This window comes from Vipera berus, assembly GCF_964194415.1.
Source record: "Vipera berus genome assembly, chromosome: 1".
In the NCBI taxonomy this organism is placed as follows: Eukaryota; Metazoa; Chordata; class Lepidosauria; order Squamata; family Viperidae; genus Vipera; species Vipera berus.
The window spans coordinates 83,534,041-83,606,129 of record NC_138202.1 but is presented as its reverse complement, the minus strand read 5'-3'; positions in this window follow the sequence as shown (position 1 = coordinate 83,606,129).

Genomic DNA, 72,089 nt, shown 5'->3' with positions numbered 1-72,089 from the left:
CCCATTAAATGGATGGTATGAGTGTGTGTTGTCACTGGGTTGGGGGTTATTATTTTATTTCTTTTATGTTGTGCTTTTATTTCTTGCAAGCTGCCTTGTCTCGCCATGAGTTAGTAGGTGGTAATATAAAATTCCCAAACAAACAAACAAAATATTTCCATTGTAATGATCTCTTTGAAGCTCTGGTTTCTCTTTTCCTGTATGGTAATGGGATGACCTGGAAACTTTAATCTAGGCATATCATAAACGCCACAACTAATCTGAAACATTTTCCTCAGTAGCCTATTGTGTGCCAGCCAACCTGAGGGACCCATTATCTAGACTGGATCCAAAACTGTTTCAGGTCAGGAAAAATGAAAAATTAATGAGGGGGGGGGAGAAGAAGAAACTGGTATTTCCCTTGCATTAAACATATTGGAGGCTAATAGCCAGCCATCAACACCCCATTGTCCTCCGGGTAAGATTCAAGGTGCTGGTTACGACCTATAAAGCCCTAAATGGCATGGGTCCGGGTTACTTACGGGAGCACCTGCGGCCGGCATCAACTTCCCTTCGTCCAGTGCGCTCCCACAGAGAGGGCCTCTTTAGGATGCCGTAGGTCAAAGAGTGTCGACTGGCGGCCCCCAGGGGGAGGGTGTTCTCTGTGGGTGCGCCAGACCTTTGGAACCGTTTACCGGTGGAGCTCCGGATGGCTCCCGACCTTTGCTCCTTCCGACGTGATCTAAAAACATATTTATTTGAACAAGCCAGCCTGGTCTGATGGGTTTAGGGGTATTTTAATGTTATTGTATTAGCGTATTGAATTGGGCTGTAATATTTAATATTTTTTTAACTTTTATATGTTATATTTTATTGTATTGCCCTGTACACCGCCCTGAGTCCTTCAGGAGAAGGGCGGTATAGAAATTAAATTATTATTATTATTATTATTATTATTATTATTATTATTATTATTATTATTATTATTATTATTATTATTATTATTATTATTATTATTATTATTATTATTATTATCAACATCTAAAAAACCCACTCACAACAGGCACCATATAAATACTACACACAGAATAGCCCAAGGCACACACTCTGCTAGAGGGAAGTTCCCTGAGGATGGGTTCCAGCACAAGTCTGAAATCTTGGAAGATTTAACCTCTGGTCCCAGTGACCAACCCAGATTGGATCCTGCAACATTATCCTGGGACACGTATATTCGCCTTTATTCACATTGGAAGTTACTTAGATCTAGCTTTTGGCTGATACTGAATTGATATTTATAGGATGATTAAAATTTGATTGTGGGATACTGTAATTTGTCTCTTCCTTCTCTGCTGCTGTTTTTTATATATTTTTCTTCTGATTTATTTCCCTTCTTTTGATAGAACTGAGCCACTTTAAAGCTCTTTCAACTGGTAGCTTCAGTTTTTGTCTCTATCTAATTCCCTTAAGTCAGCACAATTTCAGCTGGGATTACACCAAATATCCCATTGAAAATAAAAGACTTACTTCTGTATAAATATGCACAGGATTACAGGCTAGTCAATAAATTTAAAATACGTTTTAAATCAAGTTGTGGTTTACCTTGGCCAAAACTATCTCTGAGACTCATATAAATGTATACAAAACAATTCAAAGGATTTCTTATTCTCCCAGACAGTAGCATTAGTTGAAAGTCAATTTCTTTAGTAATTCAGACATACCTTTTCTAAACTTATCCTTGAAGCTCTTTTCATTGGTTCTTATTATACTCTTAATCTTAGTTTCAATGAAATCTGATTCATGAAATTTGTAGTTTTTCCAGTTTATAAAAATTGAAACAACAACAGTACTTCCTGAGTGGTGCTGGTCAGCCTTTTAAAAAGTGTGAAAGACATCTGTCTGCTGTGTACAATATTTGTGTACACTGATACATTTTTTCCAAAGGAAAATTATTTATTTAAGAGAGATGAATGGCACCCTTGGAATCATAAATAATACTCAAGGCAGCTTATAGCAAAAAGATTATTAAAAAAAGACATAAAAATGAAGACGAACAGATAATCTTATACATTGTATGCATTAATGGCATTTTTTTTAATATTTTGCTTTTCATGATAACAATCCACCAAAAGTAGTTTTCAAGCCATATGTCAAAATCAAGCAAATATCAAACTAATATACAGCAATTCTTACTTAACAATAAAAGAACAACAATCCTATAAGCTAGTTGAAGATAATGTCTCTGTCAGGACCCACCCCAAACCACGTCTTAGGAAGACAAAAACTCTTGGAGTCAAGTTTTTAGTCCAAAAGAAATCTTTACTATGACATGCTCGGTTGTAGGAAATGAGACAGGGCTTAATGGTTCCACGATGTAAATCCTTATAAAGAGTTCCCGGTTTAACCCCCCTTAATCCCCATTTGGTCAGTCCCCCCCATCCTTCCTCTCGTATCATCCATCTCGTGGGAAAGAGGAAGTTAGGACCCTTTTGTTTATTGCTGTCTTCCATGACAAAAGCCAGATGCTAGCCCCCCCTTTTGTTTCCCCAGTTCAAAAGGCTTCTCCTTTCCTTTGAAATGCCTATTGCCGGTTCAATACACATCTATCCTCTTCTCTTCGGGAGATGGCAGAATCCATAGGATATGTTTGAAACATTCCATTTATGAATATGATATAAATGGATTCTGACAGTCCGCTCTCCTTAGAAGAAAGATGTGTCCATCTGTAGGGGGAGAAAAGAAAAGAGAAGAAAAAAAACATGTGTAAATGTTAACTCGGTTTGTTTGGATATTCTGTATGAAATCTCTTAAGCAGCTTTGGTGCTTTAACGTGGTGTTTGCTGACCCATTCATTTTCTGAGGAGGGGAGGTGTTTCCAAGCCACTAGATATTGAGTTGTTCCATGATGTCTCCTGGAATCCAGAATTTCCTTCACCTCGAAATGTTGTTCTCCTTCCACCATGATGGGAGGTGGTGGTGGTGGAATTTTTGTTCGTAGGGGAGATTGTTGTTCTCTCTTTATTAGACTGCAGTGAAAGATTGGGTGTATTCGTCTAAGATTTTTAGGTAGTTCTAATTCAACTGTTACTGGGTTTATGATTCTTTTAATTGGAAAAGGTCCAATGTATTTTGGTCCTAGTTTTTTACAGGGTTGGAGAGACTTAAGGTATTTTGTAGACAGATATACCATCTCTCCCACCTTGAACGGTGTGGGATCAGATCTTTTCTTGTCTGCCTGTGTCTTGTGTGCTAATCTAGCCTCTGTTAATGCTTTTCTGACAATAGGCCAGGTGTATTGTAACTGAGCAATCCATTCCTTTAGTTCTGGAATTACCGGTTCTTTTGGAGTTAGATCAGGTATGGGGTTGAAGCTCTGGCCTGTGGCTACTTGAAAAGGAGTGTAACCTGTGCTGGAGTGAATTGCGTTGTTATATGCCACTTCTGCGAAAGGCAGCAGGTCTGTCCAATTGTTCTGCTGAAAATGTACATAACATCTTAAATATTGTTCAAGTACAGAGTTAGCCTTTTCTGCTTGCCCATTACCCTGAGGGTGGTGACTAGATGTCAGTCCTTGGGTGGTTCCTAACAGAGATAAAAATTCCTTCCAGAATGCTGAGGTAAATTGCACCCCCCTGTCAGATATGATGCGTTGTGGTGCCCCATGCAATCTGTAAATATGTTGTACAAAAAGTTTTGCTAATGTTTTTGCAGTAGGAATTTTTGGGCAAGGTATGAAATGGACTTGCTTAGAGAACAGATCAGTAACAGTCCAGATAACGGTGTTTCCGTTGCTTTCTGGTAGTTCCACAATAAAATCCATGGCTATTTCTTTCCATGGGGCTGAGGGATTCGCCACTGGTTGTAACAGTCCTGGCGATTTCCCTTGTAACCTCTTGGCCATTGCACAAATTTGACAGCTACCCACATAGCTTTCTATGTCCTTTTTCATAGATGGCCACCAAAATTGCCTTTTAGTTAAGTGTAAGGTTTTTGCAAAGCCAAAGTGTCCTGCTGATTTTGTATCATGGCACAGTTGCATGAAATTGATTCTCTGTGTGGCCGGTATATATAGCTTCTCCCCCACCCACGGCAGTCCATCTTTAATTGTGCACACATGTTTATTTTTCTGGAACCATTCATCACTTTCCAAAGATTTCCTGAATTCTATTCCAGTTTGGCTATCTACCTTCGGCTTCATTTTTCCTTGTGCCCTGGTGGTGACTGGTGCTGCCAGTTGTTGTTCCGGTACAAGTGGTTTAAAGTCAGTAACTCTTGTGCTGTTATATTGGGGCATGCGGGATAATGCATCTGCCAGGAAGTTCTTTCCCCCCGGTAAGTGTTTGAGAGTGAAATTGAATCGGTGAAAGTGTTGGGACCAGCGGGCTTGCTTAGGAGTGAGCTTCCTGGGCGTTTTTAGTGCTTCTAAATTTTTGTGGTCAGTCCAGACTTGGAAAGGTATTTTATTTCCTTCCAAAAATTGACGCCAAGTTAATAATGACCACCTTAATGAGAATGCTTCCTTCTCCCATATTGGCCATCGTTGTTCAGTTTCTGTAAGTTTCCTGGATGTATATGCGCAAGGTTGCAACGCCCCCTCATCATTTTCTTGTAGTAATACGGCTCCGACTGCTACGTCGCTCGCATCTGCCTGTATTACAAAAGGTTTGTTGGGATCTGGGTGTTTAAGTACAGGTTCCGCAGAAAAGAGTCTCTTTAGCCTCTCAAATGCTGCTTGACATTCCATTGACCATTTCAGAGGCTGGCTGGGTTTCACGGGTGACCCCCCCTTCGTTTTCAACAAATTTGTGAGGGGCATGGCTATTTGGCCAAATGCAGGGATGAATTGGCGGTAGAAATTTGCAAACCCCAGGAAACTTTGCAATTGCTTCCGTGTGCGGGGGGGTGCCCACTCTAGTACTGCCCTGACCTTCTCTGGGTCCATTTCGATGCCCTCTGGGGATATGCGATATCCCAGGTAGTCGATTTTTTCCTGATGAAATTCACACTTCGATAATTTAGCATATAAATGGGCAGCTCGCAATTTCTTCAGGACTGCTCTGACTAGTTTGATATGTTCCTCTTTGGTTTCTGTGAAGATAAGGATGTCATCGAGGTAAACCAGGACCCCCTTATATAGGTGCTCTCTCAGTACGTCATTAATTAATTGCATAAAGACTGCGGGGGCCCCTTGCAGTCCAAATGGCAATACTTTGAATTGATAGCACCCCATTGGGCAGTTGAATGCAGTTTTCCATTCGTCTCCTTCCTTAATCCTAATACGGTAGTATGCTTCCCTCAGGTCTAGTTTGGTAAAAATCTTTCCTTTCGATAGGTGGGATAGCATATCCTTCATTAGGGGAAGGGGGTATAGATTACATTCACTAATTGTATTTAGGTTCCGGTAATCCACAACCAAATGAAAGGAACCATCCTTCTTCTCCCTGAACAGAACCGGGGCGGCTACTTTGGGTTTGGCGGGCTCAATAAATCCTCTTTCTAAGTTTTTCTTTATGAATCTTTCCATTTCTGCCATTTCCCTTGGGCTCATGGCATACATCCTGGGTTTTGGGAGTTTTGCCCCAGGTTTGAATTCTATGGTGCAGTCTGTGGGGCGGTGGGGGGGGAGCTCATCTGCTCTTTCCTCACTGAAAACCTCAGCCAGGTCCCTGTATTCCTCCGGTATCTCTGTTAGCCCCTTCTCTTCCCCCACTGCTGCTTTTTCCTCCCTCTGGGTTGGGGGGGTGTTTGGGGGTTTTACGTTTTCCTGTTCCCCTTTTGGGAAGTTGAGTTCTGCAGTCCTCCAGTTTATCCCGGGGTTCCATTTCTTCAGCCATTCCAGTCCTAAAATCATTGGGCATGCCATGCCTGGGGCCACTATAAATGTTATGTCTTCCTCATGGGACCCCAGGGACATGTGGAGTGGTAGAGTGGCTAGGGTAGCTGGTCCCCCCCCTGCTATAGACCCGTCTAATTGACTGAAGGAGATTGGTTGTTTTAGCCTCCTCACTGGGATGCTCAGTTCCTCCACCAGCGTTGGGCTGATGAGGCAGCGGATGCAGCCAGAGTCTATCAAAGCTTTTATTTCATTGGCTTTTGGTGCAGAGGAAGCTAATATAGTTACTGTCTTAAGTATGGGTGGAAGAGGTCCACTTACCAAAGGTTCTCCCTCTGAGCTGTCTTCCGAGGTGTCCACCGCCCCTGCAGTGTAGGCCGGAGTCCAATCCCAGGTTTTGGCAGAAATTGTGGACTCTACAGCCTCTGTCCCCTTCATGGAAGATTCTTTTGGGTTGCCTTGAGACTTCCCCAGCTTTTTGGAAGATGGTGCCTCTGTTTTGCGTGGAGGGGCTTTCGAACGACATTCTGCAGCACGGTGGCCCTCTCTCCCGCAATTGAAACATCCCTTTGATTTTTTAGCCGTGGCCGGTGGGTTTTCCCCCTCACGTGTTTGCTCGAGTGGCGGGCGGCCCCATGGTTTTCCTCTGCGTTGTCTTTTCAATAGGTCTATTTCCACTTCCTCTGCCAGGACATACCAGTCATCGAGATGGTAGGGGTCTCCCCGAGGCAGGCAAGCGTCATACAGGTCGTAGTTTAGACCGTCTTTGAAATGGCTGAGGAGGATGTCTTCTGGCCAGTTCAGCTTGCTGGCGATGGCTCGGAATTCTTGGGTATATTCGGCCACTGTTCTCCTGCCCTGCCTCACCGTCTTGATTCTCTCCCGGGCCTTACGGTCAGCCAAAGGGTCCTCGAATCGTCGCCTCAAGGATGACATGAATCGGTTGAAGTCGTTGAGTTCTGGGGCGTTGGAGTCATGCAGGTTCACCACCCAGTCTGCGGCCGTCCCGTCCAGGGCAGATTGCACAATTCGGATGCGTGTTTTGTCACTGGGGATGTCCCGTCCGTACTCTTCCATGTAGCTGAGGACTTGGGTTAGGAAAAATCCCAGTCGTGATGGCTTCCCCTTGAATTTTGCTTCCAGGGGTGGGAATCTTTGGCTGGATCGTTGTCTGCGCCGCAGAGTGTATCGCTCCTCATCTCGATCCCCATCTGTGGGTCTGTGGGGGGTGGGTATCGCTGAGTCAGCGGCTCCTGTTCCATTGGACAGCCCTGGGGTTTCAGGTGTTGGATTCCTTCCGTTACCCCTCCAGTTGCGACCCCAGGTGTTGTGGTTTCCAGCTCTCTCCTCCCTTAGTGAGCTCAGGGTTGTTTTCATCAAGTCAATAGCTTTTTCCAGAATCCGCTCTTCCTCACTGGCGTGCAGGGAGTTCTCCATCTCTTGTTTCCATTCCGGTTGGTGGTCGCTCCGTCTCAGGGTCACTTCTCTCAAAGCCTTTTCCCACTCACTTTTCCTTCCATCACCCATCGACCACCGGGGTTTTTGTTCGTGGTGCTCCGCTGTTTCCTCCCAGGAGGAATATGATGCCTCAGCTTCCCAATGTTTCTGGGAGTTCGGCTGGGGGGAAGGCTCCTTCTCCGTGGGGCTTTCTTCCCTTCTTGCTTCATCGTCAGACATCATAATTATTTGCAAAGTCCCCCGGTAAGGTTCTTCTTCCCGGGTTGACTTTCGTTGCAAGCCCTGTCTAATGTCAGGACCCACCCCAAACCACGTCTTAGGAAGACAAAAACTCTTGGAGTCAGGTTTTTAGTCCAAAAGAAATCTTTACTATGACATGCTCGGTTGTAGGAAATGAGACAGGGCTTAATGGTTCAACGATGTAAATCCTTATAAAGAGTTCCCGGTTTAACCCCCCTTAATCCCCATTTGGTCAGTCCCCCCCATCCTTCCTCTCGTATCATCCATCTCGTGGGAAAGAGGAAGTTAGGACCCTTTTGTTTATTGCTGTCTTCCGTGACAAAAGCCAGATGCTAGCCCCCCCTTTTGTTTCCCCAGTTCAAAAGGCTTCTCCTTTCCTTTGAAATGCCTATTGCCGGTTCAATACACATCTATCCTCTTCTCTTCGGGAGATGGCAGAATCCATAGGATATGTTTGAAACATTCCATTTATGAATATGATATAAATGGATTCTGACAGTCTCTGTAAAAGAATGGGAGTGGATAAAAGAAAAGTACATGGAAAACATAAAGAAAAAAAAATCTGCCGATTAAATCACAAAGGAATTCAGTTTAGCCAAATCAGTTAGACAAGGAATGGTTTTTCAGATCTTCTAAAAAATAGTAAGAAGGGCAAGGGTAAAGGAAGATTGACAATTAATGTCGTGATCCAGAAGGCCATGCTCATTTTTGTTGTCCACTTAAGACAGGAAAGTAAGCAATACATAATGGTGAAGTAATAGACAAAGAATTTTTATTTTTATTTTATTTTTATTACATTTATATCCCGCCCTTCTCCGAAGACTCAGGGCAGCTTACAAGCTTAGCAGTAGCCTTCATTCTATGTATATGCCTGCTTATTAGGGCTTTCACACACACACACCCCAAGCGGCATTATTACAAAGTCAGCTTATTGCCCCCAACAATCTGGGTCCTGAATTTACCTACCTCGGAAGGATGGAAGGCTGAGTCAACCTTGAGCCTGGTGGGATGCGAACCTGTACTAATTGCAGGCAGCTGGTGTTACTTAAGGAGGCATCAGCCCACTGCTCCACCAAGGCAATGAATGGGGTTATCATTTTCATTTTCATACAGAAATGGATTGCAGAAAGATTCACCAAATGGAGAAACAGGGCCATTTGGAAAATATGAATCAATAAACAAGCAATCAACTTGGGGGCCGAGGGGATCAAATCATCTTCATTAATTTGAAGCATGTTTATCTATAATTTAGCTTAGAAAAAAGCTGCTAAAGTGGCTTTTAAAAGTTACTAGTATAACAGACCTGGCCATCAAGTTTACCATCTAAAGAAGGGGTTCCGAAAGCAACAGAGATGGGGACAGAGATATTCACAGCCAGTCACAATGGTAACCAAATAACAAAGTAGGTGTCATGACATCAGTATCCAACCTAGGCCCTTTTGTACTTGCAGCATGACATATGCAAGTACAATGGATATGGAGTTTGTGTTACAAGATTGTGATGCACGTTTGGTCACATGCACCACACTAGCCATCCATTCAGCCTGTCTAAGGAGGAAGGGGGAACAAATACTCTCAAAAACAGTTCTTTGATCAGTGTGGATGGAAATATTTCAAAATGGTTGCTGTTGGGGGACAGTTATAGGAGAAGACTGATTCATATTGCTTGCTTGCTCAAAGTATAGAAGGGCCACAGGCCATTTCTAGAGGGCAAAATGCACAACATGGTCATCTACCTTTATCCAATCCATCCAAAAGGCAAATCTATGTTTCTGCTACATGCAAAAAGCAGTATTTTTGACATGGTTCACCTTATCAGCTTCATTTCATTCTATGCAAATAACACCACTCCAATTGGTTGCTGTGTACAGTGACAGGAATGCCCCCCCCCCTCATCACTAATCCTTGCCATGCATCCCTCGTTATTTTATTTTTTAAAAAAAGAGTTCAATAAAGAAAGAGTGAAATGGTGGCTTTATCTCTTTCTCTTTTAAAAAAAGTTCAAATGCAATTGACATAATTTTCCACTTCATCCTTCTAGCCCAAGTAATACTGGCCTCCTCCTCCCCTCCTCCTCCTCCTCCTCTTCCTCCTCTTGAGGGAAGAGTACACTTTGGGCAAAGCAGAAGAAAGGATTTAAATCTAGAAAATGTTTTTTAAGTTGCCTTCATTTCCAACAGGTTCAAGCATACTAGATAACCAACTTAAGACTGAGATGTGGAAAAACTCAGTCAAAGCAAACAGCCTGAATGAAGAGATGATGCTGTCTCTGGCAAATGTCTAATCAAAGTCACCTAATTGGTTTTTAGGTTGCCTCAACAACTGGATGATGTCAGAAAGTGCTATACATCACAAATGGTTCTGCTTCCCCTCCCTTTCTATGTTCTATGTTCTACTGAAATGGCTCCCATTTGGAGACAGCTGAAGCACAGCCAAACTCTTAGGTGGTGTAATGTATTGGGCTTAATTATAACACCAAGTGGTAGCTGGAGCTAGCTAATGGCTCCCAGCATCTCAGACACCCCATCTCCAGTGCTGCTATTGGTTGTCCCTGGGAGGCAATAGGCTGCTTTAAACCTATTGGCTGCCGCCTAGGGGCCAGGCTATAAATTGCTACAAGCTGCAGCCCAGTTCTCTAGTTCAGATCCTGCAAGCAAATAAATATGTTCATTGCTGAACTCACTTACCTCGTCTTCATTCCTGCGCAACAAACTCACTACACAACACTGGCGATAAAAGTAGGATCCTGCTACTCTGAAGGAGCTGGAAGTCACTAGGGGAGAGGTAGCACACGCCTGGCGGGAAAAGCATTCCCCCCCTATGGTCAGCTAGCCAGACATGCTAGCGACCACACACTCAGTGGATCAGTCCCTGGACAACGGAGAAGCAGAATCAGAAGATGCAGGAACCAGCTGCGAAGACCAGAAAAATGCCCAAGGTTGGAAGGCTGCAAGAGTTTGACATCAAACAACCAGAAAGATGGCCCTCGTACCTGTCCCAGGTCGAAAACTACCTTTGGGCGAACCAGGTTGCAGAGGATGGACTGAAGGCTGCTTCGCTGCTTTGTGTGTGCGGCCCAGCAACATTCAATCTGGCTGAAAACCTGTTTGTGCCAACGCCGCTGGAGTCAGTCTCCTACGCTGAGCTAAAGAAGAATATCAGATAACACTTCCAACCGAAGATGTTGGTGATTGCATGGCGCTATGCCTTCGAACAATAAATATAGCAGCCGGGTGAGACCGCGTCGGAGTACATCGCGGCCTTGAGGCAGGCCACACACCTATGTCAATTTTCAGACATTGAAGAGCGCTCGTCTGCAGCCTATGCAATTGAGAGCCACAGCAAAAACTTTTCACTAGAGCAAACCTGTTGTTCGCTGAAGCCCAGTATGAAGTCATGGCAGATGAAGCTGCTGGGGGAGCCATCTGAACAATCCGGCCTGCCAAAACAATGCATCACAAAGAAACCGTCCACCATGAGGATGCCAAACGCATCGAGGAATCAGAAGAAGATACCAAAGTCGACAAGCTGCACAGACAGCCCAACACACAGCACCGCACCAGCAAGCAACAAGAGAGTCCTTACAAGGCAGATCTCTTACCTAGATGTCCAGGTTGTGGCAGCTACCACCAATGCGTGGACTGCAGGTTCTGGTCAGCCATGTGCTGGCCCTGCGGCAAAACTGGCCACATCGCAGCAGTATGCAGAGCTCGCCAGAGGGACCAACCATCGAAGTGTCAGTCCGAAGATCTGATCAGGAGAGGTACCAGGGCCCTGGGGCCATTCAGTGTGGGGGTTTTTGCAAGCTGCAGAAGTGTCTGCCATACTGGGGCCCGACGCCCCCTCAGATCAAAATTTAAACTTCAGATAGAGCTACAAGGCGTCCCATGTAAAATGGAGTTGGACACAGGCTCAGCTGTTTCCATCATTTCTCTGGACACATTTAATTTTGTGTGCAGTCGCAGTAGAAAATGGGCCAAGCTAAGGCCCTCTGACATAATTTTAACAGATTTTCAAAATGCTAAAGTCACAGTCAAGGGTGAAGCTACCTTGGCCATTAGATTTAAGGGATTTTTTGGGCATCTGGATGTCATAGTAGTAGGAGGCCAGAGAATGAGTCTAATTGGACTCGATTGGTTTGATGCATTAGGCATCCAAGTAACCAGTATCAACCGGACACAAGTCGCGAGTCTAGCATCAGTTTGTGAGGACTTCGCAGACATATTTGATTCAGCCCTAGGAACTTACACAGGCCCGCCTATAACATTCAAACTAGACCCCAATGTGGTCCACATTGGAATTAAGCCTCGAAGTGTTCCCTTTGCCCTCAAACACAAAATTGACACAGAAATAGACAAACTTGTAGAACAGGGCATTTTGCAACCAGTAGATGGTGGGGAGTGGGAAACTCCTATACTAACACCATTTAAGGCCAACGGAGAAATTAGAATATGTGCAGACTACAAATGCACAATTAACAAGGCCCTTAAGCAACACGCATACCCTGTCCCAGTGGTGAGCCACATCTTTGCATCTTTGCAAGGAGGCACCATTTTTGTGAAGTTAGATTTGGCACAGGCCTATCAGCAACTACCGGTTAATGAGGCCACGGCAGCAGCTCAGATGACCGTGACTCACAGGGGGGCTTTCAAAGTGAAGTGATTGCAATTTGGGGTTAGTGTTGCCCCAGGCATTTTTCAGGGAATCATGGAACGCACGCTTAAAGGCATTCCGGGTGTTTGCCCTTATTTTGATGATGTGCTTATTGACGGAGAATCCACAGAGGTGTTAGCTAGCAGGCTTAGAGCCGTCCTACAGAGGCTGCGTGAACCAGGCCTCAAATTAAAAAAGAGTAAATGTAGTATTGGGGTTTCTTCAACCCAATTTTTGGGGTTTCATATTGATGCTAACGGCATTCACCCAGCTGAATCCAAAGTGAAGGCCATTCAAATGGCACCTAGCCCTAAATAAAAAGGAGAGCTACAAGCATTCTTGGGCCTCCTCAACTTCTACCATGCGTTCCTGCCTAACATGGCCGCATTGGCGGAGCCCCTTCACAGGCTCTTAGATAAAAAAGCTTCATAGAAATGGACCAACATTCACAAAAAAAGGTTCCAAGACCTAAAGGCACTTTTGTCAGTTAAATCTACTGTCACTCATTTTAGAGAGTCTAAACCAGTCTGTTAAGCAGGTCATGCATCCCTTTATGGGGTGGGGGCAGTCTTGAGTCATTTAGAGAAGAATGGAACACAAGTTCCTATACCATTTTATTCAAGGACACTGTCCTCTGATGAGCATAATTACGCTCAAATTGACAAAGAGGCCTTAGCCATTGTAGCAGGAGTTAAAAAATTCCATGACTATTTATATGGCAGGGACTTCACGGTCTTCACAGACCACAAACCACTACTGGGACTCTTTACAACAGACAAACAAACACCCCACATACTTTCCCCAAGAATATTGAGATGGTCTATTTTTCTGTCAGCCTACATGTTTAAGCTGGTTCACAAACCCGGCAAAGAAATGGGCCATGCTGATGGCCTGAGCAGACTCCCACTGCCACTAATTGAACCAGATCTGGCCCCAGTGGCCAGAATTCTGTCCATTCAGGACTTGCCAGAATTTCCCTTCCACACAGGGAACATAGCTGCAGAAACAGCAGCCAATAAGACACTAAGTAGAGTGCTTTCATGGTTGCACACATGGTGGTTAGATAAAAGCCCAGGCTCTGAATCCCAGTTACTTTGCAAGAAGACATGAGCTATCAGCTTACAAGGGTTGTATCCTAAGGGGGAACAGGGTCATAGTTCCCACTTCACTGAGAGATACAGTTTTACAGTCACTGCATGAAGGCCATCCGGGTATTGTTCATATGAAAGCCTTAGCTAGAAGCTACCTATGGTGGCCAGGTTTAGACAAGGCCATTGAGGCACAGGTGCATGGATGTTATACATGTCAGCAATCAACTGAAATGCCGCACACTCCAGTTCACAGGTGGGAACAAACGCACACTCCCTGGTCTAGAATTCACATAGACTTCACTGAGCCCTTTCAGGGACAGCTCTTCCTCATAGTGGTAGACAGCCACTCTAAATGGCTTGAAGTAATCCCAGTTGCAAACATGACTACTGCTAGGACCATCTAGGTGCTGAGAAACTCTTTGCCACACATGGGTTGCCAGATGTCTTAGTATCAGACAATGGGGCCCAATTCACTGCTGCTGAATTTCAGGCTTTCCTGAGAGCAAATCTCATCAGGCATGCAATGTCTGTCCCATTTCATCCGTCCAGTAACGGTCAAGCTGAATGCATGGTAAGGACCACAAAGGAGTCACTGAAATGCATAGTGACTGGGGATTGGCATCACAGATTGGCAGATTTTTTACTTTGCCAGCATTCCATGCCCTGCACTGCTACTGGGAAAAGCCCAGCAGAACTACATTGGGGGAGATGGCTGATCACGAAACTGGACAGGTTGCATCCAGATAGAATGGCAGCAGAAGCCTCTCGACCAAAACCCCCGAGGGGACTGCAAGTGGGTGATGGGGTGTGGGCTAGAAAATATGGGCATGGGAATCTGTGGGTTCCTGGGAAAATTACTAAATTATCTGGCCCCCTCTCTTATGAAATGGGGCTGGAGAGAGGGCAAGTTTTCAGGCGCCACATTGATCAACTCAGAAAGCGGTTTCCAGAACGGCCACTAAGCGAGGACTGCATCATAAGTCCCTTCCAAAGTCCCCAAGCTGGCAGCCAAGCCGGCCCATGCATAGACTCTGAAGGCTCTCACAGCTCGAGCAATTGGGAGTTGGCCGTAGAAGAGGAGAGTCTGGAAGTGCAACATGTATCCCCTGATGGAGCAAGCCAACTTGACTTTCACAGCCGCTGTGCTGACTCTGCTGAACACACTGACTCTGGGGTGGGCCAACCTGGAGAGGCCAGCCAGAGAACACCAAATCTTTCTGACTCAATTGCATTAAAGGACACTGGTCTGCCAGGCCCAGTAGGTAAGCTGGTAGACCAGAAAGTGACTGAATCCCTCAGATGTTCCACAAGGGCATGCAAACCTGCTGCTATTTAGCAGATTATGTGGCAAAATAAAAGAGCTAGAATGTTGTATGTAAGTGACGTGGTGGCTCAGTGGGTTAGGATGCTGAGCACGTCGATCAGAAGGTTGGCAGTTTGGCGGGTCAAATCCCGAGTGCTGCGTAACAGAGTGAGCGCCTGTTACTCGTCCCAGCTTCTGCCAACCTAGCAGCTCGAAAGCATATAAAATGCAAGTAGAAAAATAGGGACCACTACGGTGGGAAGGTAACAGCGTTCTGTGCGCCTTTGGTGTCTAGTCATGCCGGCCACATGACCACAGAGACATCCTCGGACAAGTGCTGACTCTTCGGCTTTGAAACAGAGATGAGCACTGGCCTCAAGAGTCAGAAATGACTAGCATGCATGTTCGGGGGAACCTTTACCTTTACCTTTAATGTTGTATGTACCTTGTGTTAATTGTTGACCATGAGACTGTACCAAAAAGATAATGGAGCTATAATGTTGTTTAATGGCTTATTGTACTGTTAATGGGAGCCTATTCATACTATTGTTAAAATTGTAAGCATTCTGTTGTTGCTATAATGTTATTCATTCTAAGAGGGGAGGGGTGTAATGTATTGGGCTTAATTGTAACACCATGTGGTAGCTGGAGCTAGCTAACAGCTCCCAGCATCTCAGACACCCCATCTCCAGTGCTGCTATTGGTTGTCCCTAGGCAGCAATTGGCTGTTTTAAACCTATTGGCTGCCACCTAGGGGCCAGGCTATAAATTGCTGCAAGCTGCAGCCCAGTTCTCTAGTTCAGATGCTGCAAGCAAATAAATATGTTCATTGCTGAACTCACTTGCCTCATCTTCATTCCTGCACAACAAACTCACTACACAACAGGTTCTGTGTAGAGATAAACCTGCCTTCTTCCCACTCTGATGTTACCCTTTGCCAGAGGTGATGCCAATAGGAGGCTATGCAAGGCTTTAATGATCAATAGCAACTGGCCTTGGAATTGTAATCAAAGTGCCTGATCATTAAAAGATAATACTTATACATATCCCATATACTGCTGATCCAGTTTCTTCTAAGGGATTCTATACCTGTTGGACATCAAGAATGTTATTCTAGGCCAATCACTGTGAAGTACTGCAATGGACTGTGAAATATCCTTGAGCTGGAGGAACAACTTCAGCCAAGACTAAGGTCAGATAAGAGAAAACTGAGTCCAAAGCAGGAATGAAATTTGAGAAAGAAAGAATCAGACTTGATTCTTCCTGTTTCCCTTTGGATGGAGACACTTACAGAGTTGCAAGATTCTTTACTGAATCCCTATAATAAAAATAGTTTTGATAGTCATACTTTTGGTGTTCAACCCTAGTCTACCTTAAGGTGCAGATAAGATTGACTCAGCCTTCCATCCTTCCGAGGTAGGTAAAATGAGGAGCCAAATTGTTGGGGGCAATTAAGCTGACTTTGTAATAATGCCGCTTGGGGGAGGGGGGCGAAAGCCCTAATAAGCAGGCATATACATAGAATGAAGGCTGTTGCTAAGCACATTTGATTTGTGCTTAGATTGTAAGCCGCCCTGAGTCTTCGGAGAAGGGCGGGATATAAATAGGATTAAAATAAATAAATAAATAAATAAATACTTTAGGATAATTCAGTCTGCAAATTATAGGAGAATGGTGCATTATGGCAAAATTATCACTACCTAAGAATGGATCCTCTATACTAAACATACATTACCCAATCATAAAAATAACTATAGTGTCTTTCTCAATGTGGTTATGTATGAAATGCAGGATTTCTTGCATTTTAATTGGCTTTTTAACTCTGTGCATCATATACACAAAAACTAATCAAGCAGAGATCCAGCCTAACACTAAGGAGAAATTGCCACAAAGAAGAGGGGCTCAACTTATTGTCCAGAGCACTTGAAGGCAGGACAGATGGAAACTAATCAAAGAGCGAACTAAATTATAACTAAGGGCAAATTTCCTGAGAGTTAGAATAATTAATCAGTGGAATCACTTGCCTCCAGAAGTTGTGGGTGTTCCAACTCTGGAGATGTTTAAGAAGAGATTGGCCAACATTTTTTCCTCAAATGGTATAGGATTTCCTGCCTGAGCAGGGAGTTGGATTAAAAGATCTTCAAGGTCCCTTACAAATCTCTTATTCTGTTATTCTGTTATCTTTTATGACAGACTAAGCTATGGTTAAGTAGAACACAAACTTGTTAGCGAAGGGAGGGGCAATAGGTTTGAAGAAGGGCTGGTTAAGATATGGACAGTCAACATGATTATAACTATGACAGATAATTGTCCTTGGAAATGAAACATTGTGGATCAGGCTGACATTTTTCACCGGAATGAATATGAATGTAAAAGCAAAGGAAGCACGCTGGTTGCCTTTCAAAATGTAAAGCATTACAGTATGCAGTTCTCTAATATTAGATTCTAGCAGTGCAACAGATTACAATAATAAAATGACAAAGAAAAATACGCTTTCCATTTTGCAGGCACAAAAGAGGCATCAATCAAATATAATACTGAGAGTAGAAAGAAGCAGGGCCTTTTTTAAAAAAAAACACATAAAGGCTGGCTGAAAATATTTAAAATGCTTTACTCATAACGTACACATGAAAAAAGCATATGCACCAGGGAGCCATTCTAAATACAAATTCAATGGATAGGGACAAAACAATATAATTCTTTATTAAGGATGACTTCTTACTTTTCAGCACGGATTAAATGAACCTTAAGAAATAATCCACATGGTAAACTTGTATGGTTCAAATCTCAAAAATGTCCCTGTTTGAGTGATCAATATTAACACTGTATAGCTCTGCAAGAAGAGAAATATCCGATTTACACATTTTTATTACTCTGCTGACATTGAAAAATGAACATATTACAGAAGGGTGCTTTACATCAAGTCTGATCCAAAGTGTTCCATTGTATAACTCGCAAGAAATTTCAGTGGCCTGTGTCTAGATGCAGCTTTCTTCAGATGTACCGGGAATGCCATTCCCAGAATTTCTCTTGTCCTTGTTATCTCAACACATCTGGAATGCTGGGAAGGCTGCTTGGATGTCTCATATAGTATTTCCTCCAGTTTGGCTATCTTGGATTATTTAAGAATGAAATGAAAACTTGCAATGGCTTAAATCAGGGCTCCCCAACCCCCAGTCCGTGGACCGGTACCAGGCCATAGCATGCCAGCAACTGGTCTGCACAAACAAGCAAATCCCCATCTGTGGGATGCAGGCAGCACACAAAACCATGCACTCTCCAGTCCATGGAAAAACCTTTCTCCATGGAACTGGTTGGGGACCTCTGGCTGAAATGTTATCTTAGTCATATCTTCTGGACTAGATGTTGGTCACATTGGCTGAAAGCTGGAGTACAGGAGCACCAGAAGGCAATCCTGTGTCCATTTTTGCTTTAAATTTGTGATGCCATTGATTGAACCAAAATGTGATGCATCCAAAGCATGTTAATAGCCATAACATCTCTGACTAATTTTAGATTGCTTTCATTAGAAGGGAAGGGATAAACATGGATCCTTTTTTCATTCAGAATTTCAGCTAATTCTACTGACTGTCAACTGCCAGCAGTTCAGCAGTTTGAGTCTCACGGGCTCAAAGTTGACTCAGTCTTCCATCTTTCCAAGTTCGGTAAAATGTGGACCCAGATTGTTGGGGGCAATATGCTGATTCTGTAAACTGCTTAGAGAGGGCTTCAAAGCACTGTGAAGTGGCATATAACTCTAAGTGCTATTGCTATAGCTATTGTAGCCATATATTGTTTTCTGAATACAATCTAGTTGTAATTTAATAAGTGTTGATTTCATGCTAATATTTTCATCAATAAGTTTTAAACATCTACATATTTAAACAAACACTGACCATTTGTTTTATATCTCTACCCCAAATATATGGAGATTTGCGTGTGTGTGCCTTTGAGCCAATTTTAGCTCCTGGTGCTTGACCCTGCAGTTTTCTTGACAAAATTTTGTGGAAATGGTTAGTCACTGCCCCCTTCCTAGGGCTGAGGGAGATGGACTGGACAAGGTCACCCATGGCTTTGTGCACAAGGTGGTACCAGGACTAAGTCTCCCAGTTTCTAGCTTGAGGCCTTAACTGCTATAACAAATTGCATCTCATCATTAAGGAGACAGTAACTCCATAAAGTATTGCTTTCTATTAATGTTCGACATCCAAAGGTTTTGTAACTGCTAGCACTGCAAGTTTTTTTTTTAAAGGTACTTCTTACATTTCCAAGGAGCTTGCCTTCCATAATACCAGGTGCCACTCACGATAACATGCTCTGTAATGAGATTCTTAACTGTCAGTACTTTTAGTGAAATTTGAGATGGTAAAGAATTCAGGTAGATGTTCCTCAGCAGTACAGTATCTGAAAAATTGACAGCAATGAAAGCCAGCTTTTGTCAATATACTGTAAACAATATGACTTGGATGAAATACAAGCGGTAAAGGTGCACAATAACAAGGTGATAAACTTCCATTCCAATTGTGCATATATTTAATTCCCAGATGAGTGTTAGAATCCTTAAGAGATACAAGAGCAATCATTGTTACAATACAGATATGACCTAGACGAAAGGCACCGTATGCCTACACCATAAGAATCCTCCTTAAGAATTAAAAAAATAAGATAAAAAATAAGGGTATGCATGTGAATTTTATTGATTGCTTAAACAAATATACAATTATTAACTAAAAGGAGAAACTATAAAACAGAAGTTCTTAATCTGGAGTCCAGATTAAGGCTGTTTTTCAAATCCTTCTCCCTCTTATTTAAAATTAATAGTGTATGAGTTTAAGTTTAATTTAAAGCACTCATGAATTCATTATTTTAGTGCACATATAAGGCATTCTTTTTGCCATTTGCCTGGTATTATTTCTTTCTTTTAGGTTTTATTAAGGACATAAAGTAATTTATAGCTTTGTCAAGAAAGCATACCTTAAACCTGTTTGAATAGTTTCAGTGGAATTTACATTTTCCTCCTTGCAATTTATCTAATTTTAGATCTGTTTGCATTGGGACAAGCTCCTTAAATTCAAACAAGAATCTCATCACTGAAGATATATTTTCTGACTATATAGCAAATCAGACAACAGAAGACAAGTAGTAGTCTCCTTTTATAAACTTGTCAGAGAATCAACAGAATATCATGATCTATCACAATTCCTACTTCCCTTGACTTTCTCGGTGAGATGACAGTTGACTTTTTCATTTTACTTTGAAAAAGTTTGCACACAAAGTTATGACATATTTTCTGTCTGAGCACGACAAGCTCTTAACTGAGGTTGTGTTGTAGCCAGGTGCATCCATTCTCATCAAAATCCATTGTTTTTTATAATGGACTATAGCCCCAGAAACCATTCAGACATCTTTGGTACCAGATGGCATTTATTTATCAGGTAAAGTTGACAATTCCTTAAGAGGGAAAAATCTGTAAATCTCAGTTGTTTATACACACAACCCAGAGAGTTCGGTAAAGTTTCAGAATAGATAAGTCTGGTGCAAACTTCACTAGGAGAAGCAAGGAAGTTCACTTGGGTGTAAAGGTTCTCATACACAATGTCTATAACCTGAGTCAGAACTGGAGGAAATAGGATTGCCAGTGATGTTAAGGAAAACTAAGGTAGAGATTAAGGGAAGTAATAATCAGCTGGCAGATAGTTGAGTGTCTGGGAAGAAAATCAGAGAGATCTCCAGCAAGGGAGAAAGTTTATTGCAAGGAACAGAGAAGCAGGAAAGACATAAAAAGCTGTGGAGTTGTGGATGCACACAAAGACTAAAATACACACTGAGGAATGAGGGAACAGAAAGCAGAAGATAGCCTGATGTTATGGCTAGGCCAAAGTAAATAAAAAGGGTATCTTAGCAAGAGGCAATATGAAAAGATAAAGGGAATAAGATACAAATCTGTAAAGCATGCAAGGAAGTCTACACACAAATAAGCAAGAGGTAAAAGGGAGAAAGCATAAAAGTTTTTTTCTTCTTCTGTGGCTCTGCTCAGCAGGGATTCTACTCCCTGCAACTAACAAGAGGAGAGACTTGGTTTCAGGGTGAAGATACAAAGGATTCAGAAACATTCTTCTGCAAGCCAGAGGGGAAAAGAGATGGGCAGTTTCACTAAAGTAACTACCCAGTGGTTCAACTGGAGGAGGATTGAGATGTAAAGAACCAAGCATAAAAATGGACTGATTGAGACAAGCCAAGTTGAATGAGGTCCAATCCAGTAGGAGAGATCAAGCAACCAGACAAAGGAGAGAAAGAAAAACTGCTATTTGAGCCTTTGACATGGATAAAAACTGTTCCTTTGAACATTTTTGTGAAATATACTATCCTTTTAAGGAGATTGTCCCATCAGCTGCAAACAAAGTGACAGGAAAATTCATCCATTGACTTCAAATAGCTTATTGTCTTTAAAGTTGTTTTGTACCTGTGTAATAGTGCCTATTTATATGTGTGGCCATTTTTCTAATGCAATCATAAAGTTACCTTGATAATCAGAAAAGAATATTTAAAGAGATTTAAGAGGTACTGAAATAAGTCCTTGCTTAGAGACAGCTGGGTTCTCAAATCTAGATCAGAAGACAGAGAAGGACAGGACAAGAAAAGATCTCAGCAATCTCAGTGGGGCTTTCTGACCAAAATCAATAGGTGGTTCATGGTTCTTAACTTTGCCTGAATTATAACTCAGTTTGTCCCTCCCTACTTGCTGATTAATAGATTCCATATGCAAAGCACTTGGGCATCCAGATTTGTTTTTCAAGCACATTTACAATTAGCATGATTAAAAAACATCTCCAAAGGCCAGGTTTAGTGGGAGGGTAGGATTTTAATGGAAGCCACCACAACAACTAATTATATATAAAAAAAGCATATGCTGTTTTTAAAGAAACAATATGTTTAATGCTGTCATAGCCTTTTGTTACAAAATAAAAAAGCTGGTTTATACAAATGCAATGTGATGGAAACTGTGATATATTTCATGCTGCTAATACTTAAACTGTTCCCATCCATTTTTAAAAAGAAAATAATTGATTTAGAGTCATTTCTGGGTTGAGCTCCATGAGGAGTTTCAGCTCTAGTTGCAGTCTGGGGAGCCCTAGGGAGGCATTTCTTTAGCCTCCGTGCTAGGGCTGAGACAGACAGATTGCCTCACCACCGCTTTTTTTGCGGTGCCGTTGACCTCTGTATTGGCGTAATGGGGCCTGGAAACCACAGTGGCCTGCTGAGAGGCCGCAGCTGAGGCCTGAAGAGCCGTGGATTGAAATGCCCCAATCAGCTGATTTTCGGGGCTGATAGAGCCGCGGCTTGGAGTGGCTGGAAGAACTGTGGCAAGGGGGGTGAGTTGGAGTGCTGCAGCTCGTTCCGGCATGGATACCTGGTGGCCTGGAGCACGTGTGCGTGACAGACTTTACTGCTGGCTGCCGGGCGGTGTGTGCCATCTTCGCGTCGCCCACGTCCCGAGAGGCCAGCCAGGCCAAGTTCAGGGCCTGGCAGAAGATTGGCGGGGGACTTCAACCTGTCCCCCTGCCTGTCCTAAGGCAACTATCGGAGGCCGGCGAGGAGGAAACCCGGGTGGGGGACTCCTACACTGGTCAAGATTTGCTGCCTTCGAGGGACTTGAGATGGTTTTGGCTGTCTTCCAGGTTCGTGGCTGGGGGGCGGTGTGCTGGCCTGTCTTTGGCTAGTATTGGCCTGTCAACCACGCCCTGGAGTTGTGGCTTCCATGGCCCTCCCCTTTGTGGTGGGGTGTGCCGGACACAGGACTGTCAGCATGGCATTGCCCGGGGTCATGCCCGCTTGTCGCTTGGCCCCTTTCACCTGTATGGCGAAGGACTTTGTTTGCAGCTGGTACATCTCTCCAACCGTGTCATCAAATGGCCTTTGTGCCCGTTGGACATATTTTTGCTGCTTAGTGCATCCTGTCTCTTGTGACCCCAAGAACTCAGAAGGACCCAGGGTGATGAGTTGCTGTGAGAGGGTGGCTTAGATTTACCATCTGCTACTCTCTTCGGAGGTGAGAGATCTGCGAGGGTATGCTTTTTTTCCCCTGGGCTTGGACTCCATTCCGCTTCCCAGATCAGGCCTGTGGCCGTGGTGAGAGGATGGTTGCTGACCTGTTTTGGAGGTATCCAGCTCGAGTGAGAATGGAGCTGGACTGGTGTTGTTGGACTTCAATGTTCCTTCTGATTTATTCCATCTTTATTTACCATCTGACTGCCTTTTGCTGGACCCACATGGATAATCTATGGCTTGCCTACACTATACATGCATGGACTTGTGCGCCCTCAGGGGTGCCCCACCTTCCTGGGTGCAACCCGCTTTTCTTTCTACTTCTCCTCTTGATGATGGGCCCAATTGTTGGGACCCTGAGGAGGCCCCTGGTTTGTTTTTTATCAAAATATTTTAAGGGGTTAGGGAGGAGGGTTGGATCATGGTTTGGGTTGGAATTTGGGGGGGTTCCACCAACCAATGTTCAATCCAGGCTTGGGACAGGTCATGGTGGGGTGGGGCTTGGGTTGGGTGCCTCCGGGTCTCCGGAGTGGGGGGTGGGGTTGCAGATCCCAACAATGATTGAGAATGGAAGCAGGTGGCCATACGGAGGGCCATATCAAAATCGGGGGAGCGCCCCCCCCACTGTATTCAAGTGGTGGTGCGCTCTGAACCTCCGGATTTGACCCATGTTTCTGGGAGCAGGGGCGAGCAGGCCCCTGAGCTCAGACTGGTGTATTTTAATGCCAGGTCCATAGTTCCCAAGACTCCTCTCATTCGAGATTTGGTAGAGGAGGAGTGTGCGGACCTGGTTTGCATTACGGAGACCTGGTTGGGCCCAGAGGGAGGTGTCCTTCTGACTGAACTTTGCCCACCAGGTTTCCATGTGCTTCACCAGCCCTGGGCTCAGGGTAGGGGTGTGGGTGTGGCGGTAGTTGTGAGGGAGAACTTATGTCCGCGGGAGGCCACCGTTGTCCATATACTCGGGTGTGAGTCCTCCTCCTGAGGAACTGACAGTTAATCAAATCTAAAGTCAGCCCTGAGCTTCATGTTTCAAACAAAAAATTGCATGTTGCCACAGGGGTCTGATAGTTAGATAGTGTTATTGACACAATGAATGTGAATTTGGGGAAATTCTAGGAGACAATGGAAGACAGGAGGCCTGAAGTGCTGTGGTCCATAATGTAACAAAGAGTCAGACACAACTTGACTGAACCACAACATAGACTTGAAGAAAGCCTTTAGTGCTTTCTAGTTGCATAAGGAATATAGAGGAATTATGGTAGCAGATGAATCATAAATGACAGGATAACATCTTTAATAAATAAATGAAAAGGAAAATCACAGGATAAGTCACTGACTGAGAAGGCCAGCTATACAAATATAATAAATAAATAAGACAAATACTTTTCTAAGCCAAGTTCATTTTCTAATAATTTCAGCAGCAGTCTTATGTAGTTTTTATGGCAACATTATGTAAGTGACTTGTCACTGCTTTCTTCCATGATATATTTTCAACTTTCCAGCTGAGCCCACCGTCTGGTATTTCTAATAGTCTTCAATCAAAGTACTAGCCCATATGCAAGTTGTTTTTGCAGTCCGAGAACATTAGCTAAATGTTGCTCTCTACAGTAGATGGGCAAACTAGGTACAAACAATCTTTGTTTCTTGCTGTGTCATATGAGTTCTTGCCACATCACTTTGCATTAACAAAATGCATGTTAAATCAATAATATACATATTATGCAAACAGAAAATATCTCTGGAATTTCCTGCCTAGGGTCAGTTATAAGAGCTAGTTGAGATGGGTAGAAAATTGAGTTAGATAGACATGGCTAGAAATTGGGAGACTGGGAGTTCTAGTCCTGTCTTAGACATGGAAGACAGTTTATTACTTTGGGGAAGTCCCTTTCTTTCAACTCTAAGAAAGAAGAAAGTAATGGCAAATCACATCTGAAAGCATTGATTAAAAAAAATCTGAATACATTTGTCCATGTAGTTTCAAGACTAAAGACTGACTCAAAGACACAAAAGAAAAATAATGTAATTTATTTAAGCACACACTGCATTTTAAAAAAATGTTGTCTTACCTGAAGATTAATTGGAAAAGCCATCATTTAATTATAAGGCCATAAGATGAAATAAATGAACAATATTAGCCATCTATTTGCACATTTAAATGGTGGCTAAATATTGGATTAATATTTTAATCCAATTAATGGATGGCTAAATATTGCATTACTATTTTTCCTTTCAGATTAAGCATTTAACTTGCTTGGACACTTTTTGTTCAGCAATGCAATGATTAATGATATGTAGATTTGTGTAAGGCTCTATTTGTTCTGAATATTATTTTTTAAAATTTGAAACTAAATAGTTTATTGGTATAGAATTCTGCTCAACATGAGAGGCTGTTGTGCCTTGCATTGTCTAAATAAAACATATTTCTTAAATTGTTGTGTTGCATTTCAAGGTACCGTAATTAGAATTATATCACCTCCAAATGTTGCATCTCCCTTCAAATATGAAATCAATTAAGCTGTGTAAAATTAAATAGTCAACATTGAATTAAATAATTCATATGTTAATAAATACAGGTGCTATTCCCACAATTTCAGTATGTTGGTAATTAACAATGGACTCAGGACAACTGGAGACTCCCAACACATTTCAAGGTGACTTCTCCCTTAAGCATGATTAGAAAACTACAATTACACTACATTCTGTGACCTACACCGATATTTATAGCAGTCAATACTATTTTGCAAGCACTTTGGGACAACCAAACCCAATGGCACCTATTCTTTATGACCTATTGACCACAATGGAGTATGAGATTGTAAATATATAGTTAAGAATTTACTCTGTATGCCTCTTTGTGTAAGAGATTGCTGATCTTTCTGTCTTTGTTCCCAGGCATTTGCTTTCTGACTCTCCTGTTAGTAGCATATACTTAGCTAGATGGTTTTGCTTACTTGTACTATAAATTTCCTTCTGGTTATAAAATCTGTAAAGTCTGTTTCACTAAGCATTGCTCAAGTCAGATCAATGCTCTCAGGAATCTCCTCCTACATATCCAAAATTTTTCCACCTCTCATACAAACAGCTATTGAAAATCAGCAGCCTGTAGAAGACATTTAGAAATTAAGCTGGAATAGATTTTTTTTAAAAAAAAGACTTAAATTTGCACTGCAGGCTTTGTGTGAACATGGAGCTTGAGTTTGCATCCAACCACCAGGAAAAAGGAAGTTATCAAAGCAATCACTTGCCTTTTCTAATAAAGATAATTTTCCATTATTTCATATTAAAAACTGCTCCATTTAGATCAATTGATGCATAAATGTGCAATTCACATTGAAATAAAAATTCTGTTGTAAGCCAAATGCAGTCAAGGAACTGGAAAATATGGATTTTTTTTAGAAGCAATGAGTAATTGCTTAATCAGTCAACACTTGTATTTTCTATTTGCTTTCTTGACTTTCAATGGAACATATTGTTATCATACAACAATGCATTGTGTGATATACAATACAGTACAGGTCCCTTCCAGCTCTGTTATTCTGTTATTGATCAGCATGAACTTTAACTGCAGTCCATCTATTGTCATGAAATCTTTAACTCTGATTGTGTTAAAAAAACTACACAGGCAGGCAAACAATTCAGCATAATCTTCTTTCTGATTACATCCTTTATTTCTTCTAAAAGCAGTATTTTCACATCACCTAATCTGATTCAATGAGGAAAAGGACTGAAGAGCCAGTCTGATGTAGTAGTTAAGGTGCTGGCTGAGAAACCAGGAGATTGTGAGTTCTAGTTCCACCTTATGTATGAAAGCCAGCTGGGTGATTTTGGACCGATCACTATCTCTAGCCCAACCCACCTTACAGGGTGGTTGTTGTGAGGAAAATATAAGGAGAAAGGAATATGGGCATGTCTGCTGCCTTGAGTTGCAAATGATAAATAAAAATAAAAATGATAAAAATCAAATAAATAAATAAATAATAAAACTTGTTGCTTATTCAAAAATCAGAAAAAATAAAATGATGCATAGTCTTATATATGGGAGACTGTATGGACAGAATGGGAAGTTGAAAATATTTGCTAGAAGAAGGCCATAGAGGACCATTTCAATATCATGCCAAAAAAACCCTGCCTAGAAGTTTTAATGTAAGTCACCAGGAGTTCAGCTTGAATTAAAGAAAGCTTTACTTTAATCACCAATAATGTTATAGTTGTGAGCTTTTAGCTGTCTGACTAATCTGATGTAATTAACAATTGCTTGGGGAGCAGATTGCCTTTTTTTTTTATCTGATTTTTTTTTTATTTCTTTTTTTTTCTTTTGTTTTTTTTTGTTTATTTTTCCTTTAAACCCCCCCCCTTCCCCCTCCCTCCTCCCCTCCCTACCTCCCCCCTATCCCCCCCTCCCCCTCTCCCTCCTCCCTCCCCTGCCTCCCCCCCCCTACTTCCCCTCCTCCCCCCCTCCCCCCCCCCGACTTCCCAGAGCAAAATACAAGGTATATATCTAAAAAGCAATCATGAACAATCATATACTAACAATTATAAACTCTAAAATCCATCACTCTCTAGCTTATATAGAGTAAACCAATCCTTAATAATACTAAATGTGTATAAAGAACTAAAATAAAAGAAAACTAGCGTCATTCCCATCTATGTTCTTCCACAATTCACTATTTCCTAAACATATTCTCATTTACACATCACAAACACCTATCCCTATTAACCTCTCTAGCCAAAATAGGCTATAATAGATAGTTCTTACACAAATTAACCCACATTAACCCACAAAACTTTCTTCCTCTTCCTCTGTAATAAATTGTCCATTAATTCCAAATTAAAGATTCTGTTACCATACATATCATCCCAAAACTCTTAAAAACACAACTACCACTTGACTATCAGTATATTGTGGCAGTTCCATAGATTTCTACTAGACCTATTTTCTTTTCTTTTTTGAGCGTTTTAAGGCAGCACGCGTCACCCTCTGTTCTCTAGGATCATCCAAAAGAGTTGCATCTTGATCTCCTCCTGTACCATTCTCGTCTATCTGTCCATCTTCATCCTCTTGATGTTCTCCTTCTCCAGATCCCTCTGCAGCTTCCAAAAGTGTTGATGGGGTTACTTTTAAGACATTGTTGTAAAAATCATGCGCTTGCTTCACAGTACCCAAACAGTACCTTTTGCCTTCATACAAGAAGCTCAACCCAGCTGGGATCTCCCATCTGAACCTTATATCCCTTTGCTTGAGCTCTTGCACAAGAAATATAAAGTCCTTCCTTCTCTTTAAAATCTTTGGAGGAATTTCTTTTAGAACCAAAACTTCTTGACCAGCAATCACAACTTTAGTATCATAGGCAGCTTGTATAACTTCATCTCTAATTTCCCTTTTTACAAAATAAACCACCACATCTCTAAATTTCCAACATAGTAGAGCTTAGGACTGCCCCTGATTTTCGTTCGTTCCGCTGGGACATGAAGACCTGGCTCTTTGAGCTTTCCGGCCAGGACTGAGGATTTTTTAATTTTTTTTAACTTATTGTAATTGGGTTTTTAATCAGAGATATACGGGTTTTAGATTTTAATCAAGGAAAATTTAATCTATTTTAATTGCTATTATTTTTTGTATTATAATTGTTGTTTTAATTGCCTTGTAAACCACCCTGGGTCCTACGGGAGAAGGGTGGTATATAAGTTTAATAAATATAAATATAAATATAGTAATACCTAAATTAACAAAATACATAACAGTAAGAAAGCAATGTAAAATTATATTCAAGGGTGGCATGTTCAATGTTTGTTAAGAAAGAAAATATTGAACATGCCACATATTTATTTCATTGTTATATTTCAAATAATAATAATATGACCTTTCCTTGAAAACACCAGCTGCCTGCAATTAGTGCAGGTTTGAGTCCCACCAGGCTCAAGTTTGACTCAGCCTTCCATCCTTCCGAGGTAGGTAAAATGAGGACCCAGATTGTTGGGGGCAATAAGCTGACTTTGTAAAAATGCCGCTTGGGGGGGGGGAAAAGCCCTAATAAGCAGGCATATACATAGAATGAAGGCTATTGCTAAGCACATTGATTTGTGCTTCTTAGAGTGTAAGACGCCCTGAGTCTTCGGAGAAGGACAAGATATAAATGGGATTAAAAAATATGATTGTGCAAATATGGAATATTACTTTGATTTTTGATCCATCAGTAAAATATTTGATCCATCAGTAAAATATAGGAAGAAGCTAATGAAGCTTGAAGAATATGACAAATTAAGTTTAAAATACATGCATTTTCAACTAGAAAAAGTTTTTCAAAGGCATATTACAGGATAAAACAACATAGAATTTCGCTCAAGCATCTATAAAAAGCAGCACAATTAGAAATGTTAGATTTCTACTGAAATATAAGTTTGACTTCTGGAGGAAGTGTTCTAATATTGCTATGTAAAATGCTGAAAATGCCCATGCTTGCCATACATACCACTGAATTTAATAGAGCCCATTTCTGACAAGACATGACTAGAATCCATTGATTGATTATGTGCCACCAAGTTGTTTATAACTCCTAGCAACCATATTGCTGGATTTTCTCCATGATGTTCTGTCCCTAACCTGGTCTTTCAGGTCTCCCAACAGTGCACCCATCACCACTGGGACCAATAAAGTCCATTCACTTTACTGCTGGTTGTCTTCCTCTTCTCCTTCCTTCTATCATTCCCAGCATTGGAGGTTTCTCCAGAGAGCTAGGACTTCACATAATTGTTTGAAGTAGAATATTTTTCACTGTGATCCACTATTTTTTTTTTCTCCAAAAGGCATTTGATCCAGGAGGGAAGATGATTGCAATCCCAAACAGACAAAATTAATGAAATTATACTTTTCCATCCTTATTGCATTTTGTGTTGTGAAGATATATCAAAAGAAGGCAAAAATCATTACAGTTATCCAGGAAAACTTCAAGTAATCCCCCTCAAGTCTTGTGATTCCCATTTACCTACAGTGTATATCAAATATCTTGCACTTGAAGGTAATTTAATTTATACGTATGCACTTTTTTTCCAAAAGAAATAACAATAAGCTGCTGTATTCTGCCACTAAGCCTGTTATTAAGAAGATATTTTACACTGTCAAGCCACTTAAAGGCAGGGATATAATAAGAATTTGTCAGAAGAGAAATGAAGCTTTATGTTTACAGACTGTGGCTCAAGAGGGAAAGGATTAATCTTTGGATGATATATTCTAACCACATAGAAATCACAGGAAGAAGCACCACTGGACTTTTAGTGGATATGCAAAGTTGGAGAGTCAGCATGTGGACAGGATACCACAAGGGCAACACCAGTCAATCAGACACATGTAAAGAGCAGGAAAAGGTCAACTTCAGCCACTCAGCATCTGTCCATGGAAATAGTTTACACTTGCCAGAAAGTCAGCATATGAAGACAGAAGCTGGTGCTCAGTGTTGTGTAGTGGGTTCTGGAGCGCAGGAAGGACGCCGAGATGATGAGTACAGCATGGCAGATCTTTATTAGGTGGAAGTGACAGTACTGGGGAATAGGGGTTACCTGCGCTCCTTTTATACCTGGCCAGGTGAGCAGCCGGCCAATGGGTTTGAACCTCTGTTTCCCGCCGAAACTGGGTTCCCGCCAAAACAGTTACAGTTCAACGCCCCCTGGTGATGACTGCTATGTAAGTGTGTATGTGTTCTCTTCACCTGGATACATAACACTCAGCATCTCTTCTCTTTTTTCCAAACATTCACTTGAAAAAGAAAAAAAAGAGAGTCAGTCTTGTATAAGCTGTATAAACCTCAAATATATGCATCCAAACATATGCATACAACACACACATTCAAACATACACACGTTCAGAACTATCCCTGAACTTCCAAGGCATATAAATGGTAGAAGTATAGACAGCAATATACAGATAGATACATGGCTATAGCAAGAGATGCCACATAGATATACAACATTTTATATATTGCAAAGATCAGGGCCTATCCCTGAGGGTATGAAGCACTAAGCAATTGTTTGGCAGACTGAGAATCCACAGCGGAAGGTCAGTCATGACTGTTGAAAATTATATTGTAAAGAATGAATGAGACATTCTTGCACAGCTATGACACCGACACATGCAGGGAAACTCAATAACCTTGCTAACTGCCTTACCTTAGTGTGCTTTCTAAAAACAAGCACACATACATAATCTCCATAAATGGACAAAGGAAAAACAGTAATCAGGCATCTGTCTGTTCCCAGAGATGTAAATATCCTTATATTAAAATAAGCAATCTTATTGCTTCCCAAACGTTCCTCAGTTAAGGAGAACAAAGGTTTGAATAAATGTCACTTTCCTATTTGTCTTTTCGAGAGTCAATAAATAAAAATATATATTTATATAAACACACTAAAAATGAGTAGAAAATATTAACATACTAAATAAGGCATAGTAAAATACAGACATGCATAAGATGTCAGACACAATCAAAAACTTTGATGCCTTAAGATTCAGAGAAGTGGAATACTAGAACAATTACTTCCCATGTTTGGTTTCTACATCCGAGGTTCTTTGTTAAGTCTTCCATTTTCTGTTCAGCAGACATTCAGGTTATTCATTATTAAAGAGTTTATTTCAGATCACAACCTGGTTGTCAGTAGATCAGGACATAGGGGAAGACTATCTTCCACTGTAGTGTTCTTTATCTTATCATTAATATGGACTTTCATGGCTTTTTATTGTGATTATTAATTCTGTCAGCAGACTTTTCCAAATGTAGATCGTTCCATTTTAATAACATAACGAAGTTGAAAGTAGGGTTTAGTGATGGGCAAATCCTATTTTATTTTAGTTAATTTGCTTTTTGGAGCTTTGAAACAAACAAACAAAAACCTGACTCTAATAGGCAAATGAAAAAAAAATGGTATAATTCTCCACCCCATCATATCCTGATTTGTGAAAACAAAACATAACACTCTGCATAGAATCTATCAGCTCAGTGGCACATGCTACTAAGTAAATATGCATGGAATCAAAATAAATGTAACGGTACAGTAGTTTGCTATTAGTAGAAACCAAGCATATAGGGGGAGCATTTCTGGCTGAATTCTAATTAATTGCTTATTTTGTTCTCTTTTCCTTTCTATTTTCCTTGAGCTTCATCTTTTTTTTTTGATTATCAATAGATTTCTGTATCTGAAAACAAACCAGGTCCTGAAGCTTGACACATTGAAAATCCAAAATTTAATGACATAGTTTATTTTGGTTCTTCTATTTGTAATTAATTGTGCATCACTTGTGATTTATACTGTTTTCAGAACAAATGCTTCTAAATGCCATTTACAGATAAGAGATGAAAACTCAAGATCCGTAGGAGGTAAACATTTGACTTTAAATGTAGGAAATATGAACAACATTTGATAAAAAATATGTTCTCAAATCCATGGATAGCTTGGTAGATAGGTAAGCAATGGTAGACAGATAGACAGACAGGCAGATTTTTTGGTGTATTTTCTTTTTGCAGATATCTAAGATTTGGAAAGTCTTTCTAAAGTCAAAGAATTTTCTATAGTGTGAAATACTGTATAAGTTCTAGGGAAAAAAAGGTTACCCTAAATGTATTTCTTCCTCCATCCCAAATTCCTCAGACAAGTCTCATTCTTAAAGATAGGAAGGATTTTTTTATTTTTATTTTTAAGAAGTTCACAGTATTGGACTGCTAGATTGGGGGGTCTCTTCATTAAAACTGATCCCTTTTATTTTTCAGCTTTCCAGTCTATGGCTGAGAAAGACTGACCCAAAATTACACAGCTGTCTTCTGCACCTAAGGAGGAAGTAGAACATAGGTATCACTTCTCCTAGTGACCTAGTCTAATAATTTGACTACTGTACACACTGTCAAATCTGCATCTATATCTATATAAGTACATAAATCATATATATTCATTTGTGTAGGAAGCAGTCATGCCTGTAAGGTTCATTCCTCATCACAGATATTTGGATTTTATATGCAATTGGCCTTATAATATTACCTGGAGAACAGATAATATCTCTGTTCAAAAAACACCTTCTCTATGGAAATAATAATAATAATAATTTCTCCTTTCCTCACATCTTAGTTTCCAGTTTGTCTTAGGCTTTGATTCTAGCTAGAATAGTCTTCCTTTCTTTCCCTCTCATTTTTCAACCATGCCAGTGGCATTCTTTAAACATTCCAACTCTTATGACAATTTAGTACAACTCCGAAGAGGCGATAATGCAATATATTTCATTGTAGAGTTTGGAACCTTTTTGTAATACTGAACTATTTGTTTTTCATCTTGCTTTATGCCTTGCAGCTATTACATGAGAGATAATTGAAGAACTACTACTTAGTAAATATAGTATTTGTTGCCAGGAGTTGCTTTAAATTTCTTCAGTCCCTGTTTAAAAGATAATGGCAGAGCAAGAGGCCAAAATAAAACCTCCTCTTCTTACAGAAGGACTTCTTAATGATCTATGAAATGATGGAACATGGACAAGAAATGATTCTGTTTGTATGTTTAGCTTATAATTGGATCTATGGAATTTAGTAAAAATGAACAAAAAAGGCTTTTATACAGATGGTATTATAGCTTCCAACTTAGAAAATTTAAAGAATGAAGTAGACACATTCAAGTAAGATTAAAGCTGTAAATGGCATTACAATGACAGTTCCATTCATGCAGAATTAGAAGCTCCTTCCCTTTGAAATCCAGTTGCTGGGAACCAAGAGTGGGAAAGAACTATTGCTGTCATATTCCCCTTTCTGATTAGTTATCATCAAAGTGGCTGCTGTTTGGTCTGACCCAGCTTGGTTCTTACATTACACACAGGAGCATTGTTCTCCCATAACATATACAGTAAATGCTGCTTTAACAGAGTTGCTGTAGCTTGCCTATCTTTTTCGTACATGTTATTTTCAATATGCTACTGTAAGCAACCTGTTAATCTGTTTGAAAGGGTCTTTTGGGAGAAAGAATGCTATGAAGACAAAATAATTATAACAAATTAGAATAGAATCACCTGCTCTGAACAGTGTACAATTATAACAGAATGAGTAAAAGTAACAACATCCAATAATATGACCTTTGAAAGAATAATGACCCTCACATACTCTGTCAGCCATGCTTTAATAATCCCATAGAAACTTAACAGGAAGTGGCAGTTGACGCAAGTGCCATATATTTCCTAAAATAAATAGGCATCCACCATTCCATATCCATTCCTAGTTTCCACTGTACATTTTTCTTAATGGGGATGAGGATTTCTGTGGATTCTGGGTATGCTTTCAAAAATGCTTGCACTGGATGACTGCATGAACAACATATATGCAGTCTGGCAATGCTCCAGATTGCAGAATAAGATTAGCAGCACACAGTAGAAAAATGTCATGCCCTTAGAATCAACACTCCATATTTGGAAGAGAAGTTCATGTAGTCTATATAGTGTTAGAGTTGTTGTGAGGGTTAGGGTCGAATGTAAATGATTCTGCAATGGACTTTATCATCTTCATTTGGTATCCAATGAATCCTGTCCAAAATTCAGAATAAACAAATAATCTCCCAGTATCATTGTTTAACTTTTTTTTATAAGAAGCTAACCATCCAGACTGAGCTTCAGCTCCCTTCAAGCATAAAAGTATACTATTCCTGAAGCTCTATTCTATTTGAACCATCTGTGGCCCATTTCAGCTTTATAGTTCTCCTTGCAACTGAACTGTTGCAACTGTTTTACATTTCTGGAGGAACCCTACTATCACTTAAAACTGAAGAAACAAAAAACATTTGTGACCATTCCATGGAGGCAGTACAAATAACTTTATACTAAAAATTTTGTCAGAACCAGTTTAGTTAAGGCATCTGAGTAGAAACTGGGAAACTGTGAATTCTAGCCCTACTTTGGTCACAAAGCCAGATGGGTAGTCAATTTCTCCCAGGCCTAGGAAGGAGGAAATGACAAATAACTTCTGAAAAACCAAGCTAATAAAACTACAGGGATATGTCCAGACAGTGTTTAAGAATTGGACATGATTGAATGGAAGAAACACAAACGGCATCTTTTCAGGAAATCTTGGGCTCTGCCTCTGAAATGGATCTCACAATACAAATTCTTGGCCTAGAAAGTGAATTGCACTCATACATTTGTTCTAGACAGTATTGAAAAGAACTAAAACTAAAAATTTAGAAAAAGTTGAACTTAATATGTAGACATGCATATATGCTAGAACTATTCTTTTATTTAACTTAAATTACAATTTAATGAACAAACACATTTGGTGATAGTAACTAAAAGGACAGGAAACATAGTGCAGGGAAAGAATCAGCTGCAATGATAACGAGTAAATATGGTAAAAGTTATATATTAGACCAAGGTAAATTACAGTGAGACTGCTGTAATCTTACAATTATAGAATCAAATATGTCGCGTATATGAAATGGGCATTCTATAAATTTACTACATAAATAAATAAAATTTACTAAAGAAACTGGATAGCTTGTAGAAACTCCCTCTAACAATCAGTCTTTCTTTGTGGCTGCCTGTTACTTACTGCCCATGCGACTGTGATATGGATAAGAATGTCAGAAGAGAGAGGTGCACAGAACATAAAACAAACAGAAGGACCAGATAAGGAGAGCAGGAAAATAAATAATTGAATGAATGATAAGAAGATGCTAAGGGCAAGGACAGGCTGAGATCTTTTAAGGAATTAGTACAATTCATTGTAGTAAATAAATATTCTGTATCTGAAGTTTTTGAAGCACTTTTCTTTATTTCTAATGACATAAATCTACTATCTCCTTTTGTACTGCCTGGAAAGATACCCAATTACTGGTGCCCCCACTTCACCCACCCCGCTCCACCGCACCCACCCCATCCCATCCATCCCTTCCCATCCCATCCCACCCCATCCCATTCCCATCCCATCCCATCCCACCACACCCCATCCCATCCCATCCCATCCCACCCCATCCCATTCCCATCCCATCCCATCCCACCACACCCCATCCCATCCCATCCCATCCCATCCCATCCCACCACACCCCATCCCACCCCATCCCATTCCCATCCCATCCCATCCCATCCCACCCCATCCCATTCCCATCCCATCCCATCCCACCACACCCCATCCCATCCCATCCCATCCCACCCCATCCCATCCCATCTCATCTCATCTCATTCCCCTTCCCCTTCCCCTTCCCCTTCCCCTTCCCCTTCCCCTTCCCCTTCCCCTTCCCCTTCCTTAGGCTTCTAAAACTTAGAAGGTAATATCCTCATCATTACAAGAGCACTAAAGAGCAGTGTAGTGATGGGTACAAACTGGCTGAGACTGGGTTAAAATCATGCACATATCTCAAATGTAAACTCAGTGACCTCTGCATGCATTCTTTCAGTCAGACCAGCTATCTGATTCTTCCTTGATAATTACAAAATGAAAAAACCCTTTAAAAGTAATTAAGAAAAAGGAAAGACAACGAATCTTACTAGATGCAATATTCTATTTAGTAATTAGACTGAGTTCTCTGTTTAATAACCTATCAGGTTCAGTGTTAACAGCATGATCATCTACTGAGCCCAGAATCTTGTTTTCAACCATATAATTCCTCAAAAGTAGCATTCACCAAAGGCCAAGCAAAGTCTATTCTATCTATATCATTTTAATAGGCTCTAAGAGTGTATAAAGACATTTATTATGACACAGGAGAAACATTACAGTAATACAGCTTGGCAAAAGATACATGTATATACTTTGAGGAGAATATCCCGAAAATATAAATGTAATGTACAATCTGCAAAGGAAAATTCTGTCACCATGACCGCCCTCTTCTTTTTCATACTGCCAACTCAATAAAGAATGGGATGTTGAAATATGTTTGAATATTAATAGCTCAGGTTGGTAGTTGGGATGTTGCTTTGATCTCCAAGCTTGGCAATTTGGCTGCAAACATTTTGTCTCCATTTGGGAAGATATCTTCAGTGCACTATGAATTGAGTTCATCTGGCAGAACAATAGCCTTTAAATATCTTTTTGTGTGATGTAAATTGGTGTGGGTGTTATTTCTCCGGATGTTTCTGAGTCATTGTCTGGTTTATATATTTTCAACCCAACTATGTAGGCTATCACCATATGCCTAACAGTCATTGTCTGGTTTTAGGCTGTTTGATTGGCTGGTTGTTGTTGTTTGGCCATAGTCTTTGGTGTTTAAGTACTGTCTGTTGATGCAAATAGTGTTTGTTCATTTGGTTGCCTCTGAGTCATGGTCTGGTTTTGGGTTGTTTGGCTGGCTGGCTGTTGTTGTTGCACAAACTGCACAAAGAAAACACCTCACTCAGACCAATTGTCTCACTCCCTGGCACACCCACTTACAACCTTGTAAAAGAAAGAAAGAAATATGGAAATGCCTACAGCACCTAATTGACGATTCCCAATATTCCATAATCAATGCCACACAATTCCTGGACAAGCTCAAACACCTACACATTAATGAAGATGAAACAATGATATCATTCAATGTTACTGCATTATTCACATTGGTAGATCTGAAACTAGCAATTGACCTAATCAAAGAACTACTGTACAATACACAACCACCAAGAGGACCACTCACAACAGAAAACACATGCAAACTGCTCCAGCTATGCTTAACCACCTACTTCAAATTTGATGGAGAGTTCTATGAACAACTAAAGGGATTGTCTATGAAATCTCCTATATTTGACCGCAGATGTCATCATGCAGAAAATCTAAGAAGTTGTACTTTCACAAATAAACCTCTATCTATGGGTACATTACATGGACAACACCCTCATGATAATCAAGTGCAATCAGGTCGACCAAACCTACCAAAGAACCAACAACATCTTCTCCGATTTATAATAGAAACCAAGAATGACAATGAATGGCCATTCCTGAACATCCTTGTAACCAGAACCACCAATGGCCAAATTCTAACATCTGTGTACAGGAAGATAATCCTCAACTTCCAGAGCAACCACCCCAAATGCCACAAAGAATGCTGCATCAGAACACTGTTCAGAAGAGCAGAATCCCATTGCAACTCCATAGAAGCCAGATCAGCAGAGCAAAAACACTTATACAAGTCTTTGAGAGAAACAGATACCCATGAAACTTCATCTGGAGATCCGTACACACAAACAATACAAACACCCAAAGCAACACAACAACTACAACAGGAACAGCAATGACCAGATGAAACACAATCCCCTACGTACAGAATGTTTCAGAGAAGACAGCGAGACTACGCCAACATGACCTTGCAGTAGCCCACAAACCAGCCTCAGCTCTCAGGCAGACAGAAACAAACCAAAGATCAGGTTTCATATACCAAATCCAGTGCAGTAACTGTGAAAAGAATTAAGTGGGCCAAACAGGAAAAAAGCTATCTACCAGACTGCACAAACACTTCCTGGCTGTCAAAAGACATGACCCACTATCCCTCATGTCCATCCATGAAGACTAGAAGGGCACCAGTTTGATTGAACTGGGACCACAGTTGTAACCCAAGTAAATTCAAGGGGAGAAAGAGAATTCCTTGCAGCCTGGTTCTCCACCCATAATAAACAGACACATTGACATCGACCCAATCTACCAACCACTGAGAACCAAGGAACTACTTCAATCCCAAAGGCAGCATTTAAAATGAACAAACTGGTACCCCACCACACAACAACTAAAATCACAAGAACCCAGACCATGTGTCAACAACAACAGCCATCCATCCAAACAGCCTGAAACCAGACCATGACACAGAAACATCTGGACAAATAATACCCACAACAATTCACATCATACAAAAAGGTATTTAAAGGACAGTGCTTTGACTGACGAGCAAAATTCATAGCACACTGATGATGTGCCCCCCAAATGGAGAAGAAATCACCAAGCTCGGTGATCAAACCAACAGCACAGAATGGGATGTGTTTAGTTTTTCATTTGATCAAATGAATATCATACCTGAGAAAAGATATACACCAAGGTCACCTTGGTATTAGTTGAATTGTTTATTAGCAAGAAAAATCTGAAATTACTTAGGTCTCTCTGCTTATACTATGAACAGCCTTCTTGCTACTTTCACTTACATATCACTAATCCTTCCTCCACCTCATTAATATAATTTTAGGAATCTATCCATGTAATTTATTTTCCATAAAGAAATACAGATCTTACTGCTCAAGAAGACTGTCTGGGATGAGATGACACCTAATGATATGTTCTGCTTTTATATCAATTTAGACTAAAGTTTCAGAATTTTAAAACCCTAAATAATAGGTCTTAATACTGGCCTCTAAACAGTATTGTAAAAGTGATTTTACCCCATACAATCTTGCCCAATTCTTGAAGGTATAATCTCTGTCTCTTTATCTCCTCTGCCACCACAGTCAAATTTTTCATCTCAGTTTGTATCTACAGCTGAAGATGAAGAATTTTGAAAGGGTGCTTTCATTTTGGATATTTTCTTGGTTAAGCATCATTTTAAAGAAATCTTGAACCTGCGGTATAATACAATGGAAACATTCTTTGAATGTTTTTTCTGCTCTTCCTTTTTTATCTTCACAAAGGACTTCCAGATTGTCAGCAGGCAGCAAGAAATATTTGTTACGTAAGTGTCTGACTTATTCATTAGAGAGAAAACGTATAGTTTGTTCTACAGAAAAAAATAATTAAAAAGTTGTTAAAAAATCCCTGAACCAGCAGTAATCTAGGTGATAACAGTTACTTTAATTTCATTACTGACATATCAGGGTCACAACAACAGCAATTACCTGTAATTTCCCATTCTGGCAATTATATTATTATGAAAATGATCATTTGCTAACTGCACTAAAGCTTCTTGGGACGCTAAAGTGAATTCTTTTCACTTTAGCATGCTTGCTAATTGTGTCAGGTCTTTAGGGTAATGTGATTACAGCAGCTTTTGTTTCCCCCTCAGAGATAGAGAGGAAGAGAGGAAGAAGCACTAAGTAAAAGACTAATGTTACTTTTCATGTGAATATTGTTTCACAGTAAATCCACAGGGAAAAAATTCAGATACATACCCTTATAGGAACACCTAATATATTTTCATGTTGAACTTTGTGTGTACAGTTGCAGTCAGTACAATGGAGCTAGAGAAATGACATCAAGAAAAGAAACAAGGAGAAAACTTTAAAATGAACAAAGCATTTATTATTTTAAGACATAAAACTTTGGGCTATATGACCTCTCTAGTGTTATTCTTGTCTGTTGAAGCTTTCTTTGGAGGAATACTTCAGATCCAGATAAGATGATTGTGTCTAGATAATTATGTCTCAATCCCCTCAAGATGTTTTTTTTTAGACTTAAAAAATCTGAGATCTGATGTAACACAACCAATGACAAGGGCTTGTGGGAATTACCCCACAGGTATCACTTATCTGAAGGTTGGTAAACAAGTCTTTCCCCTGTGTTAAAGGGACCTTGGAGTAGACCAGTGCAACCATTCAGAACAACCATCATATACAAACCCATAAAGTCCTACAAAACACATGAGGAACCCAGAGATCCAGTATCATTGAAATACCAAACAGGAGTCATCTGCAAAATAAAATGCAAGAACTGTGAACACCAAAGTTCACCTTTGCATAGGACAAAGGGACAAAGGAAATAGTGCAATGCACCCAGTAATACCAAGTAGCTGTCAGAAGATGCAACAAAACTTTATTAATATCCCTCTACATAGATAACTTCAGTTAGAAAACAATGGAAATCTTAGTACAAGCAAAGCAAAGAATCCCAAAGGTGCTTTTTTTCCCCCCACGAGGCAACTGGACTTTCTTGTTTTTCTTTGAAGTCGTTTCACTTCTCATCCAAGAAGCTTCTGAAGAGCCGAAGATCTTCTTGATTGCCCCTACTTTATGAAGTGCCCAAAAGCTCAGTTCTCTCTCTTCTCCTATTTAACATCTACATTAGACTACTGGATGAGGTAATCTGATAGTCTGGGGTAAGATATTATCAGTATATTGAAGGCACTCAGCTTTATATTTCCACCCTAAATTCTACTGTGGAAGTCATGTGATGACAAATGTTGCAGGCAGAAAGCCCTCATAATGTAACTTTCTGGATACGATTGTAAAATTGAATAGTGGGCATATAATTACTATTCTTTATAGGAAACCAATTGACTGACATATACATTTATTTATTTATTTATTTAATTAGTATTCTATACCGCCCTATTCCCGAAGGACTCAGGGCGGTTTACAGGGCAGCATATAAAACACAATATAAAAGATAATATAAAATTAAAATGAATTAAATTAATTAAAGCCCAACAATTAAAACAATATTAAAAAGCTAAAACCCCTTCAGTCCAGGCCTGATAGATCGAAAAGCCAGGTTTTCAGGTCCCAGCGAAATGAACGCAGATCGGGGGCGGTCCGGAGTTCCACAGGTAAATCATTCCAAAGGGCAGGCGTGCCCATAGAAATTCCTTCCCTCTGGAGATCACCTGCTGGCACTCCCTAACCGGCGGCACCCTAAGGAGGCCCTCTCTATGGGAGCGCACAGGACAATGGAAAGTTGATGCTGGCAGCAGGTGCTCCCTAAGATAATCCAGACCCATGCCATGTAGGGCTTTATAGGTCATCACTAGCACCTTGAATCTCACCCGGAGGGCAACTGGAAGCCAATGCAGCTCGCGGAGAAGAGGTGTTACATGGGAGTATTGGGAGACTCCCATCACAACTCACGCGGCTGCATTCTGTACCAGCTGAAGCCTCCGAGTGGTCCTCAAGGGCAGCCCCATGTAGAGAGCATTGCAGTAGTCTAACCGGGAGGTCAAGAGCGCATGACATACCTATGACTTTTCAACTTCCACTCATAAAATACTACTACATTCATCATCTATAGCCAAGTTGTATTAGAAAATCTTAATGGACACTTAAATATAGATTTAAATTAGGTACTTCTCCAAAAACAATAGAGAACCCACGAGGATAAAAATAAAAGCAGAAAACAAAACTATTTTGAGGAATAATTAATTACAAGATAAAGTTGGAAAGGCATTTACTGGTTTGTTGTTGTTAGTTGCAAACTCGTGTCTGACCCATCACGACCCCATGGACAAAGATCTTCCAGGCCTTCCTGTCCTCTACCATCTTCTGGAGTCCATTTAGGCTCACGCCTACTGCTTCAGTGACTCCATCCAGCCACCTCATTCTCTGTCGTCCCCTTCTTCTATTGCCCTCGATCTTTCCCAGCATTAGGCTCTTCTCCAGTGAGTCCTTCCTTCTCATTAGGTGGCCAAAGTATTTGAGTTTCAACTTCAGGATTTGGCCTTCTAAAGAGCAGTCAGGGTTGATCTCCTCTAGGACTGACTGGTTTGATCGCCTTGCAGTCCAAGGGACTCGCAGGAGTCTTCTCCAGCACCATAGTTCAAAGGCTTCAATTGCTTTTTTACAGGCAGCCATGTGAGCTGAGGCAGCTACTACCTAGTGATTTTTTAAAATTTAAAATGTATTTACTATTTTGTGATTCAGTGTACAAACCCAATCATGATTCAGTTAATTGTTGTGGGACACCCAGCCACTAATCTTGCTTGTTTTACAATATTGTATATGACAGAATCTGCTAGTTATGCTCCACTGGAGATCTGTTTAAATGATAACTGGACACATATTTGACATCAGAAGTGGCAACATCCTGAAATCAAAGGGAAACATTTCAGTTTTTCATAAGACATTTTCTTTGACCTAAAGAAAAGGAAATATGAACCCTGGATGGAAGAAATGACAGAACTGACTAATATTCATCAGAAGATCTAACTCCCTTTTCTCCTAATTTGAAAATTGACCAAAATATTTTGACATAATACAAGTGTTAGCTAGCTTTGTACTGCCAAAACATCCCTTTCAACATTTCATCCCAATACATTGGTTGCCTTCTCCTTTCCCACAACCCCTGTAACTCTTAAGTGCCCACAAAACTCTCTCATAATAATTTATTCCATTATCTGACAAAGCTGATGTCATGATGATATAATAAAATAATTTAATCTTAAGAGTGCCAGAAACACTCTCTCTCTCTCTCTCTCTCTCTCTCTCTCTCTCTCTCTCTCTCTCTCTCTCTCTCTCTCTCTCTCTCTCTCTCTCTCTCTCTCTCTCTCTCTCTCTCTCTCTCTCTCTGTCATAGAGATAGAGACACAGATGGATATTCAGTACAAAAATAAAAACAACAATGAAAACAAAGACCAGCTGCAGTTGCTTTTCAACTCTACTTTTGAGCTATGAATTCTATTAAAAAACTAGAATGCAGTAAAAATACATTCAAGTTCTTAAATGCTCTGTAATTTTCACCTCAGTTTCTCACAAGTATCTTCAGGGATGTCCAGAAAATATCAAACTCATGGAAAACAGCAGCATTCCTGCAAATAATTTGCATGCCAAATACTCTCAGTATTGGCCCCAGTACAACCATTTAACACTTCATGTTTGGCTACCGCTGTGTGTAACACACATCTCTGAATACTGTAGCACTCAAAAAGCCCTAGTGATTCCCATGAAGAAGGAGCATTCCCAGAGCAGGTGGAAAATATGAAATGGAAAAACATGGTTCAAATAATCTTTGGAAAGTGAATAAGAGTAGACATCCATAAATCAATCTTTAAATGTGGCTTAAGAATTCATTATTGTTAGCAGTGTTAACAGAGTAGAAGTTAATATCTATATAAACATCTATATAGTCTTATAGATATATGACTATATAGATATTTTATGTATGGACAAAGTCAACCAGGCACATGTATCCCCAGAGTCTGATGGGGAGGAATCGAGCAGTCTTGAGAGTATTATCTGGACTGAGTTTGATCCTGTGACTCCCGAGGAGGTGGACAGGATTATGGGGAGGCTGAGCTATACCACCTGTTTATTGGACCCGTGCCCTTCCTGGCTGGTTTATTCAGCTCGGGAGGAGACACGAGGCTGGTTCCAGGCAGTGATATCTGCTTCTTTGAGTGAGGGTGTCTTTCCCGCCGCCTTGAAGGAAGAGGTGGTGAGACCCCTTCTCAAGAAGCCTGCCCTGGATCCAGCTATTTTGAATAACTATCATCTGGTCTCCAACCTTCGCTTTTTAGCCTGAGACGGCATTGGTTGCGCTGATGAATGATCTCTGGCGGGCTTGGGACAGGGGTTGTTCCTCTGTCCTAGTCCTTAGATCTCTCAGCGGCTTTTGATACCATCGACCATGGTATCCTACTGCGACGTCTCAGGGGGTTGGGAGTAGGGGGCACTGTTCTATGGTGGTTCTCCTCCTACCTCTTGGGCTGTTCACAGTCGGTGTTGATGGGAGGGCAGAGGTCCGCCCCGAGGTCTGTCGTTTGTGGAGTTCCTCAGGGGTCGGTCCTCTCTCCCCTCCTGTTCAATATCTATATGAAGCCGCTGGGTGAGATCATTCATGGTTTCAGGGTGGGGTATCATCAGTACGCTGATGATACCGAACTTTTTCTTTCCACCCCAAACCAACTCAGTGATGCCCTCGATGTGATGTCCCGTTGCCTGGAGCCGGTTCGGGTCTGGATGGGGAGAAAAAGGCTCCGACTCAATCCTGCCAAGACTGAGTGGCTGTGCGTACAGGCATCTTGAGTGAATCATTGTATTCCACCTTTAATGATGGGGGGTGAGGTGTTACCCCCTGTCGATGGGGCTCGCAACTTGGGTGTCCTCGTGGATTCGCGGCTCAGTTTTGAAGATCATATAGGAGCCGTGACCAGGGGGGCTTTTGCCCAGGTTCGCCTGGTGCGCCAGTTGCAGCCCTATCTGGACTGAGATGCCTTGCGCACAGTCACTCATGCGCTTGTGACCTCCAGGTTAGACTACTGTAATGCTCTCTACATGGGGCTGCCCTTGAGGACCACTCGGAGGCTTCAACTGGTGCAGAATGCAGCCGCGCAAGTTGTGATGGGGGCTCCCCGATACTCCCATGTAACACCTCTGCTCCATAAGCTGCCTTGGCTTCCGGTTGCCCTCCGGGTGAGATTCAAGGTGCTGGTGATGACCTATAAAGCCCTAAATGGCTTGGGTCCGGGATATCTGAGGGAACACCTGCTGCCGGCATCAAGTTCCCTTCGTCCTGTGCGCTCCCACAGGGAGGGCCTTCTCAGGGTGCTGCCGGCAAAGGATTGCCGGTGGGCGACACCCAGGGGGAGGGCCTTCTCTGTGGGCGCGCCTGCCCTTTGTAACCAGTTACCCGTAGATCTCAGGACTGCCCCTGATTTTCGTTCGTTCCGCTGGGACCTGAAGACCTGGCTCTTTGAGCTTTCCGGCCAGGACTGAGAACTTTTAATTTTTAACTTATTGTAATTGGGTTTTTTAATTAGAGTTAAGGGGTTTTAGATTTCAATTAAGGATAATTTAATTTATTTTAATTTGTTATTAACTTTTGTATTGTAATATTGTTTTAATCACCTTGTGAACCGCCCTGGGTCCTACAGGAGAAGGGCGGTATATAAGTTTAATAAATAAATAAATAAATATCTATGGAGATTCTCAGTCATCCAGGTCATGTGCATTTATGTTCTGTTGGGTGACACACAAATCAATATTTACATTTTGATACTCACCAGCCACTGGAGCACAAAATGGGAGTTATCATAACCCTACACCACTAAGCTAAAGGCCTGCCTACCAGCAAAGATGGGAAAGAAAAAACTAAAACACATCAAGGAAGCCCTCAGATCATATGACTGTTGACTTCTCATAACAAGTGGGCCTTCATCAAATCTCAAAAAAGAGGCCATCTATGTCGAAACTGAACAGCCCTCTCTCAACAGAGGGGGAGGGATATGACATCTATCTCCAGTCTACAACATGGTCCTTTCAGCAGTTCCAAGAAGGTTCAACACCCATTTGCACTGCTCAGGTGACCCTGAAGCCACAGATAAACCTCCAAGTGGTCTCAATGACTCTCTAAAAGGATGCAAATGACCAGCTGTCTGCAAGGAATATAAATCCTTCCATTCTCCACCATCTATTCAGAACCGAAGAAGCTTCTTGGATGAGATGCCAAATGTCTTCAAAGAAAGTCTAGTTGCCTCTTGAAAAAGCACCTTTGAGACAAACAGGCACATGCATGAAGTGTTGTGCAGTAACTAAGAGTGTTCTAAAGACTAGCCTGGTAGATTACAAACCATAGCCTTCAGAAAATATGCTTTAAACCTCCAGTGGATTGACTTGGGCTGGTAATATTCATACTTTTATAAAATGTATATAAAATATTGGTTTATTATTCAAAGACAGGAGCTCAAGATGACTTACATAAAGTCCCCATTTCATTTAATTGCCTAATAAATATTCTGTGATACTGAGGTGATGAGAAGGACTGAGCCAAAGTCTCCTGATCACCCAGTGAGTTTTCAAGTCATTTCTTTCTTTCTTTCTTTCTTTCTTTCTTTCTTTCTTTCTTTCTTTCTTTCTTTCTTTCTTTCTTTCTTTCTTTCTTTCTTTCTCTCTCTCTCTCTCTCTCTCTCTCTCTTTCCTTCCTTCCTTCCTTCCTTCCTTCCTTCCTTCCTTCCTTCCTTCCTTCCTTCCTTCCTTCCCCTCCCCTCCCTCCCCTCCCCTCCCCTTCCCTTCCCTTCCCTCCCCTTCCATACCTAGGTCTGTGATATAATGGAGTTTTTTGTCCAAAGGTATATTTATAGAAAACTTTGGAAAGGTACTTTAATTGTACCTCTGCTACTATACCTTTCTGGGTATAGACCTGAAGTAAATCAGAAGTGTCCTTATAATATTTATGTTCTCACCCACACCCTTTGGGAAGTTTATTTATTTATTTTGCCCAGCTGGTAGTTTTCAGGATTAGCCTCCCCTACTAATCTGGAGGTGCCACAAGTTATTTTCTGTAGAATCAATGGGAAAAATGAAACAACCACACAAAGAAGATAATGGTTTGTTTTGATCTACTGATTGGAATTATATTGGCATATATTGTTATATTATTATTATTATTATTATTATTATTATTATTATTATTATTATTATTATTATTATTATTATTGATTAATATTGGGATGACAATTTTGTATTAAAGAGGCACACTATTCAGAGACATTGGTGGAAGATGGACAGCTCTATGAACTGTATAAATAATACAGCTCTATGAAATGTATAAATGAATAAACAAATAAATTGATGCACATAGTTCTTGCTGTTACCCAATAGTTTGTTAGTGACTGTTCAAAGTTACAATGGCACTAAAAAAAATAACATGACTGTTTTTCACCCTTATGACTGTTGCAGCCTCCCCATGGCCATGTGATCAAAATTCAGACGGTTGGCAACTGACTCACATTTATGACGGCTACACTGTGCCAGGATCATGTGATCACCTTTTGCAATTGTTTGACAACCAAAGTCAATGGGGAAGCCAATTTCACTTAACAACCATGTCAGTAACTTAACAACTAAAGTGATTCACTTAACAACTTTGGTCAGAAAGGTTGTATAATGTGGCAGATACACTTAACAAATGTCTCACTTAGCAACAGAAATTTTGGACTCAACTGTGGTCATAAATTGAAGACTATCCATACTTCTGCAAACAGCCAAGCTTTGGGATAAGCCACCTCTCTATTCTGAAAAATAACAAATGGATAGGCAGGATCTTAACATATTTAGAGCTAAGACCCTAGGATTTAGATTCCTTGAAGGGAGATGGGCAGTCTACAAATATGAACTATAAAAATAAATAAATAAATGTAGTCAGATTGATTTCCAATAAAGCTCCATATGATTGAGCTGATATAATTTTATGCATTTGTACATATAGGACTATTGCTAAATAAAAATGCTTAGGGTTGTGCTGTAAATTGCTCGAGTGGAAGTAATATAGCTTAGGTCCCCAACATAACCCTTAGGGAGACCAATCTGGCTACAGATGTTTCCATTGGCAGTCTTGTCTTCCTGACCCATTTCTTTACATTTTGGGCTCTTAATTAAAAGAAGAACCAGCCTCCAGCATAACGTTTTCAAGGATACCTCTGAGCTTTAAATTAGTCCATAAACTTTCTTAGAAAATAAACAGTGTTAAGTGACCGTATTCCAGGGTTTTGCTTATATGCCTGTCCACCTGCCTGTGGAAAGAATTCCCCCCCCCCTAAAAAAATGCAGGGAGAAGAGAGGGGAAACAGAGGGTGAGCAATAGTATGAACCCCCCACACACAATATTTTTGGGAAATTGTTTTCTATTTCAGGCACTGCTCTATTTGGCAGCCATTTTATAAATGAGCATTTGCTCTTCATCCATTTTGTGAGAAGACTCACAACATATTCTCAAAATTCCATGTGTCCATTGGTTTCCCCAAATTTAAGGGCTCCTAAAATACAGGACGTGGTGGCTCAGTGGGTTAGGATGCTGAGCTTGTCGATCAAAAGGTCGGCAGTTTGGTGTGTCGAATCCCGAATGCCGCGTAACAGAGTGAGCGCCTGTTACTCGTCCCAGCTTCTGGCAACCTAGCAGTTCAAAAGCACGTAAAAATGAAAGTAGAAAAATAGGGACCACTACGGTGGGAAGGTAACAGCGTTCCGTGCACCTTTGGCATCTAGTCATGCTGGCTACATGACCACGGAGATGTCCTTGGACAAGTGCTGGCTCTTTGGCTTTGAAACGGAGATGAGCACCGGCCCCTAGAGTTGGAAATGACTAGCACGCATGTGCGGGGGAACCTTTACCTTTACCTTTAGCTTAAAATACAGGAACAGTTGTCCAATAACCATTATTTGCAGGGGAAGCAGAATCCAGTATTGCTCATTGACAATTTTTCCTGCTCCACGGAGTATATTCAGCCAAGGGCATAATTCAGCTGATGGATTTTGCACAGGCAGCCAGTTCAGCTTTCTGGACAGAAACATATGTTTGCAGAGCCCCTGTAACAAAAAGATCAACTAAGCTATGGGACATTTGATTTGTATTTCTTTAAGGCCTAAAAAATTCTCTCTATATTCAGGAAAAAGCAGCATATACATGTATGGATCTGGAATAAGGATGAACATGTTGTTATTGACAGAGCACTTTTTCTTGATGCCTTTTGGGATGACACTGTCAATAATCTGTCAGTAAACTGATCCCTATACTGTTTGCTAAACCATGTTTTCTTGAATACAGGTGGTTCTTGAGTTATGATTGTAATGGAGCCTACCCATCACAGTCATAATGCATGACAATCATAAATCAGGTTTAGTCATGTGATTGCCCTGATTTTATGACCATTTCTTCAGCAATTGTTAAGCAACCATTATGGTCTTTAAGTGACTGCTAGGATCATTATTACAAGTATGGGTCACTTTTGCTGAAAACTGGAAGTAAATGCCAGTTTTTGACAAAACCTTGTAAGAAGTGATCACATGACCATGGGATGCTGCAAAGGAGCATAAATGAAGCCTGGTTGCCAAGTGTCTGAAATTTGGGGATATGCCCACAGAAGAGGCAACCATTGGAACCTCGAATACATGTAAATTAGAATAGAATAGAATAGAATAGAATAGAATAGAATAGAATAGAATAGAATAGAATAGAATAGAATAGAATAGAATAGAATAGAATAGAATAGAATAGAATAGAATAGAATAGAATAGAATAGAATAGAATGGAACGGAACGAAACACAACAAGCAGAACAAACAGAACAGAACAGAACAGAATAGAATAGAATAGAATAGAATAATAACTTTATTGTCAATTTGAATGTAGGTCTGTTACACCTTCAAACAGTTGCTAAGTGACCAGTCATAAATTGAGGACTATCTGTAAGCTGCAATAGCCAAGTTAACTCATCACACTAATCCATAATCCATGATTTACAAAGTGTGTTGGGAAGGTTCACATGATAAACTAATCTTGATCCAAAAGAAACAGAGCACCTTATTGACTATTTCCACCACCCCCAATATACTTCCAAACATAAGAGAGAAACATTCACTGATTTTTTTTTACAAGACCTCAAGAAAAACACTTGATGACTCTCCCTTTTATGATAGGAATTATTATTCACAATATAGTATTCTCACTGCATTCTGCTTATAACTTTAAGCAACGCTAGATAGACAGGAAATCAAACCACTTACTGCTCATGGGGTAAACATAAGGATTTGGATCAAACCACAGCACTTAGTCCATAGCTTATCCAGATTGTCTCCCCTGAGCTACTTTCAGCATTTATCAGCATGAAAGTTATGTAAAAAGGCCTTAAACCACATGTTACAAAGCAATACTCACATCAAACACATTAAGAATGAATGTAGAGGGCTACAGAAATGCTATGTACGGTGCCTTGTCTGGCTGTAACAAAACAGACCTAGACAACATAAACTGCAGAAATGAGCTGCTAAAATCACTGACAAAGAAAATAAAGGTATTTGATGAACTAAACTCTTCACTGTGACAAGGTACAAGAGTTCAGCTGACATATCCCAAATGATGGAATCAGCCAAATGGATCTGACAGAGAATTATTGAGAAACAGAAAGCTGTTTTTAAAAAAAGAAAATTAAAGTCAATATTACTCTGAATCAACTCAAAGGAGTATGTTGTGTGTAGATTCCTGTACATATTCAAATGGAGACATGGAAAAATATTTAGAGTACTTTAACTCACAAGGAGCCAATGTACTGGATGCTTTTGTGACAGTTAAGATAGAACCAATAGCCCTTGAAACCTAGACTGGATTGCTTTTTTAATCTAAAGTCACAGCACAAACACAGAGAACAAAGTGGTTTGTAGTATTGTTATCGTTTCAATCATTTGTTTAGAAATAAACTACTTGTAAATATGGTATCAGCAAGGATCATATAACATTTTATATCACATTAAGAACCTGGGAATATAAAGGAAATTAGTTTTGACAGGTTCTTCAGGTTCCTTTTCAGGGTTTGTGGAAATTATAGCCCAGTAAATCTGGAAGGCACCAGGCTCAGAGAATATGAAATAGAGTTTTTCCAGCACACAAAGGTGCAGTTACAGAGTAGAATAGTCAGGAGGATGGTGGTGACTATACAACTGAAGCTACATTTCTGTTTCATAAGGGATGAACAGTCTTACAACTATGTATGTATGTATTTAAGTATGTATGCAGTGGTGGGATTCAACCGGTTCACACCAGTTCGGCAGAACTGGTGGCTAATTTTTTCTTGTCCAGGCCCAGAATGGATTTCTGGAAGCGGCATCCACACAGAGAACTGATTGTTCACATATTTGAATCCCATGTATGTATGTATGTATGTATGTATGTATGTATACAGCTGAATCCCAGGATAAAAACATATGCTAAACTCATGCTAGTTGTTTCTTTCCCATATGATTTGGTTTTTCGCAAAGTGCAAATAGGCACATAGATGCATAATGGGCATCTAAAAATATTTTATAATAAAAATGAATATTCTTCTTTTAGTGTTTGTAGAATATTTGAAAATCATATAACTCCACACAATGTGTTTCTAAACTCTGCGGTAAATATGCAAAGCTGTTTTGAACTAAGTTTATTCTCCTCTTAAACACTGAAACTAGAAACATTTTCTTCACAAGCATACTCATTTCACTGAGCCTGTCATGTTGAAATATCCTTCTGTTATACGGAGGGAGAAACGTAGTGGTGGGATTCAAATATGTGAACAACCGGTTCTCTGTGTGGATGCCGCTTCCGGAAGTCCATTCTGGGCCTGGGCAACAAAAAATTAGCTACCGGTTCTGCCAAAATGGTGTGAACTGGCTGAATCCCACCACTGGAAAAATGATATATTGAGTCGCTGTAGAAAACTATGTCATGGATTTTAGTCCCTGGTCAGCACTGGCCGTCAGCAAAGTCTAACACAGAATGAAAATGGATGTTGAGAAACAGAAAGTAATTATGATGCGCCTTGTAAAATTAAAATGTGATTGCAGGCACCATAGAGCAAAAGTTCTTCAGCAGATGACTGTGTTGCAAGGAAGTTATTAAGGTTGCATAATCTGTGTTGCTACCCATTTCCCCTTCCCCTTTAATGAAGAACTGAACCTCTGGGAAAGTATCATAAACTTGATTGCATTCTCTCAAAATGCAAGACTCAACTAAATGAATGGAAATTATATCATTTATGACACATGGTTTCATCTAGTGTGTTAGTGTCATCTGTGGGAGGAACCATCAGTTAAAACAGAGGTAATGAGAATATTCAGTACTGCAACTAAAGCTGAGTACCAAAAGTTTAAAAATCAAAATTAGTGCATGAAAACACTAATGGATAGACAGTTTCTACTTTAGATATGGATAAGTTTGTGTCTAATAAATACAATAGACTTTAATATTTAACAGATTTTTTTAAAAATAGCAAATAGGTGTCCCACATCATTAACAAGGCCTTTAATATATGCTTCTCTTCAAAGGTCTGAAAATAAATTAAGTGAGATAAAGCAGCATAACAATTGCATAGCCAGAAATAAAAGTGGTAATATCTTTCAGTAATGTTAATATATCTCTGTTCAAAACATACCTGTGGGTACAGTGGTACGGAAAGCTATTTTTTTGTTCTCTGTCTTGAAGTTATTTGGTATGGCCAAAATCAATAGAGAAAGGGACACATTCTTTTTCCTCTGTTAGGAAAAGTATCTTGAATTCAGTGAGTAGCATCTGATGTATACAATTCTTTTAAACTTTCTTATATTTAACATTAGGAATGTGCAAAGGGTGTTTTACTTTGGTGATGCTTTGAGTGAAACAGTCTTTGAAGCCACTCTGCAATGCAACATGGCCTCCCAACACTTCTGAACAGCAAAGTTAAGCTCACTTCTGAACAGCAAAGTTAAGCTCTCTCTCTCTCTCTCTCTCTCTCTCTTTTTTTTTCTTTTCCCTATCAAAGTTTTTCTGTGGAATCTCTCATATTCTCTTTCTCTCTCAATTAATATATGTCTCTTTCACCTCTTTTTGCCTCCTTTGGGTTTACATTGGCGCTGGATAATTATTTAAATGTGCGTTTGCTGTCATAGCCTTAGGAGTTCTATGTATTTCCAGGCACATCCTGGGAGAAGCCAAGCAGATGGCGAGGGCTCAAGTGTCCTAATGTAAATATTACAATGGAAATTGCTGAGACTAAAACTTGCAGCAATCAGAATTTTAGTATTTTCTTTATGTTTGCCTTTCTCTAGGTACGTTTATGCATGTGTGGCATCAAACATGAAAAACGCAGTTGGAATGATCAAACCACTACCACTTAATCCCAATATGATGGCCCTGCTTAGGAAAATAATTTCTTTATCTGGTAAAATTGCTAGAGCTTTTATTTAGTTCATGTTTCAAATGAAAACTAATGATGTTCAGTCTCCACAAACTTTGCTTTCCCCAGAGCTAAACTATACAGAAAAAAACGTGCTACTATAGCAGAGAAAAGTCTGGGTAATAAATCAGGTTTCTGTATTATGGCCCAGGCTCCTGGATATTCCAGATGAATAATGGATAATGCTTCTAGACAGATGCCAATTGAGGTCTAAAGCCAAACAGAACAAATTAAAAAGGATTCAGAACAGGAGAGCAATAAGGCCACTTACTAGTCTGGAAACTGAGTTTTTATGTAACTAAGAAGATGGTTTGTTTAGCCTTATGAAAGATGACTGGCATGGGGTGAAGATATAATAATATTTTGAAGTACCAGAATATATGAAGAAAGCCAAGACTTGTTCTTTACATTCCTTAAAAGAAGGCAGATTCCATTTTTAGGGTTAGGAAAAACTATCTAATAGTAGGAATAGTAAAAACCAATTTTAAAAAGGTAATTAGCTTAGATAATCCAAACAGATCAATAGTGTCTCTATACATCTATATGTGAGTAAATTGAAACACATTGATAAGTTTTGTTATCATGTGCTATATAGGATTTTCACCATAACATGATTTTTGTATATTCACAAGTTGAATTAAAACTTAAGAGATTTTCTCTCCTTCACTCATAACTCAAAATCCATGACTGAAACAGCTGTTGCAAACTTGGAAAGTCCCAGGGATCAGAAAAAAAAAGGTAAGCATGGGATATGGATTGATTGTTCATTACTACAGTGTTACTGGCTTTTTAAAAAAAATGTATTTCCATGGTGAAAATTGAGAGGTCTCTTTTTCACATTGCTTTCTCTCTGCTGGCCACTGTTGTGGCTGCAGTGTTGACTTGATACTTCATGGAAGCCTATACTGGAAGAAGACCATCCATTTTCTATACTTACTATAATTTTTCATGTTCAGAGCATCAGAAAACAAGCTGCACTGTTCCAGTAAGCAGAGTTAAAATTAAAAGAGCTTTAAAAATAAAAATTTGGGGGAAAGTTTATTTTCAGGCTAGTCCAATGTTTGCTGGGAGAATATGCCCAGGATTATATACAAAAGAAATATATAGATGCACTGAGAATACCTGTCTCTGCCTCCTTAATCAGTAACATCCAATTCAGTTACTTTATTATCTGATGGACTGGACTGTTGTGGATAGCAATCAACTTTAAATAACTTATTCAGTCTTCACTGTCACACAGCATGAGTTTTGTCAATGCAGTGCTGTCCATTTCTTAATATTGCTTGCTACACATATCTACTTCTTTGCCCAGGAGAAATAAATGTTTTTTTTGGGGATTATCAATATTTATTTTCTATTGCCATTCATAAAACAAATTAAATAAAATTCATATAAAATCAAGCCAACCAATAGTGCTATTGTAACAACAAATTGATAGCTACTCTATTTCTTTTACCCATTTTATTTTTTGTAGAACATAGCATGCCCAAGTACATTTTAATTCATCACAGATGTATGGTCCTATTTCCCAGTGGATATCCTTGAGATTTTATGGCATTTCACACCATATCCTTGCCATTTACACAATTCATCAAGAAAACGGTAGCAAAATAGCCTTTAGATGTGTGATTCACAAGATTATTGGTGTTTATATAATGTATCTTTCTATCTATATCCGATTAGCTGATTTTCTTGAAGACACATCAGGGAAATTGTGTGATCATAATACTAAGTGGAGGATAAACCTGAACAGAACTGGTGAAGGTTGCTGAACAATACATTAGAATGCTGGAAATATAATCAATCTCTCACAAAGATAAAAGATGAAAGAAGAAGCAGAATAGAGAAAGGAAGACGGAAGCCAATAGGAGGAATATATTTATGCTTAAAGAATGATTCCCTACATATGTTTATATTTGCCTAAATATGAAGCATGAGAAAAATCACCCATTTCAGATTTTGATATGTTTGAAACCAGCTCAGTTGCTCTTTAGACTAGCATGAAAAGTAAACTCTTTCCCAGCTTAATGAAATGAAATGCACAGCAAAGCTTGGGGATTTTGAGTTAAAGAAACATGCTAAATTCCATAGATATCAGTACAGTTGCTACTGCTTTACATTACTCATTTTTTTAAATGATTTATACCAAATGTTTTTTTAATAACATACTCAGAGTCAATTTTGAGGTAGCAGTATAGAATAATGAGTGAGTGAGTGAGTGAGTGAGTGAGTGAGTGAGTGAGTGAGTGAGTGAACAAACTATACCTGTTATGGAACCAACTTTCATACAGATACACTGAATGCTGTTTAGGAAAAAGGCCCATTCACAAAAGGAGTGGAATTTATTGTCAAGTACTGGTCAAAAGTCTTCTGTGGAAGCCTGCTTCCCTGATTCTTTGTCATAGAATCATGAGGTTGCTACATCAGATCATTCAGGGAAGGGATTCTAAAACAATGAAATGGAATAATGGTTAAAGCTAAGGATCTTCCTCAGTGTGCAAGATACTGTAGCAGAGATAATGATAAAAATTGCCCTTGTAATCTGCAGGTTGGGGGTCACCTGAAGATTACAATTTCAATACTTCACTTTCTAGTCTTCCAACCATGTCATTTTTCCTAAACGATTCTAGAAGATTTTTTTTGGTAACTGTTCTTCCGAAAGATCTTGCCTTTCCTCCAAGGTTTTGGATAAATTTCCTCAGATCTCAATTTTTTCCCCTACCACAGGCTGAGAGAGAGAATGACAGAAATTCATTCATTGAATTTCTGTAATGATGGGTGAGATTCTTCAGAACGAGAAAGCTACATAAACAGTTCCCACATTAACATGCCAGTTATCACAGGTAATAACTCAAATTCAGAGGTAGGTAGGTTGTGAGACAAGTAGCAGCCCAGTGTGGTCTAATGGCATTTATACAGTAGCTGCCATTAATATAAATTGCAAAGCTCTCAGAATCTCTTTGGATGGAAGGATATTATATTATAAAATGGATTGATCCATATCAAATTACAGCTGGAAGAATGCTTTCCCAATTGGAAAATTACCTTTTCATAGAAAATTAGATCTTAAGGACAAATCTCTTTGACTTTCAGCTTTCTAAATATGTGTACATGCATACACAAATACATACACTGAGATAGCATATTAAGTAATGAAAATACTGTATATACAGCTGGAATTGGTATGGGCTAACTCTCCTGTTTTTTCCTCATCTACCCTTGAAGAAAGAAATACAAGGAAGAAGATTTAATAAACAAAATATCTTCAAAATACTTGGCCAAATTGCTTGAAAGTCTTGTTACTACTTTTTTAAAGAAAAAAAAGTCTAAATTAGATGATCAGCAACATACATCAGCAAATCAGGTACAGATTTATCATTTAACTATGCACCCTCAACTTACATCAAGTCATGTTAACAGTCCTCTGAATTTTAACCAGAGTTATGGTAACAAAACATTTTTCTATCACTATATTTTCCAAGTCAGGAGGGAGGAGACCTCAAGCATGGAATTAGCCTCAAGTGCTTGCACAGCTGCAAAAAAACTAAACTGACCCTATTTAAACTCCATAGACCCTTATCTATCTGTTTCCAGGCTGAGGCTGGCAGTTTGTAGAGATCCCTGTATAATAGGCAGAATATAATAAAGTACCAAGCTTGAATTCTACACATGTGAGCCTCATTGCCTATACCTGACATTATATGATCAGCATAATGCTAAATGTTTCAGTCTAAAATAACTATTTCATAGATTTGTTTAGTTGATAGATGCATTTTCTGATTTTTGTTCAAGAGTTCAAGCTAGGATATATATAGTACAGATTGCAGGACCAGCATGCAGGGCTAACATAAATAATTCGGAGGTCCAAAATAAATACAATTCCCCGACTCTCAGTCGACTCTAGTTTACAATAAATTGATTCCTTTGTAATGAAATGGAGGAGAACCAGGAAAAGACATACAGTATGTATTAGAGGAAATAATCTTTTACACTTACAGAATGATCTGGAAACAGAAAACACCATTCATCACACAGTGCATTTAGGTTAAGAGAACAGCCTTGTCAGTTTGATCTACCTCTTAGTTGTATGAAACGGGATGACCCAGTAAATAGATCATCCTGCTCAAAAATTCTGTTAGCCTTATCTACTCATTAGACAGCCAGTTTGGTCTGGTGGCACCAGGCTTGAAAGCAGGATTTTAGGAAAGTTATGTGAAAAAAGCTATATTCCTAGGCATTCCTCTGATCTTCAGTGGATGGGGTAGGATTCCAATACCATGGTTTTCCATTACTCCCTTCCCATGGACCATCAAGCTCCCTAATTTAGACATCTTAAATCTCACGAAGAATATCTGATAATGAATGCTTTGGTTTAAACAACACAACCATGCATAGGATTGCAGGCAACTACATTTTATTTTTTTACCTAGTACTGAATTTTGTTCTGGGCTGGGAACTATTTTACTGCTTAGCATAAATATTTTCTTACTTAGTGATAAAAAGCATGGAACAAAAAGAAAAGAAAAGAAAGCTTGCTCCTGAAAAAATATATATATATAAAGAGAGATTTTTTATTTATTTTAAAAAAAATGCAGTGTGCCTTATTCACCTTGAGAGCTGGGCAAGCATAACTTAGCTATTAAAAAAAGAGCACTACTATAGAAAGTTAGAGCCTGGCAGCTCCATTATTACTGCTGTTTACCATTTATATAGATCTTTTTAGCTGTGCAAAGTGTGTTGCAAACCTTATCTAATACTATCTCTCGACAACCTTGCGAAGGAGCAATTTCCAGAGGAGTAGCTGAATGTGGCAGAAAAACAAGGAAAATATTTGTGGCATCTTAAAAACTGAACCAGATAATCATGCCATCAGATTTTGTGGGCAACAGGAACATCACACTCATTGATAGTGAAAGCTGAACAAAATTAGAAGAGCACCAGCAATTTACGTCTTTGGTATATACTCCCCATAAATCATCAGGGCAACTCTTTCGATCTCAAAGCAGCTTGTATCCAGTGTGTATGGTCTTGTGAGGATTAATTGATTAATTTACAGATTTTTAAACACCAGTGCCATCATAAAATTCTGGGTAGTATTCAAACCAATGCATAAAAGTAATCTTCCCCAAATCCACCTTTCATCCTATCAATAAAACAATCCTGCAAGACTAGAGAGCAAGTTTGATATAATAAGAGAGGGTTAGCAAGAAACAGTGAGTTCTAGTTCCGTTCACACACAAAGCCACCTGGATGAGCTTGGGCCAGTCAAGCTCAAGCTCCCTCAGCCCAAGGAAGAAGGCAATCTTGCCAAGAAAATGAAAAAGACTTGTCCAGGCCGTCATCAGGAGTAAATTCTGATTTGAAGGCAAACACACAGAGAAAGAGACCCAGATACACACCCCTCCAAAAAAGAGTCTAGAATAAGATGTCTGCCTATTCTCTATCATCTAGGCATCAAAAGTGTCATAGGTCCATTTAAAATGTGTTTTCATGAATGATAAGACTAGTGAAGGTAGCAGGTTCCAAGGTGTCAGGAAAACCATGTAGAAGGTCTCCCTGCTGCTCAACTTCTAATAAAAAGCAAAGTCTAGAGCAGACACTTTTTATATTTATTTATGTATTTATGTGTGTATTTATTTATTTATTTCACATTATAGTTAAGAACAGTAGGGCAAGCAGATGCATACAGTATAAGTGGGGAGCAAATTCCACCTTTGCTCATACTTACTGCAAGCAACTGTTGAAGGAAAAGTCTTCATCAGGGTTCAGTCCAAGCCGGGAATAAATAACATGGCGACTGCTTTAGAAAGAAGTTTGCAGTTTATTGAAAGATGGCTCTGGAAGAAAAGAGAGAGAGCACATGTAGGGAGTGGGTTTTTATGCCCTCTGGAGCCTTTTGTTTGGAGTTGTTTCCTGTTCCTGTTTGAGGCTTTGCATTTCCTGTGTCATGTATTCTGACCTGACTCTGGGTGTGCCCTTCTGGTATTCTGATGGTGGTGGACTAATCCTATTATGTCCCAAGGGTCATATCCTGCTTCCCTGGGGCTCTGGCTGATGACTCTTAGGTTTTTGGTGTTTATTCTAGGGATCTTTCTTCCTAATCCCAGTTTCCTGATTCCAGTCTTTCTGACAAGATTATCTGCATTTCTACAGAGCTGGTTTCTGCTTGAGGGAGGGAGACTTGGGGCTATTAAGAAAAACTGGGCATGCTTTTCTGCCTCTTTAAGATCCTTTAGGGGAATATATTCTTCTGCCCTTTTAATATTTTCTTCTCTTGGGGGCTGACTTCCCACACAAACAACTCAGTACAGAGAGCACTCCACAGTTAAGAAAAGACCTGAGGGTGGATGGAGATAAGAAAAAAAGTAGTAGACAGATTTACAAACTGTAAAAATAGGTAAGAATTTATGTGATTGACAGGACAAGCAGTATCATTCTGGACAAGACAGTTCCTAACATAACTTGAAATATTGACAACCTTACAGTTGTAGTCAAGGAAATTAATTAGCTTTGGCACAATATAGATAGTTCTCAACATACAACAGATCACTTAAAAACATTCAAAATTACAACAGGCACCCCAAAATTACATACGACCCTGTTTCAAAGTTACAACAGTTGTAGCGCCCCTGCAGTCGTTTGCATGTACGATATCCACCAGGATGTTGCAGCACTCCCTGCCTCTCTCTCCCATCTCACCTTGCAGGACTCTGCAATACTTAGGCCTGTTCCCCACATACCCACCACTCATTTCATTTCTCTTTTGAAGCTGTTCAGACCTCATGCTGGGTGTTATGTACTGGGCTCATTAGTAATAACACGTGGGTTCCTGGAGCAGCTTACGGCTCTCCAGCAAGCCAGACTACAAGTCTCCAGTGCTGCTATTGGCTATCCCTAGGCGGCAATGGTTGCTTCAAACCTATTGGCTGCCACCTAGGGGCTAGACTATATATTGCAGCTAGTTGCAGCCATTTCCCCAGTTCTGACTCTGCACAAAATAAATCATGAGTTTTCTTGTACTCAGTTGTCTCGTCTTCATTCCTGTGCCAAAGAACCTGCTACACAACACTGGCGATGAAGGTGGGATCCTTCTTCCCTAAAAAGAGCTGAAGTCCATGAGGGAAAGGCAGTGCACGCCGGAGGGAAAAGGCATTCCCCCCCTCTCTCAAGGTCAGCTAGCAAGCTACACTAGCGACCTCATGCTCAGTGGACTCATTCCCTGAGCCTGGGAAGCAGGATTCGGAAGAAACGCAGAAACCAGCAAAGATAGAATGCTGAAGGTCGGAAGACTTAGACAATTTGACATGAAGCACCCAGAGGAGTGGCCATCCTATTTGTCACAGGTAGAAAATTACCTGCGGGCAAACCAGATCGTGGAAGAAGGATTGAAGGCCGCAATGCTACTCTGTCTGTGTGGCCCAGTAACATTTGATTTGGCCGAGAACCTATTCGTCCCAACATGGATAGAAGCAGTCTCCTACACAGACCTCAAAAAGAAGCTAACCGAACATTTCCAGCCCAAGATGTCTGAAATGGCTTGGTGGTTCAAGTTCGACCAGAGAGTGCAGCAACCTGGCAAATCAGCTTCAGAATTTATAGCGGGCTTGAGGCAGGCTGCTCGCCTTTGCAAATTTTAAAACTTAGAAGAGTGACTATGAGACCAGCTCATCTGTGGCCTACGGGACCGAACACTTCAGCAGAGACTCTTTGCCAGACAAAACTTAATGTTTTCAGAAGCACAAGACAAAGTAATGGCCGACGAAGCTGCGGGGGTGCGGTTCAAACGGTACAGCCCACCAAAACTACAAAGCTGGAAGAAATAATCCACCATGAGGACGCCAAATGTTCTGAAGAATCTTCTGAGGAAGAAGAGCCTGAAATCAACAGATTCCAAAAGCAAACCAATGTGCAACACTGCAACAGCCAGCAGCGAGAGAACACTTACAAGGCAGTTCTCTTCCCTAGATGTAAAGGGTGCGGTGGCAACCATTTTCATGCCAATTGCAGATTCCGATCAGCCATGTGCAGAGCTTGCGGAAGGACAGGCCACATCGCAGCAGTTTGCAGACCCCGCCAGCGAGACCGACCACCCAAGCACCAGTCGGGAGAAACGACTAGAAGAGGTACTGGGGCCCAGGGTCCGGTTAGTATGGGTTTTTTCAGAAGCCGCAGAAGCGTGTGCCGCACTGGGGCCCGACGCCCCCTCAAACCTAAACTCAGACTCTTGGTAGAGCTACAAGGAGTACTATGTAAGATGGAATTGGACTCTGGCTCTGCAGTCCCCATTATTTCTCAAGACACTTTTAACTTCGTGTGTAGGTGCAGTAACAACTGGGCCAAACTAAGGCCCTCAGACAAAATCCTAACTGACTTTCAAAATGCTCAAGTTAAAGTTAAGGGAGAAGCCACTTTGACGGTAAAATTTAAGGGGTTTTTTTGGCACCTGGATGTCATAGTAGTAGGGGGCCAGAGAACGAGTCTCATTGGACTTGATTGGTTTGATGCCTTAGGTATTCAGATTACTGGTATCAACCGGACACAAATTGCAGACTTCACGTCAGTATGCGAAGACTATGCAGATGTTTTTGATTCAACCCTAAAAACATACACAGGCCCGCCTATCTCATTTAAGCTAGAGCCCAACGTAGTCCCAATCAGGGTTAAGCCTGGTAGGGTCCCCTTTGCCTTAAAACATACCCATACCTCTTATGGGCTGGACCACAATGGTGGCTGACATATAAACTGCTTCATTTTTTTTGCCTTAACAAGGTCTGCACAGTGGTGCAGAAGCTTCTGAACACTGCAGAAAGCTTCTACCGCTTGGTACAGACCCCATTAAGGCAGTGTGTGTTGGATATGTTTTCCACCTTGAGTTGTTTGTTAAAATAATAAAGGCAAGATACAAACAAACAAACAAATTTTCCAGGCAAAGTTTAGAATTAAAGAAGACTGTTTTTTTTAAAAAAAATGGCTACCTGTTTATATGACTCTGTGTGGCAAGCAACCACCTAAAACCATGAACAAAATAAGGTAACAGCAATTAAAGCATATCGTGTCCAAGGCAGCCCATGTATTCATAACAAACAATTCATCATCTTTTAAAAATGGCTCACCTAAACTCCTGGCTTCCTGTTCTGATAGTATAAAATTCAAATTTAAATTATGCTCAGAGAATTCTTATTGAAGTTACTGACAATTCTGTTACACAGAATTAAGTTGTCTCACTGCTTTCAATGGGTCCATTCCGAGCATGATTAAATTTAAATCCAGCTGCACATTTCTTTTTTAGTTCTAGCAAAACCTTATCATAACAATGGGGCTTTGAGGAATAGATGGAGGATTTAAAAGATTAAACATAATCCATTTGAAATTCTATAAAGTCTATATAGATAGGTAAAGGAGATGGTAGAATCCTAAAGAGATAAAATTAACTGTGCTGTTTTGGCTTGTGGGTGGAATAGTCAATTATTAATTGGTTGCATCTCAGGTAATACAAAACAAAACAAAAAAATTCTCAATATGCCCTGGGTGAGATGCCTTGTCCCGTTCAAGAACTTGAATCAGCAAATATATTTGGCTCTCATTGTTTCTGTATCTAAAATCTACAAGTGGAATTTGATGTTGTCTCTGTAAAACATTATTGTAAGAATGATTTGCCATGTTATAATGCCCTTTTATTCTAGATAAATGTATATTTGATTGAGGGACTTATAATCTACCTATGTAATTTAGAGGTATTTGGATAGGATATAATTTTATATATAATCTTATCCATTAAACTGGACAAACAATTCTTGCCAGTAATGGGAGAGTTCTCTTTGGGAGGAATTAAGCTTGCCAACTGTATTCCAGACCTCTTGGCGCTTCTGAAAAGCAACGTTCAGTGGCAGCAAAGCACAAGGCTATGACATTATTTTTATTTTTTTATAAACTTTTGTTATAATTATAATATAAAAACTAACAAGAACTAATATTTAGAATGGAAAAAGAAGAATAATGAAAGAAAGAAACAGCAGACAAAGGTGCAGACATCAAAGAAAAGAAAAATATATATAAAGAAGTGACTTACAACTTACTTTTATAGCAGATACAAGCATAAATAGGAAAACTTCTTACTCTATGATTACAACTTTATTTACATTTTTCTATAATCTATTATTTTTATTGTAATCCTCATATATCATAATATAATTTTTTTCTGTTTCCCTTAAAAGTCAATAAGGGGAAGGCTATGGCATTTTAGAAAAGCCAGTGAAAAGATAAGGACTTATTTTTGAATACAGTTTTTGAAAGTTTGTCATTTTAATTTGGAATGGGATCCTTTTTTTTTAACTTTGATTCAAACACCTTTCCTAGAAAATTGGGAAGCTGAATGCTATCCTTCCTCCCCCCTCCCGTTATCTCTGCCCAACAGAAGTTAGGGGATTATATCCAATTGTGCTATTCTAGATAAATAGAACTACAACCAAATCTCTGCATTTTACATTTTTAACCAATTTCCCATCACGTTTTTTTTAAGACAGAATGAGGGTACTGTGAAGTCATCATATCAGAAATATCACAATGATCTCAGGGATACACTGTGCTACAGTAAATATGCCATTCTTATGTGGTGCTGATTGATATGTAGCCATAAAATGTCTTTCATATAAATGACAATCTTGACATTCTGGCAAATTATAGATAGGAAAGGAAAAATGGCCTATCAGTATATGTCTTTAGGAGGTTTCAGACTCAAATGGTCTCCCCACACATGGTGTCTAGATATTTCCATACTGTTCACAGTAAAAGATAACCTACTAGTACATTGGGGTTTTGGGGGGCAATTAGGTTAGCTGAATCCTGGTGAAAGTATTATTTGTGAGAATTGAAACCTTAACAGGACTAGCTCAAGGCTTGAGAGCATCCAGTATCTGAGTACTTGAGAAGTTGAGAAATTAAAATAAATGCAAGAATGCCTACTAATAGTTACATCCTAGATAATATCCTCTTTGGAATATACTGGCAAACATGATTCTTCAAGGAAATTCCTGATCAGTCTTGTTGAAAAATTATTCGGAGTAAAGGAAGCAATCCGAGACCAGCTATCCTTATTCTTATCCTAATCAATAGAGAAAACTTAGTAGACAAAGTGGGAACTGATAAACTTAGTTTAAGATTAGAATTCTAATCTCAGTAGGATTCATATTTTACAACACTTTGCTTTTCTATTTGTTTTGTAACCTGTAAGCTGCCCAGAGTCACCTTATGGAAGAGATCAGTGGCTAAATAAATAAATAAATAATAAGTATGATTCAGTGGCAGAAGTTTATGGAAAAACTTTCTCAAGAGTGACAGATGTGCCCGAAAAAGATATTGTAAACAGCCCCATCAGAAAATGCAACTAAGGTTTTGTTTTTTTCATGATAACAGAAGAAGCCAATACAGTTATAGAAAAATCTAAAAGTACAACAATCACAAAATACATGTACTGGTGGTGAAAAGAGGGACAGTTTAGCAAATAAGAGTATATACAGGTAGCTAGGTTTGTAGAGATTTTGTCCAGAAAACTAAAATGTAAAATGTACTGGGGTTAGCAAAGGTTGTTACCACTAACAATAAGAGTTTCTTCTAATATGCTCAAAATAACAAAGAAAAAAAAAGAACAATATTTATCAATATTTCATCTGCTCAGTAAAGTTGACAAACAAGTAACAAGTTCATCCCAAAAAGTCAGCAATAGTTAATTGATATTTTGGCCCATTCTTCTGTGAAAAAAGGGTTACATTCCATTGTATAACCATGAAGAACAGTTTGTACAAGCAGGATTTCAGTCTAAGCTTGTTACGTAGTGTACAAGCACCATCTTTTAATTAAACAAAATTTAAAAACAATGTAAACTAAAACACTTCTGAACTTCAGAAATGGTGACCATGCATGCTTCAGGGAAAAAGGTTGAGTTTTATTGACAGAATATGTAAAAGCTTTCATGAAGCACTCAGTGGTGGTGGGTGTAACAGACAGTGAGAATTATATACTCATTGAGCAAATATTTTTTTCAATGAGAAAAAAGTGTTTTAAAACAAGAGTGTTTAAAATGACAATTATTTATTTTAAAATGGTGAGCACAACAGGGTGATTAAAGGCCTGCCCTTTTTAAATGTAGAAAGGGATAAGAATATGGTCAGTATATATACATTTAATAAATAAATAAATATTTATTGAATGATTGTACATTTTTAAAAAGAGTTGGGATTCACTCACCCAGGGCACTCACCCTTTGGAAGCCACTGACAGATTCCCCTGATTAAATATAATAAAAGTGTGAAGAACAACCACAGTCTGAACATGAACCACATCACTCAGTAGAACAGTGAATAGGAAATACTAATGAAAGAGAAAATAAACATTATTGGGGAAAGAGCTGTGGGGAATAACTTTAAAACAAGAGCAGCAAGATGCAAGGAAAAATCCATGGATAGAATGATGAAACACGATGCATAATACCGATTCTAAAAAGTAAGTTCCATACACTCAGCCTTTCATGCATGTGTACATGTGTAAAAGAGGGAGAGAGAGAAATAAAAAGAGAAGGGGAAAAAAAGAAAGGAGAGATGCATCAGTTTTACACTGTGGAGTCAAGAGTTCAGTGAAAGAAGAGAGGAAAGGAAAAAAGAGGACTGACAATCTACATGTAATTTATTGCTATGGGCAAAGAAGCAAAATCAATCTGTGTGTAAACATCACTTAGAGAGGGGAGAAGGGTAAGAAGTATGATTGGACTCTTCCATATATTTAGTTGGTATATCCAACTTCCAGAAAAGAGAAGGAGGAAGGGAAGAAGGGAAGCAAACTTCATCAATAGCTGTTCACCAGAGTGTTTTGGATGGGTCAGCTCAGCACACAACTTGGCTTCCTGAACTCACAGTCCTCTTGAAGCTGGGAACTCTGTCCAGTTCAAATAGTTGGCACGGATGTAATTTATCCAGATCATCAAACATCTCTGTGCTTCTTCCAGACTTTGAAATCCAACTCAGCAGAGGCTGCTTCTCCAAGGTGGCAACTCACATAGAATTTGAACTCTGACTCATGTAATTATTAGGGTTATAAAAATGAAAATGGGTTCTTGTATTGTTTCCAAGTTCTCCTTTTAGTCCCAATGATTTTTATGTCTCTAAATGAGGGGAAAGCCCTGTTGCAGCAATTCTTTGCAATTGTAACTTCAGGCTAATCTTTAGAGCAGTGCTGGCATAAAATTGGCATAGGATAGTGATGAATCAGACACTTTGTTATTGGCTCACTATCCTAAATGGTTATGTAGTGTTGTGATGGACTGTTAAACATCTGATTACTTTCCTCTAGTTTAGACAGCAGTGCTAAACAGTGTTTTATTGCCTTTTGCCAAGTTTGAAAGTCATAACATTTACTTGAAAAACAGTCACTGACTGACCATTGTTTGAATGAGCACCTTCATTTATAAATTGGAAACTTTGGATGGACACTATCTTGAATTAACATTTTACGGTACGAAACATATTATTTCCTTAGTGTTTGTCATATTTCTTTCATAATGTCTAAACAAAATATTGTTTATAGGCTTAGAGCTCAGAGGGATTTTCCCCACCTTCCTTTCCCACTTCTTAGCTGCAGATTAGAATAGTATAGGGAACATTTTGTCAATTTCCCTTTGAAGTATGTGCAGATTTATTCTCAACTTCTTCCAACCCAATTTATGAAGAAATGAGTGACGTTACATGCCTAACTCCATGCTTGCTGTATATGCAAAGTTAGAGATGCAATAGCATTCATTTGGAAACCATAGAAATCTTGGGTTGACCTGCAGTTCCCGATTACTCTCAGCTGAAGATAGGTAACTGATTGTTTTGAGAGAGAATAAACAAATGACTTCATCCTAAGCCTGCCCTTAGCCTGCTTGAAAGGCAACATGGACCTGAGCTGTTTTGCTCCACATCAAAAGCTGTGTTTTTATGCCCTGCTGCTGCAAGGACAATCTGGTCTGCCTGCTGTGTTTCATTTTGCCTAAAAGAATTGTTTCTATTCTGTTCAGACTTCTACAACCATTTTGATCTGAGTTGTTGGGTTACCTGTCATGAAGGCCTGGATGTTTTAGGTTTAGTTACATTAGAGAAATGGTGAGAGAACGAGTTCGGTGTAGTGCTTAAGGCACCAGGCTAGAAACTGGGAGTTCTAGTCCTGTCTTAGGCACAAAACCCATTGGGTGACCTTGGGCAAGTCACTCTATCTTCCTATCTCTAGGAAGAAGGCAATGGCAAACAAGTTAAAAATACCTTGCCAAGAAAATTGCATAGACAAGTCCAGGCGGTTTCCAAGAGTCAACACTAACTTGAAGGCATAAAATATTATAAAATAGTGAAATATTGATTGTATTCTATTTAATATTTTCTAAGCAACAGAAGAACCCTGAATTGCTGGCCATTTTTTGTCTTTGTTTATTTTTAATTAGCTGAAATTGATAAGTGTTCTGGCAATTTCCCACTTGTAGACCAAGATACAAGTCTTTCCCACAGAAGGGAAAGTACAGATGCAGTTGGAGGACTTGTCAGCTATTTGGCAGCCATATTCTCAACACTGTCCTCACAAAATCCAGACAAAGGTTTCTTAAGCTAGCTTCCATTCTAGCCAATTCACACACAAGAGACAAGTAGCTGAAGGCCCTAGTTATACCTTCCAAACTGCTGTATAGAATGTAATACATCACAATTTAGATTCTGAGTTTAGCCAATATTTCTCAGATTATAATACCATCTGGGAAACTCGGAGCCCAAGCATCTCATTGGTCGTTGGAAATTATGAAAATTGAGTTCCATCTTCATTTCATCATTTCTGAATAATGGAGTTTCAGGATGTACTTGTTGAAATAATTAGTTAGCATGGTTGTACTTAGGTTGGATAATTATCTCTTCTTTCACCTCTTCTTTTAATTCTTTTGCAAGCCAATATTGACCAGGATGCTTATCAATTCCACTGTGATCTTAGAACACAATCCCATTATGATCCAGAAAATATTGAAAGCAGTTATTTTTTATGAGATGTGAGACCTATAGTAAATTTTTCAGCACATTCAACAACCTCCAAGAAAACCTAGAAGGAAATCAATGTAAATTTTTAACTGTAAATCTATTATTAGAATTTGAACAAGGCATGATGTTAATCTCACAAACTGGGAGTGTATGGTAGAGGTCATCCCTTATGGTTTCTGCATAAAAAAGTAGTAAGGAGCTGAAAACAACTGGCTATTTCCAGTTACAGTCACAATGGAATACATAGCTCTCTACATGGGGCTGCCCTTGAGGACCACTCGGAGGCTCCAACTGGTACAGAATGCAGCCGCGAGAGTTGTGCTGGGAGTTTCCCGATACTCCCATGTTACACCTCTGCTCCGCGAGCTGCATTGGCTTCCAGTTGTCTTCCGGGTGAGATTCAAGGTGTTGGTAATGACCTACAAAGCCCTACATGGCATGGGTCCGGAATACCTTAGGGAGCACCTGCGGCTGGCATCAACCTCCCTCCACCCAGTACGCTCCCACAGAGAGGGCCTCCTCAGGGTGCCACCGATCAAAGAATGTTGACTGGTGGCCCCCAGGGGGAGGGCGTTCTATGTGGGTGCACCGGATTTATGGAACCATCTTCCGGTTGAGCTCCGGATGGCACCCGACCTCCACTCCTTCCAGTGCGATCTAAAGACTTATCTCTTCGAACAAGCCGGCCTGGCCTGATGGGATGGGGTTGGGTTTTATTACTGTTTAATGTGTTTTATTCTATTGTTATAGTTGTGGGCACTTTGTTTAATCTCTTTTAATTTTTGTATTTTGTCTTTTAACATGTATTGCCCTGTTCACCGCCCTGAGTCCTTCGGGAGAAGGGCGGTATACAAATAAAATTAATAATAATAATTAATAATAATAATAATAATAATAATAATAATAATAATAATAATAATAATAATGTATTTATTTTCATACTTAATGACTATGTGAATTATTTTAAAAAGCATCAACTGTCAGGAACAGCATCATAAGCTGATCAGAGTTGTTTCTTATTTTTGCCTGCCTATTTACAAGAATGTTGCCCAACTGAGTACATTCTCTTTGGAACAGCCAGATAATGGCTTCAGGAATTCTGGGCAAGGGTGGGGGGAACAGTTTGGCCTCCTTTGCTTCCTTCCTTGTAAGGACTCCAAGCTCACCAGTCCTTTCATTCTTCCCGCCACTGTAGCTGGAGATTCCACCTCATCAACACTGTATCAGTATTATAAGGGTTACAAACAGGGCTTTTTTTCTCATAGAACGCTCAGAATGGAGTTCCGGCACCTTTTTTGGATGGAACCTTGTAGGGTAGGCAAGGCGGATTGTATGACATGTGTGAGTTCCGGCACCTTTTTCTTTTACAAAAAAAGCACTGGCTACAAATATTTTAAAGCGATTACTGATGGTTTCATATGCTTGTATATTCACTTTTATGGGTTTCATTTTAACCAATGTGAGCTGCCCGGAAACACTTAGGCAACTCAAATCAAATCAGATCAAATCAAATCAATCTGTGCTCCATGTGTATAGGAGAAAAAGAAGAATTTATAAACTAATCTCAGTGGCATTTAAGGATTATACACCTACATTTTTGGAATTTATAATCTATGAAAGGGCATTCTCTGACTGCCTCTCGAGATGATAAGCCACTTTTTACTATCTCCCACATGGTGCATTTCCTGCAGCACAAAGATAAAACCAGAGAGGAACAGGAGCTTGGAGGTATTAAAAAAGGGACAGTTGAGAACTAGTTAGATGACAGCTGCTAATCAGAGAAGGGGACGCTCTGCATGACAGCTCTCAAATGACAAAACTTAAGAGGTGATTCAGAAAAGAAAGAAATGAAATTGAAAAAAAAAAACATATAATTCCAATTAACCCCCTTCCAAAAAAAAGGTGACAGAAAGCAAGCACGTCAAATATTAGAAGAAAGTCCAAAGAGAGAGAGAGAGAGAGGACCAAGTAGTGGTCTGTATCTGTTGGAAAAGAGATTGTAGTTAAAATGGGATTGGGAAAGCTGTAATCAGTAATGCAGCAAGCTCCACTGTCTCTGGGGTTCTGTGGAAGGACAGGAAGGGTGGTAGGAAATCCTATTTTCACCTCATTTTCACCATCCTTTTGGTATGTAGAGGCCATTAATTATGGTGATGGGTGTTCATCCCAGGAAAAGTGGGATTTCTATGGATTTTTAAGGGCCTAGAATAAGAAGTAGAAAGGTGGCACAAATGGAATACTTTGAATAGAATATTGAATATTGAATAGAATAGAGCTGGAAGGGACCTTGGAGGTCTTCTAGTTCAGCCCCCTAGCCCAGGGGTGTCAAACTTGCAATGTCACGTGACATGTCATGATGCATCGTGACTTTTTTTCCCATTGCCAGCAATGGGATGGGAGCGGTTTCGGCATGATGCATCCAGCCCAAGGGCTGGCAGTGTGACACCCCTGGTCTAGCCTCTTCTTAAAAATCTACAGTGATGGAGCACCCACGATTTCTGGAGGCAAGCTGTTCCACTGGTTAACTGTCCTCACTGTCAGGAAGTTTCTCCTTATTTCCAGGTCGCTTCTCTCTTTGATCAATTTCCAACCATTGTTTCTTGTCCTGCCCTCTGTTGCTTTGGAGAATAATGTGACTCCCTCTTCTTGGTGGCAGCCCCTCAAATACTGCAATACTGCTATCATGTCTCCGCTATTTCTTCTTTTCAATAGACTAGCCAAACCCATGTCCTGCAGCCATTCCTTGTATGTTTTAGTCTCCAGGCCTTTGATCATCTTAGTTGCTCTTCTCTGAATTTTGTCCAGACTCTCAACATCTTTTTTGTGATATGGTGACTAAAATTGGCTGCAGTATTCCAGGTGTGGTCTTACTAGGGTTTTACTAGTAAGACCATACTAGTAATATTTCATGTGATCTTGATTCTATGCCTCTGTTTATACAACCCAGGATTATATTAGCTTTTTTGATTGCTGCTGCACACTTGAATTAATACTTGAATTAATCTAGAAGGCAATTCCCATAGGGACCCTTTGCCATTGGGAAAGGAGTGAAAACTGAAACAGGCAATAGAACAGTGCTGTGTCAACATACAAAGAGTAATTGCTGTCCAATCACCTCACACACAGTTGATTGCAGGAAAAAAAACTGGAAGAAGCCAGACAGGTCATTCTAGGGAATAAAAGGGGGGGGGGCAGAAGAGAGAGAACAAACAGTAAAAGTGATAAAAAGATAGAGTTGAATTATAAAACAGTACAATATTTTTCTTTAAAAAAGTGTTAATTAAGTTAATCAGGGAACAGTGAGAACAGGCTGTTTGGATAGAGAAAGGTGTTAAGTTGAGAGAGAGAGAGAGTTTCAAGGTTAAAAACAGAAGTCTAACTAAAAGAAACTGAGTTAAAATAGAGTTAAAAAGACAAATCCTTACGACTCTAAAGAGATAAGGTTTAAAAGCCACCCAGATTATTTTGTACATATTTATATAATAAAACACTTTTGAAATAGAAGCCTGATCTCTGCCTCGTTGCCATCATTTCTCATAAAAAGGATCATATAATACATTCCCACAGTTATATTGCTGAATACAGCCATTGATTGTATAATTTATGACTGGTACCTTGAATTCCAAAAACTAGTTTGTGTAGGAATAGATACTCTGTTATTTTGACATAATCTCTTTTGTATTATTTTTCAATCAATGATATTTTTAAAAAAGAGAAAAAAATCATGTAGTTAAGTGCATGAGATTACAAACACCACACACAAATATATTTATCTATATATTCTTGAACAATTTTCCCCAATAAATTCCTGATTTTAATAATCCTAATTAAAGACTAATACTTTTTAAAATAACTCAATAATTTCCGGTTTACTCTCACAGAACTGAAAATAATCCTGGTTCATAACAGAATTCACATAGATATACCAAGCAACCCTTAAATTATAACTTTTCATTGAAAATAGTCTAATGAAATGAGTTTATATTCCATCTGAATCTACAACTCTGAGAAGGGTAAGAAAAAGGAAATAGGCAAATTAAAGCAGAATTGGCACTTTATACTACGGATGTTCGTAAAAACTGTTCTGTTAATTATTTCATTTTTTCATAAACAATTTCTTGTTTATAATTTTAAAAAATAACATTTAAAAATGTGGGAGAAAATATT